Raw genomic sequence first — 71,662 nt, 5'->3', positions numbered from 1 at the left:
GTCCACTGGCCCTCTCATATGTGGTTAATATCCTTTTCATCTCTACACTTTCTTCATTTGTTTCCCGGAAGAATATAAAAGAGTCATCGGCAAACAGCAAATGAGATACTTTCGGGGCTCGTCAGCAAATTTTCACACCATGCGACGTGCCTCTATCCTCTGCTTTTTCTATCATAGTAGATAGACCTTGGGCACAAATTATAAATAAATAGGGCGAAAGAGGGCACCCTTGGCGAAGTCCTCGTTCTGGGATTATAGGTCCAACAAGATTTCCATTAATCCGGATCTGATATTGCACCGTTGTAACGCAGAGCATCATAATTGCCACCCATTTGTCATCAAAGCCCAGTTTTAACAGTATGAGTTTCAGAAATCCCCAGTCGATTTGATCATAAGCTTTGCTCATATCGATTTTGAGTGCCACATCCCCATGTTTACCTCTATTCCTCCTCTTCATATGATGTATATCTCAAAAGCTGCTATTACATTGTCTATGATCGATCTTTCTTTAACAAAAGCCGCTTGAGTTTCTGATATTAATTTAGGCAAGAGCATTTTTAGACGATTTGCCAACACCTTTGCTAACACCCTGTATATCACATTACAGAGGGAGACCGGGCGAAGATCTTTCATGGTGTTTGGGTTAGCACACTTTGGGATAAGGGTAATAATAGTATCATTGAATTTAGGTGGGAATTTTACCTGTTGCAGCCGCTGCACACTTTGCTGGAATACTTCTTGACCCATAATATGCCAAAATTTTTGGAAAAAAGCTGGATTATATCCATCTGGTCCCGATGATTTGTTTGGCTCCATTTGGAACAACGTCTCTCGGAAGTCATCAGTGGTGAATGGAGACATAAGGAAAGTGTTGTCCTCTGTTGATAACTTTGGATCAATCTGATTTATCACTTCGTCATATGATGCACTTCCTGATGAGAATAGTTTGCCAAAGTAATCGCATGCAATGCGTCCAAGGTTCTGCGGATCAGTAAATTCTGCTCCTCCATCATCAATCAAACTCTGAATTCTATTTTGCGATTTTCTCCTTGTTGCCATGGAATGGAAGAATCTAGTGTTCAGGTCTCCTTCCTTGAGCCAAAATTGTTTGGCTCGTTGTTTCCAGTACATATCATTTTTGAGCATCATCTGATTTAGTTCCCTCTTCATCTCCTCGTCTTTTACCACTGATTGCTGGTCTGTGTTAGATCGCATTCTTTCGAGCCTATCTTTCAACTCCTCAATGGTTTTCCGATCTATTTTTGGGTGTTTCCTGCTCCATCTCGTTAATTCCGTGGAAAGGGATCTGAGTCTTTCCGTTATTGTAGCAGAGCTATCAGTAATCTCCCACTGATCATTGACAAGTTTACCGAAGCCTTCGTCTTCCATCCATCTATTCTCAAAACAAAAAGCTATTCTACTTATTTTTGTTTCTTGAGTTTCATTTACAAGGATTAAAGGTGAGTGGTCTGAGCACGTAGCAACCGTGGTCAGAACTGATGCATCTGGGAATCGCTCCTTCCATGATATGGAGGCAAGAGCACGATCAAGTTTTTCCTCCACAAAGTGTGGTTTACCTCTTCCTCTTTCCCATGTGAATGAGTATCCTTTCATTTGAATGTCTTGTAGCATGCATTGCATTACTGCTTATCTGAAGCCCCTAATCATCCATATTGGTCGATCAATTTCCCCTCGTTTTTCACTTGAGTCCAGAATTTCAATAAAATCTCCAATAATGCACCATGGGAGGTGATTTATGCGAGCAAGAGCCTTTAATAGATTCCATGCTTCACGTCATCGACTTTGCTCTGGGAAGCCATAATATCTAGTTAACCTCCACTCTTCTTGTCCATGTTCATTGATTTTGAGATCGATATGGTTACGCGAATACCCTGTGATTATACATTGATTTGAGAATTTCCAAAGAACAGCAATTCCTCCACTACGTCTCTCTCTGTCAACTGAGAAAGCCGCATCAAAGCCAAGTGAGATTCTAACTTCTTCAATCTTCTGTGAGTGTGCCAAAGTTTCATATAAAAATATCACCTCCGGCCTGTGAACTCGTACTAGCTCACGCAAATTTGGAACTGCTCGAGTGTGGCCCAATCCTCGGCAGTTCCAGCTTAGGATGACCATGGCTGTCGGCAGGCCTGGAGACCAGGCCCTGCCGTTAAAAAATACTCAGGGGCGATATCGTTGATGGTGTCAATCTCCTCCTCTTTGTCATCAGAATTTGTGTCATGTGTTGTGTTGTCCACCTGTGCTACCTTAACATTATCATGTTCCATATTTCTATATTGGTCATTTGTGTTTCGGGCTGCCCTTCTTCTCTTTCTATCCTCGTTTAAGGTAAGCTCGATATTCTCCTCATCTACTCCTTCATAAACGGGAATTTGTTTTGAATTTTGTAAATTTCCTGTAGCTAGCGCATAATCATGCACAATCATTTCCTTGTTTGGGTTACCACTAATCCCTCCTGATTTTCCTTTGAAGATAGGATTACGGAATATTGTAAAATCTTTCTGTTTTTGATTTTTCTCACCGTCGCCGGACTTATTCTCCTCCGTTGTCGATGATGGGGTTTCGCGCAGCCATTTGGAGCTAGTTGCAATTGTTGCTCCCCGCTTCTCCGGTGCTCGTAACCATGGCCCCCATTCTCTTTTCACATTTTTATCATTCGATGAGAACGTGATTAAAAAGAGATAGAAGAGGTAAGAGAAGGTAGAAGAAGGAAAAAGAAAGAAAAAGGTTTTCCCCAACCTTTTTCTCGTCACCCTTGTAACGGCTGCGGTAGAATTGTCGTATCTCTTCCGTCTGAAGTCGAAACCAAAAAACTCTTGAAGGGTTGTCTTCCTAACATCATAAGCTTTGATTCAAGCTATAAATCAGTCATTTTGAGCAAAGATTCGGTTAGATCGAAGCTGTTGTTCTTGTGCTCTGTTTCTGAGCAATCTCTTGACCGATTTGGCTGATGATCTTGAAGTAAAGTTGATTATTGGAATTTTCAAGTTGGTATAGGTATGTTACAGTTCAGTAACATATAATGGTAACACATAAATTAAGTTTTAAACATAAAAATGTGATGTTATTGTTGTTTACGTGCTTATGTGGGTTATGTGTGTTGCTAAATGCCTCGTTGTATTATATGATCATTATGTGGCATATTCTGTGGCATTTAGTATAGGGCATGATATTATGACATACATATGAGACTGTAGATATGATTGAATAATCATGTGGTTAGTGCAGCATTTTGAGGTGAGCGCTGGGATTGTGTCATCCTGTTGTTCCGTGCCATCCGTTGTCTTGTAACATATATTTGAGGCCGAGTCGTGGATGTTGGTGTAAGTATCACGGCGTGATTGAGGCTTCTGTCATTATTGAGCCATGTTTCATGCATTTCATATATGTTTATGCATGATTTATGTTTATTGTTGTTGTTTAACTGTTTCATACCAAAATCCTAACCTCAGTTGTTTACGTGGAGTTAACATTTGTACCTGAAAATCACCTGATCTAGTAGCAGCGATAGTAGTGTAGATTAAACAAATCTCAATCAAGAAATGATCTGGAAAAAATTATCGGAATGAGAGACACGAAAAAATGAAGAGGCTTCGAAACAAAAAGAAAAATGAAATTTACCATACGAAATATTCTGAATTTTAGTAGGAATGTAAATGAACCGAGCCGAGCCTGAATGTAAATGAGCCGAGCCGAGCCGAACAGTATCAGGCTCGGGCTCAGCTCGTTAAACTATTTTCTCGGCTCGGGCTCGGCTCGGGCTCGTTACGAGCCTTTGGTTTGAAGCTCGGGCTCGGCTCGTTCGGAAGTTATGAAGCTCGGGCTCGGCTCGTTAATGGCTCGTTTATCTTGTTTAATGAGCCTGGCTCGGGTTCGGCTCGTTAAACAAGCTCGTTAAGCGAGCTCGTTTCTGCTCCGAATCCAACTCCAAACCACAAACTCATTAATTATCTCAAATTCGAGCTCACGATCTACCTAAACGAGCCGAGCTCGAGCCTGAGCTCGTGAACTACTTAAACGAGCCGAGCGCGAGCTCGAGCTCACGAGCCAGCTAAACGAGCCGAGCTCAATTTTGAGCTCACGAACCTATTATCGAACATGTTCACGAGCTAACGAGCCGAACATCATTAATCTCAAGCTCGGCTCAACAAAATTGTCGAGCCCAAAATAAGGCTCGGCTCGATAAGCTTAACGAACGAACCCGAACGAGCTTTTTAACGAGCCGAGATCCGAAAAGCTCGCGAACAGTTCGGTTCATTTACATCCCTAAATTTTAGTAATGTTTCTATTATTAAAAATTGAATTATCTACATACGCATTGACTCCCATTTTCAACTTTATGGCTTATACTTGAATATTTCTTTGATAATTTATATATAAGGAAGACATTGGAGACATTGTCCAAGAATTATTGATTAGACGAGGATATTTCATAGGTCAAACAAGCATCGTATATACCCGCTTGGTGCTCTATGCGTGTCTATAAAGTTTCATACAATCTGAGCCGACCCACGAACTTTTCGAGCCCCTTGCTGAGTAGCTCACCAACATTTTGAGTAATATCGAATAACAGACTTGAAGTCATAAAACTCAAAACGCTTCAGCTAAGGCTGATAACATTTCTGCTCGAGCTCGAATATAAAAAATGAATAATATTCAACCAGATTCAATTCGCGAGTCATAAGAAAACCTTAAATTGAGATAACTTCAAATTATTGAGAACCTGTGATATTATACAAGTTCTTAATGCATCAATCTTGATATTCTAATGATTTATTTACAAGATCTAAATTTTCTAACTAAGGTTGCAGCACTTATTATTGCCATTGATGGAACATTTGCATGGTAAAGAATAAGATATGAGACCTCCATGGCCCCAAGATAAGGGAGATGGTCCCATATACAACGATGGAAATCAATACCATTATGGTAAAGAATTGCTATGGTTGAGTTTGAGATAATGGCTGCGAAGAAGGAAGAGACGTTGGCTGATTATTTCTTCGGTTGGTAGCGACCTCCACGAAAGATTCGTCTCTTGGTGGAACCTGCAGGAATGCCTTCATAACATCATAAACTGTAAATCCAATCGCGACGGAGGGGACAACCTGAAATTCGTAAAGATACACATTTTCAAACTTGGATTAATGAAAATGAGTCGAGGAGCTAAATATAAGTAAAAGTTTATGCTCGCCTTCAAGTAATTGATGCTAAGGCCAGAAAATAATTGCTTCCATCCTTGTGTTTGTGCAATCATCACAAGAGTTGCCATAGTTCCTCTCATTTCACTGCTCTTTGAAGTCGATAGCCTCTGGACCTGTGAATCCAAGATTTTACTTTTTCCTTCTACTATTTGAATACAGGAAAAGTTACAGGGTAGCAATTGCCCCTGCTGTCCTATGTAGCACAGTTATCGAAATGTAGCATATGAACTATTGCATAGTTTAAAAGATTTTATTTCCACTGTTATCATTGATTATATATAACTTCTCTTGTAAAATCTACAAATAGTATCTGAACAAAAATCAGGCACTAAAAACTCAGTAGTTAGAAGTTCGAGCGATTCTGAGTAAGGGGAGGCGGAATTGCCCTCATTGCTTCATCACTTTGCATCACATCTTACTTTGGCTACACCAGAACACATTCAATCTTAGAAAATTGATATTTAACTTAATAATCTCTGATTCAACAAGCATAATACCTGCATTTGCCTCCGGACAACATCAATAGGATAAGTGAAAGTCTGACCCAATAAACCTGCAATGGAGCCGCATACAAGTTTAACTGTGATATCCTTTTTGTGATTTTCGGGGACGTGGGTTTTCATTTCCTCGTAGAAGTAAAATTTCAATCCCGCATAGGGAAAGATTCCATATAGCGATGGAGCTGAAAATTCAACATGAAGGTTTAGAAAACAACCCATGAAATTTTCGAATAAACAAAAGGATCAATACAACATACCAGCACCACGGTAGAGACCTCGTACTCCGGCCTCCTTGTATGTCTTGGAGAAGCAATCACGGATTCCTTTATATACAGATTCCCCCATAGCAAGCCCTTCAACACTTCGTTTCAAGGGTTCAACAACCTGCACCATCCTATAAAAATCAAGCTCAATTTTTTTGAAACTGTGGGTTTATTGGGAAAAGATCGTAAAAAATTTGAAGCCTTATTGTGGATATTCCTGAGACAGATTTTAGGAATGCTGAGATTGATGACTGATAAACACTTGCCTGGTAAGCCAGTTTAGTTCGAACTAAATCAAGTGGATAAGTAAAAAGCACAGCCGTTCCTCCAGCAAACGAACCAGCAACGAGATCGAGAACAGGGCCTCTCCCAACATCAGGAAAACCAAGGATGATCCATCTCCGGTATTCTTCATAGGCCATATAATGCAAAGCTGCATAAGGCACAATACGCACAACACTTGCTCCATTCCCTCTAACGATAAATCACATAATACTCTTTTATATAAATGACAAAAGTAAGCACTTCACATTCATACATTCAGAAACCAAGAAAAGATAAAAGTTCTACCTGTAAAAACCAAGTAATCCTTCTGTTTTTGCTATTTTTGTGAAGGATCCCAAAAGGCCAAGACTATGGAACTCATTTCGTCTCGTCTGAAAAATATAGGAAATAGTAACAAACTTGAGTCCCTTTACAAGACAACCATTTGAAAGAAGAGCATATAAATGCACAAATGGAAATTAACGGAGTCAAGATTCAATATCAGCAAAAGCCAAAAACTCTTCCAATATGAAGTTACACATAAAGCAAAGAAAACAATTTCAACTTTTCAGACAGATTACAGAAGAGTCACCATTTTCGCTCTTTCATTCAACATAGTATTGAGGAGATAATATTTGTACACATAATCTGGTTCCACGCAACATTAATCCAATAACAAGCTCCCAATTACGCGACAAATTGACTCTGAATAATGTTCAAGGAGGAACAAAAAGTATTATCCAGTAGAGAAGTTTAAGTTGCATCTTGCATCAGTAGCTATGCACAAACTGATTTCAGTCACAGCCTAACCATCTCCAAGTTTTTAGTAAAAGTTCAGAGGCTTGATCAGTAAGCTGAGGTCAACCTTCTTCGTCAGCAACTTGCACTCGGAATAATATTGGACTTGATTGTATCTCCTAAATTAAAACCAAGTAAGAAAACCACTAAAATGCTATGGGGTAGCACTTCCTAAATGCCGGCAATATCAAAAGAAAAACAATAGCCGAGTTAATTGACACTCCATTATGAAAAGTAGTCCGACCGCTAAATCATCCAAGAAAGCCAAAAGTTGAAGGGAATTACATAATGCTGCTCCATTTGATACAAAATTGCTATTGATCCTCCATCTCAGGTTACTACAAAATTTACACAAATATACATATTTTGCTTTTCGAGAACTATACAAGTGGATTCAATAACAATGCCTTCCAAGTTCCAAGTTCCAAGTTCTTAATTCCAGCGCAACGCTATCGATAATCAACAATGCCAACAACTATTGGAGCACCGAAACCGGAAAGAATGCAAAACAATTAAAAGATCGAGACTCTGTTAACCATCAACAAACTCGCAAAACACCCTGTTCACATATTAATCTCATAACATCTAGTTCACTGTACCTACAAGCGATCATCTTCGAAACAACCAATCACAAGTCCCACCCCCAAACCCATCCCTTAGAGCAAAGAAAAAGGCGGAAATTTTTCAAAGAAAACAACAAAAGAAATAGCATGTAGCCAATCGATCACCCAAAATTACAGTAATACAAGGACCTGGAACAAGATCTTGACGCGTTCGAGCGGCGCAACAACAGTCTTGGCAAACCCACCTGCCAGCCCACCAGCAACCAACTCCTTTGCGAAAACAGGCATCTCCCCAATTAACCCATTCAACACCAACCCCTTTTTCTCTCTTTCATCAATCTTCTCTCCCATTACGCACAGGAAAAGAATCCCTTTACTTCTTTTCTGAATCAGGATTCATATACGGCATAAAAGTCTCCCTCTCTCTCTATATATATATATATATATATGTACATACAGATGTTGAAGAAGTAGAAGCTGCCTTGGAAAGGAGAAAAGAAGCGGAATCCAAAACGCTTCTGACTTCTTCGAATCAGAAAATTTTCAACAGCGACGAATATTAGACAAGGAATTTCTGGTGTTAGAAATATTATTATCGGATTTTAATTCAGGTCAATTTCAGAAAATCATAATAATTAATTTTTTATTTGACAATGTATTTTTTAAAATGTATTAAGAATCAAACTTGTTAATGAATTAATATACAAAATTCGAGCTCAATTATTGATGGATAAATAACCCCTTTTAGGATATTTAATTCAAATAAAATGAAATATCATAATTGATTATAAGCCTCAATTGAGACCCACAAGGTGAACGCTTGCTTGAACATCGATCGGTTTTTGTATGATATTCCGACATCTCTATTATTATTTGCTACGCATGTTAAAATCCCAAAATTCATTGGTCTGGATGGTGAAGGTGTTAGAGATTTTTCTCTAAATCATATTTTTTACGTATACATGAACATGAAAAAACTATATGCGGAAGCTTAAATCTAGTGTTGCCTCCGGCCATTGAAAATTTTTTGATTTCTCTATTTTTCCTCTCGGTTGAAGCCTTCTAAGCACTTCACGATCTCTGTAGATGGTGTATATTTCTTATGAGATGTGTGTGCTTAGGGACCTCAATCGTTTCTATTAATAGGCATCTCATACCATCAACGAGAAAAATCGAGAGTCTGAAAGTGAAAAGAAAAAACGTGTACGCATCTCAATTTTCTAAAGTTGAGGTTGCGTACACAAGTTTCGTCAAAATATGTAGGCAATGGCCGTCGCCAATTCCTACACGATACTTCTTTTAACATGTGTCATATTTCTTACATTCTCCCACTTGACACATATATCTCATTTACCATAGAAGAAAACAAAATACATGAATCATGGCGATAGGTCATCTGAAAACGAATATTATCTTCAATGTATTACAATGCATTATGTCTCTCAAATCTGTATAACTTAATGAATAAACCCAATGTTTATTCGAGGTCCAACTTTATTGATATTTCTCAAATCAATGAATGTGTACACAACAAATATGAGAAAATATCACATTATAGTTTCATTAAATTTGTTCTTACAACAAAATTACCTTCGACTACCACTTTTGTTATTTTTATCCATAAAAACAGCAGCTGAATTGTCACAATATATTCTTAATGGCATAGATATAGAATCCATGATTCTAAGCCTCGAAATAAAACTCTTCAACCATACACCATGTGAGGTTGCCTCAAAACAAGCTACGAACCCAGCTTCCATAGTGGAAGTAGCAGTCAATGTCTGCTTTGCACTTCTCCAAGATACAGCTCCACCAGCTAGCATGAAAATATATCCTGAAGTGGATTTTCTTGAATCAATGCAGCCAGCGTAGTCTGAATCAGAGTAGCCAATTACTTCAAAATTCTCAGTTCTTCTGAACATAAGCATATAATCTTTGGTCCCTTGAAAGTACCTCATGACTTTCTCTGCAGCTTTCCAATTATCTAAACATGGATTACTCTGATATCTTCCCAACAACAAATGCAATGTCAAATCTAGTGCAAATATGAGCATACATTAAGCTTCCGACAGCAGAAGCAGAAGGAATGTTTTTCATTTGTTCCCGCTCTAGATCATTCTTGTGCATTGGCTTAAATTGAATTTATCGCATTTCACAACGGGAGCTATACTTGGTGAACAATCTTTCATCCGATATCTCTCTAAAACTTTGTTGATATAGGTTTCTTGAGACAGACCTAGAATGCCTTTAATTCGGTCTCTATGTATCTTAATACCAATCACATAAGATGCATCGCCCATATCTTTCATATCAAAGTTTTTAGAGAGGAATTGTTTCACCTCATATAACAAACCATTGTCGTTGGTTGCAAGTAATATATCATCCACATATAGAATAAGAAAACAAATCTTGCTCTCACTGACCTTCTGGTATATACATTGATCCATGGGGTTCTCAACGAATCCGAATGAAGAGATAACATCATGAAATTTTAAATACCATTGACGGGAATCTTGTTTCAATTCATATATAGATTTCTTAATCTTACAAACCAATTGCTCACCATTACTAGAGAAGAATCCTTCAGGTTATTTCATATAAACATCTTCCTCTAGTTCTCCATTGAGAAAAGCTGTTTTCACATCAATTTGTTGCAAATCTAAGTCAAAATGTGCAACCAATGCTAGAATTATACGAAGAGAATCTTTTTTAGATAGAGGAGAAAAAGTCTTTAGTCTCCTTATAATCGATTCCTTCCTGCTGAGTGAATCCTTTAGCAACGCGTCTTGCTTTATACCTTTCAATGTTGCCTAATGAGTCTTTCTTTGTTTTGAAGACCAATTTACATCTAATGGATTTTACACCATCAGGCAACTGAACAAGATCCCAGACTCCATTAACTGCCATAGAATTCATCTATTCTTTCATAGCATTAAACCATAGTTTTGACTCATTACAACTCATGGCTTGTGAAAACGTTTCAGGATCATTTTCGGCTCCGATGTTAAAGTCTGATTCTTATAAATACACAATATAATCACTAGATATAGCTGATCTTCTTATTCTAGTAGATCTCCTAAGGTTGTTTGGTTGATCAACAATTTCTTGTTGTTCTTCATTAACAACTTGATCTACTGGATTTTCATCAGCGATTTGTGGAACTTCAGTAACTGGTTGTCTAACACTCATTTGGTCTTGAGGGGTGTGAATAACGACCAATCTGTCATCTGAATAAGAGAGTTGTACATTAATGTGATCATTCTCAAAAACTATGTCATGATCACTCCCACTAATCAAGTCATTTTCAAGAAATTTTGCATTTCTTGATTCCACAATTCTAGTATTGTGAGATGGACAATAGAATCTGTACCATTTGGATTTTTCGGCATACCCATGAAATATCCACTTATAGTTCTTGGGTCCAGTTTCTTTTAATGTGGGTTTTAAACTCTTATTTCAGAAGGACAACCCCAAACGCGTATATGTTGCAAATTTAATAACTCAAATGGCGTCTTTAGGACAGCCTTAGTTGGAACTCGGTTTAATATATACACAACTGTCTTAAGAGTTTCAGTCCACAAGGATTTAGGAAGTTTAGAGCTACTAAACATGCTCCTCACCATGTCCAATAATGTTCGGTTTCTCCGTTCAGCTACACCATTCTGGTCCGGATAACCAGGCATAGTATATTGGGCAACAATCCCATGTTCTTGGAGAAACTTCGTAAACGAACCAGGTGCTTGTCCATTCTCAGTGTATCTATCGTAATATTCTCCACCTCTATCTGTTCTCACAATCTTAATATGTTTTCCGCATAGCTTCTCCACTTCAGCCTTAAAAACTTTAAAGGCTTCAAGTGCTTCGTTTTTGTTATGAAACATGTAGATATACATTTATCGTGAATAATCATTAATGAAGGAGATGAAGTATTTCGGAATTTGCATGTCCATATTTAGACAACAAATATCTGAATGTATGATTTCTAATATGTCTGTACTCCTCTTGGCACCCTTTTTAGACTTATTGGTCTGCTTTCCCTTAATGCAGTCCACACAAGTCTCAAAATCAGTAAAATCTAAAGCACTGAGTACTCCATCATTTAATAATCTTTTAATTCTCTCTATGGAGATGTGTCTCAATCTCCGATGTCATAATATAGATGAATCTTCATTTATAACACTTCTTTTAATACCTCCTTGAACATGCATAGTGGTGTTATTATTTTGTAAATAAATAGAGAAAAGACCATCAACCATTGTACCAATTCAAATAAGATTTGATTTATAAAACAAATTTATTGATTTATCCAAAAACTGAAATGAATAACTAAGAGGTACAAGTTTTGAAACCGAAATTAAATTCCTAGAAAAACTAAGAACATAAAATGTCTTTTCCAATTTTAAAATAAAACCACTATCCAATATAAGGCAGCAAGTCCCAATAGCTTCCACATGCGAAGACATCTTGTTTCCTGAATAGATACTCCGCTCATTTTCTATTGGCTTCCTTAGGTTTTGCATATCCTGCAAGGTATTTGTAACATGGATTGTAGAACCAGAATCAATCCACCATGTGTTATAAATCATATTAACCATATTAGATTCATAACAGACAAATGAAGTAGGAATACCTTTCTTTTCAAGTCAGTCATTAAATTTATTGCAATCCTTCTTCATGTGTCACGTCTTGTTACAGAAGAAACACTTGGATTCTTTCTTAATGTCAGGTTGGGGTGGAATGATTCCTTTCCCTTTTCCCTTGACTTTGGCTTGCTTCTTATACTTTCCTTGTGTAGTCATAAATACATTATCACTCGTTTCCATTAACAACATTCCTTTCTCTTGAACACACATAGTCATTAATTCATTAATTGATCATTTATCTTTATGTGTGTTGTAAGAAATTTTGAAGGGTCCATATTGCAGTGGAAGAGTGCATAAAATGTAGTGCACAAGAAAAGTCTTAGATATTTCCATTTCAAGTGTTTTGAGCCGAGCCGCTATGTCCCGCATTTTCATTATGTGCTCTCACACACTTCTCACACCAGTGAGCCTTAATGAAGAAAATTCCATAATTAGGGTGCTACCAAGTGCCTTATCTGAAGAATGAAACTGTTCATCAATAGCCTTCAGTAATTCTTTGACATTATTATGCAGGTCAACAGAACCACGCATATCAGCAGAGATTTTGGTCTTTATGAACATTACGCAGAGTCGATTAGATCACTCTCATTTTTCATAAAGATCAACATCATCCGGAATGCTGTTTTCAGTAATAGCAGATGGTTCGTCTTTCCGTATAGCATAATCAATATCCATCCACCCTAATTGAAGAAGAATTCTTTCTTTCCATATTTTATAATTATCGCCCTTCAATTCGGAATGTCATATTTCATATCAGAAAAAACTCGCAGGTTGCATAACTGCACAAAATATCATATGCTTAAAATTTTGAGACAATATCATGTTTTACCAATGTAATTCATGTTTTAAAAATCTAGTGACATAAAAATTACCTGTGGGCTAAAATTTTAATTCAATAAGATTTTTCTGTAATTTTATGATAAAACTGTCAAAATATATTTTTCTTAACTCCTGTGGGTAAATTAAGAAAAATATAATTTGATATTTTAACCTAATTAGTTATATAAATATAATAAAAAACATTGTGGGGTAAATTTATTATGTTTATATAATTAATTACAATTGATGTTCATTATATGATCTAAATCCACTTAATGCATAATTTTTCATAATTAAAGATGTTGTGGCTATTCCTCAATTATTTAAAATTATACGGTTCACGGGACAAAATTTTGGTTTTACTTTAATACTTTATATAATAATTATTTAGTAACATAATCAACATTTTTCAAGAGTGCTCCTAGGAAAGATAGGTAGTGCTAAGGTCCTTTAAATACCTAACTCCTAGTCAGAGCAACATTCCTCAGGGAGACCAGTGGCTAGTCAAGGCAGTTTAAACCGATCTATGAAGAACTCCCCCATATCATATTTTCTCATGTCACCTTATAATTATTATTCACTTTAATTATACACATTTGTGTGAATCTTTATAAGCCAAAATTTTTAATTAAATAACTTTAAATTCACAATTTTACTTAATATGAACAAATACGTTCCCCATCAGTTTTTCTTTTCAATCAGAGTAGTGATAAAGTGAGGATTACATTTACGTAAAAATGTTGGCTCCTCATCAATTTTTATCTTTTATCAGAGTAATGATAAAGTGAGTATTATTTGTTCATTTGTGAACATCTGAAATATTTTATTTTAAATATTATATTCACATCTTACTTGATATGTTCATTTCAAATTATAAACAACTCAATATAATTTAATATGAATATAATGTGAATATTGATTTACCAAAATATTTTTCAATATAGTTTGCATTTAAAAAACTTAAAAATAAATGCAAACATAATATTAAATTTGCATTTACACATCAAACACTTATCCATAATATTTGACATTATATCTAACATGAAAAAATAATTTCTAAACATGTATTAGAAATTACGTCGATCTTTGGAATTATTTTAATGTGTACAAATTATTTAACCAGATGTTATATGTATACCGAACTATACATATAACTTAATAACACATTAATTATTATGTATTTATTTATTTATTTTTATTATTATTATTATTATTATTATTATTATTATTATTATTATTATTATTATTATTGTTTTTTTTAAAATAATAATAATAATAATAATAACTAAATTATTACCAACATGTGGGTCACACGTTACTACAACATGTGGGTCCCACGTTATTATTATTAAAAAATAAATAAATAAATAAAATTGAAACTTATTGCCGACAGCTGCGATTGAAATTTAATTGGTGGGTCTTTCAAATTTAATGTATTGCATGATTGATTAAACATAATCATCTCGTTCATAAATTGCCACAATCCTTCTTCCATCTTTCTTCACGCAGCGACCGAGAAATTCATTTCAGAATTTTTCAAACTTTTCTTCCGAGAACTTCAAAGTACAATAGAGATGAAAATTCTCCAAAAATTCTTTCAGGTAAATCTCTTAATATTATTATATTCATCCTCAAATTTCAAGTTTTTATGCAAAAACTTCAGAAAGAAATCTTTACGATATCATATTTTCAGAAAACGAAAACAAATTTTCATGGCAGAGGTATCATGGCTCTGATACCAAATGTTAGAGATTTTTCTTTAAATCATGTTTTTTACGTATACATGAACATGAAAAAACTATATGCGAAAGCTTAAATCGAGTGTTACCTCCAGCCATTGAAATTTTTTTGATTTCTCTGTTTGTCCTCTGGTTGAAGCCTTCTAAGCACTTCACGCTCTCTGTAGATGGTGTATATTTCTTATGAGGCGTGTGTGCTTAGGGACATCAATCGTCTCTATTTATAGGCATATCATACTATCAACGAGAAAAATCGAGAGTCTGAATGTCAAAAGAAGAAATGTGTACGCATCTCAATTTTCTAAAGTTGAGGTTGCGTACACAAGTTTTGTCAAAATATATAGGCAATGGCCGTCGTCAATTCCTACACGATACTTCTTTTAACATGTGTCATATTTCTTACAGAAAGAGCACATGTTCATCTGGATTGACGTGTTCACTCAAGATTCCTTGATTTCGGGTAACGTATGTTCTTATAGCATCAACTGTATAAAACAATTATTATTTGATTTATTTAGAAATCCAATCCAAAATTTTAAAAATAATAAATATTCGACTCAAATGTGCTTCCACAGTCGAGTGGTTGATTTGATAATGCTGTGTGTTTCAAAGGTAAGGTACTCTTGGCTCAATTGATGCGGCTATTTTTATTGCCTTGATCGTTGGTTTAATGGCACGACAGATCTTAAGTTTGCGTATGATTTCTTTGTTCACAAAAAGGGAAGATGGTCATGGAAACCTCTGATATCAAAGTCCTTCATCCTACCAAAGCACCGGTTTGCGCTTTGGGCCTTTGCACACTCTAAGTTTCTTACTCGGGATAGACTTGGGTTTGTTCTGGATAATTCATGTGTGTTGTGTAGTGATGCACAGTGTCACGTACCACGGACGGGGTTGGTCGACATCGGCGTTGCTCTCAAATTTACATTTGAAAAACAACAAGCCTCAGAAGTACAAAATTCAAAAACCAGTCTTTTTATTCATAACACTGAATATTACATTGTCTGCTACAACTCGATAACTAATGTTTTACAGCGGAAATGTAAAACCAGACATAACAATGCATTAACAGATACAACGGAAAACATAAATTAGAATTAAGAAATCACAGTTTTCTTCACCAGCCCCAGAACTGGTTCTGCTCTTCTTCTTCTAATAATTCTTCCTCGTTCTTATTTGATATGGGTTTGGTGGGTGAGTGATATGATTGTCACTCAATAAGTGGGGGCGGGAATAACTCCCAGTTTTCAAAACCATTTTAACAGAAAACAGTAATACCAATAATATACAGAAACTCTTACTTTCAGAACAGGAATCAGTATTCGGAAATCACAGGTTTCAGAACAGAAATCAGAATTCAAAAATTAAATAAGCCAGCACTGAGCACGTTCGTGAATTTCGTGGCTAAACTGATATCAGTCCCCTATATGTTCTATCATCTAAGGGGTGATGCCAGAAATCAGAAATCAGAATTCAGAATTGTTTCAAAATATATATTCCTACCATTAGTTCACTAAGTTCCAGTGCTTCAAAAATCAGAGATCAGAAATACATAAAGCAGGAATTATCAAGCTAATTTCAAGATATTTATACATAAGCCCACTTACTGTAATTTGCTAGAAATTTCAGTTGAAGTCTAGAATCTGCTGTTCTCGCTACTGGTTTCTACTGCTCCCAAAAATGCACTCTCTTAGCTCTAATTTCAACTGATAATTCAAGACTTCTGTAACAACAATTTCAGAGATTGAGGGTGTTATTTATATGAAGAAATATGACTGTTGGACTCCCTATTAATGGCCATAATATGTCATGATGTGCCATTAACAGTCTTTATTCCATGATAAATGCTTTAGTTACAAGCTCTAATCTGAATCAGTAGCTTATCTGCTGGAATCTCGCTACTGAACTTTTTCTGTCTGCTGGATTCTATCTGCTGGAAAGATGTCAGCTTCTGAAAATTAGTTGCTGTTGGATTTATTAGCTTCTGCTGAAATGCTAACTACTGCTGAAAATGCTAACTACTGCTGGAATTTCAGGTCCTCACACACAGGAGTCCAACGACCACATTTACTTCAGGTGCAGGATTTCGAAGAAGATATGGGATGGTGTTAGAGACTGGTTGAGAATGAAGAAAGGTACGGGATCGGCAACGGCTGTTCTCAAAGCCTTTTGAGGTGTTTACCAAGGCCTCAACGATTAACAAGATGAGATGTATGGCACCTGCAGCTACGATATGTCATGTTTGAAACACGAGGAATAGGGCGATTTTTGAAAACGAAAAGCCGGATGTTGACGCTATTATTAAGAAGATCAATATTTTAATTTATCGTTGTATTCCGAGTGCAATATATGTCATGGATGATGTGTAATATGTATTTTGACGTTAAGAACTATGTCTTTGTTTCAGTCTGGTTGTACCTGTACTACTCTTTTTACGTAATTTAATGGAAGTATTTCATTATAAAAAAAAAAAGACCAGACCTTGCTTATGCATCTAGCCTAATTAGTATATTTATGTCAAAGCCGGGAAAGGTGCATTGAGAGGTAATAAAGTGGGTTCTAAGGTACTTGAGGGGTGTATGTCTGTGGGTTTGACAGAAAAGAAGACATCGAGGATGAACTAATAGGAAGAAGACATCGAGGATGAACTAATAGGCTTTGTAGAGCAGATTATGCAGGTCCTCCTCGACAAGAGAAGATCGACCCCTGGATACATTTTTTACATTCGGTAGAAATGCAATAAGCTAGAAATCAAATTTATATCTTGTGGTTGCTCTGTCCACAACCAAGTCTGAATATGTGGCAATTACAGAAGCTGCTAAAGAAGCAGTATGGTTGAAAGGCTTATTAGGAGAGTTACTGAACCGAAGGTTGAGAGTTAAGTATTCAGTGACAGTCAGTGCACTACGTCTAACTCGAAATCATATGCACCATGAGAGAACAAAGCATATTGATGTCAGGATGCATTTCATTTGAAGCTTGGTGGAGCAAGGAGAAGTTGAAATGGAAAAGGTGTCAACTAGGACAATCCTGTTGATATGTTGACTAAACCTGTATCCAGCGCCAAGTTCCAACATTTCATAGATTTAGTAAGTGTTGGAAAGGTGAAAGAAGGTCGGTCATGACCAAGGAAGTGATTTTGAGGTCATAAGCTTACCAAGGTGGAGATTTGAAGGGAGTTGGTACGATTATGAGTTGATCAGGGGCTGCCATCTAGTATGGGATGTTATAAACCATCTGGTGTATACGTATGGTAGGGAAACAGAGAACAACCACAGGGAATCAAGACTCAGTGGACATCAATTAACTGCCAGAACAGAAATCTCTTGGTCTTGGCTGCTCATATATCTGCGCATATTTGAGGGCTTAAAAGACGAGAGATAGAATATAGTTGTGAGGCTCTCGAGTGTGTCATAGTCAAAATAAACCTGAGGATAGTTGTTTTCATTACTGATTGAAAGCTATCTTGTATTTTGTTCATGTACACTTCAACTTGGTTTTAGTGTAAGTGTCTCAATATCAAAGTGGATGTAGGGCGTGTTCTTTAAGTCCAAACCACCACAAACCGTAGTGTAAATCCTTTAATTCTTGATGTTTGTTTTTTGATCTCTGTGTGATACATTCTTGAGTGGTGAATCGTCACTGGTTTCTTGCACATCAAATACAATGTGCCAGCTAAAATTTGTTGATTCATTTCCATTTTTTTTAATGGAAAATGGTTGAAAATGATTTAATTTACATGACATTATCCAAAGTTGTTCAAACTTCAAAGTCTAGAATGAAATCCATTTGCCATGAGAGATCTTTAACTTTTACAACTATCCATTGGATTAAGTACATATATAACTTCAAGTTATCTCATTGACAGAGTTGAGCTTACGAAATTTAATTGAAAGCTACACACACAAGCATGTGCATCTATCTGTTCTAGAATGAATAGCTCAAACAACATGAAGCCTGTGTTTTATGCCAGTCGATGTTCGCAGAACGACTTCACATGAGTCGTCGAGGTTCATCTTGCTTAAACGGTTGTTTATCTTTAACAAATACGTACATTTGGCTCGTAGCAAAATAATTCTGTCTTCATTCTAGATACCAATTATAAGATCGAGTATAGGATCTTTGCTAACTCTTCCCCATCGCTCCATTCACAAACTTTTGCTTTGACAAGTTCCAAATTTTTCGATATGTGACCCCATAAAGGGAAGTTCTTTCTTGGCATAACCCAGTCTGTTGCAACAAGCTTCAGAGTTGGACAAAAATCATTCATGCCATCTCCTATGTATATTAATCTCTTGCTCCCAGTTTCAGATTGGATTCGATCAATCACACGACCCTACATTCAGAAGAAATTACAAAGATTACAGCCCGAGTGTTGACACAGAAGAACATGGTCGTATACTTTTATCATAGTTAGATCATACATAGTCTCCACACAAGTTAAATTTAGTAGACATATGATTGGAACTTTATTTTCGAACATTTGAAGATACTCTAGAATTAGTTGGCATAATCCAGCAAAATTACTATCGAGAAAAATACACATATATAACTAGTTTGGATTCCCCTGATACATTCTTGATTACAACACCCTGAGGAAAGTATACTTACATCATTGCCGGAGAAAATCATAGTAATGCTGATACATTCCACTTTTTATTTCCAAATATATTCTTTCGATATCTTGTTTCATATATTTTGGTGACTGAAACTTTATATATTTAGATAAATGACATCCATCTACAATTTATGTTCCAGATGATGTTCCTATCTCTTATTCCGTGATCTAGTTGAATAACACATATTTCCGTTTATGTGGACGAATCATTTGCCTCAATAGGAAAAGGAGATTGGAACACCATTTGGAACAAGAGAGCTGTCCTGGTGCTGATATGAACTTAGAACACTGTAATGGTTGTATGTTAAGAAAATGCATAAAACAACAATTTCACTATAAGTGATACATTTAAATGATTTTAATACTGATTAAGCAAGATGTGACATGCCAATATTAAAAGGCAATAAATGGATTGTTGCTAGATTCAAATATAGATTACCTTACATAAATTAGGAGGGCAGAGGTTACAAGCATGAGATGAAGCTACATCATGGCATGGGAAGATTCTAAGCCTACCTCCGCTATCTACGAGAACAGGGTTCGTTACGATCTCCGAGAAACAATGGTATATTCCGTGATGTTCCAAAATTGTTTTGATGTAAAACATATTCGAGTCGCTAGCCACCTTCAAATCACATCTGTGGCCATGCGAATTTGACCATTACACTTTCTATCTCAAACCAAGAGAAGAATAGAATCCAAGATCTAAAGTCACACCATTCACAAAAAGTTCAATAATAATAATGTAATTACCCAAGAGAATGAGCTGATAAAATCACCGAGATGACATGAGGATGCAACGGAATCCCTTTTAAGCACTGAGCAATATCATCAACTGTTTTCCCTTGAATGTGAAGCTCTTCCAACATCCTATCCTACAAGAATAGAGGGTTTATTTTACAATCCAATTGTGCAAGAAAAGTTGTAGAGCAGAGTCCAAAATTAACTGAAAATATCTTAAGTGGAAATGGACTTGAAATCTTGAATAATGTTAGTAACATGATGCTAAAAAGTCCCATGTATTGAATGATGTGCTTATACGCTAATTTTTGTGTCTTTACAATTTTTGTGACTTTTTTGTTCATTCTGATGACACCAACGAACATCTTTATCATATTGAAATTAGACATTTCTTTCTTCTTCATTAATTAATATCTTAGAAATGAAAGATTTAGAAGGTAGCCACTGATACGGATGTAATCTTCTTTAGTTATGTGTATAATCAAGGATGTGAAGGACATGGAGCTTATCAATATATTTAAAATCACATCCAGTTCTCTGGCTATATTTCCTGAGTTTTTTTGATATATAGAATACCCGTGCTGGCAAGATTATTTCACCTCAAGAACTTGGATTCTTAAAATAAGGATCCACAAGTATTTCATGTTAACAATACAATCTCAAGAACTGACACTAATTCAAAACCTTACCTAGCATGCAACTTCAATCATGAGCAAACAAAACAATAAAAAAAACATTTAATAGAGAAAAAAAAAACCCAAATCATACAAACTGAAAAAAAACCAAGCTAAGGATTCAACAACAACAGAATCATTCTCAATATATCTACTAAAGGTCGAAACTTTATTATTTAATCAAATGGGTTTTCTAACTAAAGGAAAATGCATACACACCAAAAGATTTCAAGCAAGTATAGAAACCAAATTGACATCGCATTTAATAGTGAGAGAGAGATGGCATACCATGAGACTATTCCAAGGCAAAGTGTGTCGAAGCTGAAGGAACAAATTGGTCAGACCCATATTTGTTATCACCCATCGGTCGCTGTCATCATCGATCAGCGTTCTGTCGAAATCAAACACGATCATGATGTTTTCAGCCATTTTTCGGCGGTTTCCGGCGTCCAGAGAAGATCGTTCCCGGTGGCGCCGCCCACTCAATGGCTGAAGTTTCCACAGCGCCAAAAATTAATTTATTTTTTAAGTTTATAGAATCAATGAATTAATTTATATATAATCTAAAATTTATTGAGTTCAAATTAAATTACCTTAATTTTTTTTATTATATTGAGTTCAAATTAAATTACCTTAATTTTTTTTAATAATATTACCATAAAATAAATTTAAAATTTTGATTATATGAAAAGTCTTAAAGATTTAATAAATTAAACTAGTTACACAACTAAAACTTTAATCTTTTAGTTTAGTAAATATGAATTTAAAAGGAAAAAATATGATTTTTAACCAACTAATTACCTTGCTAATATCCTAAAAAATGTAATTTTTTTTATAAATCATAATAGAAAATATAGATGAATATAGAGAATTCATAAGAGTTAATATTCATATGTTTCAATCACCTCATTTATAAAGTAAAATAACAAAAGTTAAATCTGTGTATTTATTATCTTGTCATATTTATTTTGATCACAAAAATAAAAAATCTAAACAAATATGAATAATCATTTACAACAAAAATATATTTATAACAATCTCCCTTATATGATTATTTCCATAGCAACTGTTTCGTTAAATTATCGATTTGCAAGATGGATGCTTTGAAATTCATCGGGACTCGACAGTTGTTTTTGCTAAAACTTTGACAGTAAAATCATATGGAAAAATTCTAATAAAAAGTTGATGGAGGTGATGATTTTATAAATAGATAAGTCACGTTATCTCCGGGTATTAAAATCTCTTTATGTAAATTCGAAGTCTTTTGTGGTTTACTGGTTGTAGTGTTTTTTGAGTTGGAAAATAGTTATACATCACTAATGTAATTTGTGAGATATGATGATGCATAAATTGCCCTAAAATATGATCAAAGCTATATATCTTTTCTTCATCTTCAAGTTGGCAAAAAGATATTTTGATAATCAAATTATCAAACAATTATCAATGAATGTGATTTATAAATATAAAAGTATTTTAGTACTCATGGATAAATATTCTTTATAGGAAATGTTTATTCCATCATTCTAGATATAATTGTCTTTTTTAAGTCTTTCATAATAAATTTATATTTTAAATATTCGATCATTTTAGTAACTTATTCAAAAGTAATAATTCGAATATATATCATGTATTAAAGTTAGCTCATATTGTCATTTGTCAACCATTTTTATTGACAATTTTTATAAATTGTAATTCTAGATGCTCATTATTTTGCATAATAACAAAAACACATTGAGAGCAAAATAAGTATCTATAAGTATATAATTTTGATCTCAAATAATTTGTGAAATATTATATTTTAATATGATTGTTATTCTTCATGAATAACATCATCCGAATTGAATTCATTGAATTAATTGGTCGATCATTTTTTTCATTTACTTGTAAGTAAAATAAGATATGGTTTTACAGGATATCGATTTCTTTCAGAACGACTAGCTTCCATTATTCTTGACATTGAGATATTTGTTTAATATTTTTTAAAAAGGTTCTTCGTAACTTCCAATTAGATGTTTACATTGTTCAACTAGAACTTTAATGAAGCTAATCAGTATATTCGATCTTATACACAAGACCAAAGAATGTATCTTGAGAATTAAACTTTGAACTTTATGTTCACTTTATAACACTTGGGATCGAATAAATTAAACGACAATGTGTTCTCAATAATCTTCTTTTAGCTTCTATTTTCTTCCCTCTCAATGTTGGAAAAATTGTTTCACAAGAATAACAAATGAGATATTTCTTCATAAAAATCTCATTGTTGTTAACTCAAAACATTTGATTATAAGATCCAAATATATAAAACATATTTACTATCTCTTCAAGAGATTCATTGTAGTGAATTTATCACACAATCGATAACTTTTAACAAATAATCAATTGACATAATATTTACAACATATGTTTCAGATATCCCAAAATATGATTGCATTTATTCTCAAAATCAATGATCTTAATATTTGATTGGAGTCAAATAAATAAATTAAACTAATATATTTATAATTATAAAATTGATATGCATATTGTAACGCCTCAGATTCGACGATTGTCCTCACTGTATCAAGACAGGTCTTTCCAGCGTGCTTATGTCCTCACTCACACGAATCTTAAGAAACTTTCCAGTGGGTCACCCATCCTAGAATTGTCCAAATCAAGCACGCTTAACTTTACATGAGATAATATACTATTCTTCTTTGAAGAATTAATCAATCACAGTGTATCGACTGTGTCCATTGATACTAGCACATTCACTTTAGAAAATTAATTAGAGACTTTCAATATTAATTTGTCTTTTTTTATTTTTGCTTTGAATCAAAAAACAATATAATTAAAATATTTAATCATTATTTTCGAATAATTTAAATTGAGAGATTTGACGTACCTTTTCAAATTCTTATATGTATCAAGTATGTCTTTTACCTTCAACCATGACATTCATATATCACGAATGTCATTTCACATCGAATTTTTTTCCTACATTTGCAAAAGAATATAAGAAAACAACATGTAATAAAATAGTTTATCATTCATTTAAAAAGTAATAACACTTTAAAATAAGAGTCTAATTTCAATCAAAAAAAAAATTTGAAACAAGTAAAAGTTTATATCCACAATCAAAATTAGAAAATATAAAATCCATAATCAAAATTTGGGAAATAAATATCTAAAAACCCAACATGTCCTTAAATTAAAAAATTCTCAAATCAAAAAAATTAGACCAAAGTGCATGACCAATTGATGTAATATCTCATACAATATATTGACATTAGAATAAATTCACAAAATTTATAAATTATTTTATGTCATCAAAATAATTTATGTGAATAAAAAAAACACATTCTATAATATTCTAAAATTCAGTTGAAGCAAAAATACAAACCTAACAAAGTTAATAGTAAATGCAATTAACCACGTACAACCAAAAAAATTAAAGAAATCGATTATTTATTTAATTTGATTTGTCCTTATTTTAAAATCTTAATAAATATTAATCAATATCAGCGAACATTTTTTCCAAGAAATGAAATCATTCAAATGTTAATTCGATCAAATATTTTTTACACAAAAAACTTTGAATCAATTAATTCACTATAAAAGTTCAAACGCTTGCCAGATAAATAGTTAAATGACTCAAATTGCCTTAAATTAGTTTAATAATTAACTAAATAAAATGAGTCAAATTTTCATAAATCATCTCACCAATATTGGGTGATTTACATAGAGGGATAAGCTAATAAGCTATCATAATTGTCGTTATCTAATATAAACCATTATATCAATTCATTGATTTACAATTTATTGTCTTTTTTTAACTGATGATGTTGCAGTCTCACTACCGCACATTCATAATTTTTATTAAATAGTCTATATAGTTTATCATCGAACATCAATTCACTAGAAATAGTGTGAAATAATATTTCATGCTTCTTTAAAAACATTAACAATCAACATATGATTTGAATCAGCATGTCAATAATTTTTTTTTATAAATCTTAGATATTTAATCATCTTCTTTACGAATATTGATAGTTTTATATATTTATATCGATATTTTTTAAAAAACTGTAATGAATTTCTCTATTTATAAGATCTTCAAAAATTCATTCAATCAAAAAGATAGTCAATATTATTCAAAAATTACAAAATCTTGGATCTTAAATTAATAATTTGTATTAACGTCATCCAATTTTGCATCTTTTGATCAATATTTCTTTATAATATTGATACACTTTGATATTTGATGTATTTATTTCAATAATATTTATAGATTAATTCAGATCTCATAACATATCTCAATCATGAATCTCTTTAGATTCTCAATATAATAAATCTTATATCTTATTTTGATCATAAATTTCTTTATATTCTCAATATATTAGATCTTATATCAGATTTTAATCGTGAATATTTCTCAATATAACTTTAGAGCCGTCAATATTATAAAATCATGATAGTTTATGGGCACCAATGTATAAATAACTATAATTATGCTATTTCTAGAGCACCAACTAATATCTCACATAATTGAATATCGACAACATGTGCTTTTTCAGGACTATCAACACAATGATATTTATCTTTTTTCTCAATTGGGTAAAACATCGTACTGATAATGTGTTATAATAAATCATAATTAAAAAATATAGCTGAATAGAGAGAATTCATAAGAATCAATAATCAATAATACAATTTTCATTGAACACAATCACCTTATTTATAAGAAAAAATTACAACATACAAATCATATTATATTGACATATTTATCTTGATCACAAATATCCCAAATCTAATCAAGAAAAATCACTTACAACAAGAATACATTTATAACATAACTGACATTTTAATTTTCTTGTATTCATTGTTTAAAAACGAAGAAATCGAACTCTTAAGGAGGCAACAAGAATAATGCTAGCTGATTCTGGTATTTTTTGAAAGTTTTGGACAGAAGCAGTTAACACAGCATGTTATACTTAGAACAGATCAATGATTAATAAAAAAAACATAGAACGAAATATGGATTATGGTGGCGAAATAAAATGTCAAAATTACGATTTTACGAAATTTAACTGTTAAATTTTTACTTATTTTTGTTAATCTAAGCGAGATTCTTAAGAATCGGTCCGAGAGGCAGATTCATGTCTCTTACATCCAACACAATCTATTTAGCTAACATTCGTCAAGTGTATCATTTCTAATACATAAGTGAGATACGTTCGAACACATTGAATACATTCTATTACACACATATATCATTAAATATTTATCGAATGTGACATTATATCTAAACAATTTTGAACATAATGATATTTTGATATAGTAAACAAACGTAGAAATAGATCATACACGATCATACTTTTTACTATTTTGTTTACTTGGCTGCTAAGACTTTGCGCGTACGAGATCAGGATTGGTGGCATTTTACCAAAACTAAGGGATAAAACTAAAAAAATGAATATTTATTTTTCTTTAAAAATTTAAAAAAAATTGTAAACAAAAAATCAATAATCATTTTTTTAAACGTTTGCAAATACTACTTAAGAAACAAACATTCTCGTAGAATTTGAGTTCAAAAAAAATTGAATTTTTAATTTTTGTTTTATAGAATTAATTTTTCTTTTTTGATTTAATGCAGTATGTAAGAAAACATGAGAACATATAAAAAAAAAAATGACAAATCATCATTTGATTTGAAAACTTGGCAATTAAACAAAAATAAATTATGATAAAACTAAAAATAACTAGTTTTACAAATGATATTTTTTATTTTTATGTATATACTTTTCTACATTCATGGGTATTAATAGATTAAATTATAATTTTTTACAATATGAGAATAGAAAAATGAGACAATCAATGGATGACATTCCAGTCAATTTAATTATCACATATTATCGAAATAATGCGTGATCGGTGGCTTGATGTAAGCTAGCACTTAAAAAAAAAAAAACAAACAAACACAAAAACAAAATCAAATAAAAAAATTTATTTTTCTTATGGTCTCTCTCACTATATTTGTACACAAGTCTTTATATGGAAGTGGAAAAAAATAGTTATTAAATTTATATTCTACGGTTGAATACAGCTAATGAAAATCAGACAGGCCAGCCCACAAGACTTGATGAAGTCACATTTTTGTATTTTATTAGTGATCCCACCCATAAAACTAATCCTTTCAAACGTCGTTTATATATATATATATATATATATATGGTGTACACGACCCACCAACCCGATACGGTTTAATCAGAAAAAAATTAGGTTTGGATTTGAGGTTTTCGGATTCGAGTCAGATCGGATAGGACCCGATAGTGGACCCGAAAAAAAAATGATCGGGTTGAGTTGGATTCNTAGGTTCGGATTGAGAGTTTTCGGGTTGGCTAGGGTAAAATTGCTCAACCCAAACCCAACCACCATAATTGACACCTCTATGCACGCCGGCAATGAATAATCTTCCAAATTATATTCCAATGTCATATACAATAAAATAAAATATAAAGAACCCAAGAAAATTTTGTGGTTTACATGTGCATGTAAGTTCTTTGTCATATCTAAAGATCTATTTTGAGAAGAAAATTGAAAATTCAATAGAGAAATATATGGTCTCAATAATTGAGCAAAAAAGAGTCACCATCTCATTTGCTCTGTATTTATTTTTTTATTGTTTTGCTATCATCATAAATGTCAAGTCACGATTTACACATCATACAAACAAATCAAAAGACTGCCTACAAATGAACGAATGATCCCACAAAATTCCCCACTCCCCAACCTTATGTTCAATAAAGAATTTTGTCTCTATCTATAGCAACGATATCTACCCTACTTAATTACTTGAGCAACAGTAGCATGTGGCAAATGAGTGAAAAAAAGAACTATCTTACCTCCAATTTACAGGGTGAGAACCAAACTAATATTATCTTTGTGACGACAGACGAGTCTTGATCGGTTTTAGTTTCAATCCCATGCTTTCTGGAGAGAGGAGATCAGGTGCAATACAGGATGGGCTCAATGGACTTCTAGGACTGCCACTGAATTGACTCGGCCGGTACAGACCGTATCCTGTGAGAAAATATTCCATGGGAACTAGCATTGCATGTGGTTGCTCCTCAGTCACCATTGATCCACATGCTTGTACCTGTAAAATAAATGTCAATTCATTCTCCCATGAGCACATGGAGGTCTGAGTGATGCCATGAATTGATATCTATCATACAAAGGAGCTCAATATTTCTGACAAAGATGTTCAGATTTAGTGGAACAGATGGGAATTGATATTTTTCATCTAACTTTTAAAATGCGTATCTTTATACATATTTGGTAAATTGCTACCTCAACCAAAGCACTGTATCTTCTGTCCAGTTTCGTGGTCATATAGAGGGACTCTGTATGAAAAGGAGAATTATCGCCAACAAATATCAGGGTTCGACATTTCAGTGTCTTCAACCCATCCGTGAGATCAGGTCTTCTGTTAATATCGGGAAGACGAAAAGTTCAACTATTTCAGAATCTAAACAAGTCAAGACAAACATTCCAGCCATGAAGAAAATGAAGAGTACGAGAAGCTAAAACCTTGAGCATCATTACCTATCTATAGCTTGAAGGAACCGCAACACATTTATGCTCTGCCTCTCATCAAGCAGCTGGAAAATAAAAAACTCACAATCGTCACATTTTAAAACTCTAGAAAACAGTGATTTAAAGAAAACATGTAAAGCAGTAGGCTTGGGGCCAAAGATAACAGAAATTAGAGTACTCACTCTCCTGCAAGCTTGAACTATGTCTGATTCTGGAACATCAGCACCACCACGAACTTCCTGATACAAACAAAAGCAAATAACGGGGTTAAAATAAAAAATATAAGTGCATTGAAGGGGTTAACAGAGCGGCATTGGGTGAACAGAAATATTAATATACCTTGCTGAAGTAACGGTGAAGCAAGAATTCCTTCAGCAGACCACACATTCCATAATAATACAGCAAATTTGACATCACCTGCATAATTCATTATATTTGGACATTGATATCTAACTGGATATACAAATTGTCAAAATTGATGGATAAAATAATAAATGAGACCTTATTACGTAGCCATTCTGTCCAAGACGGTGCTTTGCACAGAGGAGAAACAAGGATCAAACCAAGAACCCGCTCTCTAAATTTCATCTGGTAACATAAACCTGTATAAGTCACACAACAAAGATAAATTCAAGCATAATATAGTAAGACTGTTAAAACTAAAACATACGGCAAACAATGTGAGGACATAAGCTCCAGCCATGACACCCATACACATAACTGCACCAAGCCTGAACAAAATCAAAACTTGCAGATTAGAAGCATATGGCTGATGACAAAATTAGGTCTCAAGCAGTGACATTTGCCAATTGAATTAAATGCAGTCACTTGGTTACCTGAAATAGTTGAGCACTTCAAGAATTTGATCAGCTAAGTCGTCAACAGAAGGCACAGGATCATCAGAACAAACTGCAGCAGCACCCAACTGCAAGAACTCTTACCAGAGTCCCATTTAAACTTTCTGTGATTAATACTGTTTGGAATCACTATAAATACACAAAAAGTTCAAAAATGTACTGCAAGAGGCAGGAGAAAATCTGCTATGAAATCCTACATCATTTGGCCGATTTACAAACCTCATGCCCAGGAGGACTGATGTGGTAAACACAGAAATTGTGAAGCAGCAAAGTTGCAGCTTCAGGACAAAAGAACAATCCTTGAAAACAAGACATATCTGCCAACAAATATAGATTCAAGCACAATATATTATTAAATTGCAGACAGAAATGAATTATGAACACATAGATCTGAACAATAGAATGTTAAACAATGAACACATAGCTACCAGTAAGCAAACTCATCACTCACGATTTAAAGCTAAATCAGGATAAGTGACCAGAGCTGGTTTGTCTTGGTCTCCATAAACTATAACAGATACAGGACCATGGCCAGTTCGCACGATATGTTCCTGAGTCAAGAATATACATAACAGATAGTAAGCAATGCTTTACAATCATTATAAGTTTAAATCTTGACATGTAAGAAAATCAAGTGACCATTTATTCTTTTTCCTAAAACATAAAACTAGCTATGTACTAGGAATCATCTCTTAAGTTTTTATATCCATCAAGTGAAGGAAATGACCAGCATTTAAAAGAAACTATTTCATCCGAGGGGCAGAGTTAACCATGTGCTCTCACCCACTTTTTAGCTAGCTTACTCACTACAAATTGATTACAGGGCAAAGCAAACAAAAATTTTCCATTTCCCAATCATTCAAGACTTAAAAGTATGCTAAAGAATAAGTAATCTAATGCTGAAAAGTTGTGAAAACGATAATATGATGGTAACTTCCGACAATAGCAAAAGAAACAAAATAGATAGAGTAACAACCCAGCTGTACTTGCCCAAATAGTCCAACAAAGAATGTGACAGGTGTCACAAGATGTTCTAGATGATTAAACAGTTTTAACTACTGCTATAGAAGAATAAAAAAAGAAACAAGGGTCACGAAAGCCAATAGAATCTAGTCCTGATTTCCAACAAAGCATCTTGCAACCAGTATTTCTAAACCCATTCAATTGGAAAAATATCTACTTAATTTCAAGAAATATATAATCAAATGCTTATGGATTATAAATATCTTCAGCTAACACAAGCTAATAATGACATTAGGCTGCGCTCTCAAAATCAAGAAAAATATCAGCTAACACAAGCTAATAATGACATTAGGCTACGCTCTTAAAATCAAGAAATAATTCTGATAAAAACAGCTGTCATGATCAACATTCATCATTTGTATTTCAAGTAATAAAAACAAAGACAATATCGCCTTAAAGTTTCGAAATAAGTGAGCTCAAAAATAGAGAAGAAAAAGAAACTTGAACAACTGTTTCCAAAAGAATCACATTCATTTCCAGAATGGTCAGGACCACTTTACAGATAAACAAGAGCAATATGAATGAAGAAAAGATAACTTTTTTCAACCATGACAGAATTCATATGGCCGTCGGCAGACATCAGAATCAGATTCACAAGATCAACAAGCAGATCTAAAGTCACAAAAACCATGTAGCAAAAATGAATTCCTCACCAAGAATAACAAAATTCCCAAAAAAAGAACTACGAAAAAAAGAAGAAGCAAGATTACAAAAATGCCGACACGAAAAAACGGCCTGCAACGGAGAATAATGAATCCCAAATCACAAACCAACAGAAAGAAACGACGTAACGCATTCAACCCAAAGCCGGACCAAACAAACAAAAATGCAACCTTCCCGCCGAGATAAATGGTTTCCACATCGAGACAAACGGAATAGCCGCTTAATTCAGCCATCGCCGCAGCCTCCTCCCCTCCAGAAATCACAAGCCACGCACGCAGCAATCTCCCTCTCCCTATTCGTTCCTCCCCCGAATTCTTTCTCGCAAAAACATACCAGAAATCAACACATACATATATATATACACATTTATTATACGTATCGAGAAATCCTCGCGCTTTTCAATGGCTTATACACGAAGCGATCCTCTCGCCTTTCATCTCTCTACAAAAAAATTTCTCTGGAATTAATTTCCCACCGACGCTTGGTTTCTCTGTATTTTCCTTCTAGATTAGATAATAAAGAAAACAAATAAATTATAATGGGTGGCATTTGTGTAATATGACGATATAACGGATTGTTTGACAGCCCGTGAAACCGCAGTTAACAGCCGACAAATTTGACGGAATATTCTGACACCTGTCCTAATTTGTCGTCTCCCCCTTCAACGGCCAAAATCTTTCTTAAGCGCGCATTAAATAATAACTATCTAAGTTATAAATATTTTTCATTAAATTTTTTTTGTTTAAATAATAAATATCTAAAAGACATTGGTATTTTTTATTAAGAGAAAATTACATTTATCGACGTTTGATTATTTTTTATTTTGGTCTATTAAAATATTAAATTTGAGTCTTAATCATGTATCTTCTGATTTTTTTTATAATTTTATTCATTTCTCATCATAAATACTTATATAATATTATACAAGTCAGTGTCGCATCAGGACAACATTGATGAAACATGGCACCACGTCTAAAAAATATTATTAAAAAAAACAAAATAAAAAATTAATTTTGAAATTCGACAACTTTAAAAATAATTAAAATTTGATTACATAAATAACAAAAATGGCGAAAATATAAATGTGTCGAATCAAAAATGCAATTTTCCCTTTCATTAATTTTATAAAACTAATAAATTTTGTGATGGTTTTTTTTCCCTTTATTTTTAAATACTTTTACCCAATAGCATAATGACTTAATTCAATTGGAATTTAAAATAATTGGACTTTTTGGACAGCTTAATAGAATATACAGTTCAAGATAACATGAATTACTTTAATTTCGCAATATATTATATTATAAGAGATCGAACGAGTTTACGAACTCGATTCACAAAAGCCAACTCGAACAAAATAGCTCGATTACAAAAATATAACTAATATAATTTAGTCCAACTCAACTCATTTTGTTGAACTCTAGCATAAACGTTGTTTGTGGTCAATAACCTAACCTCATTGACTATGCAATATTATCTACATAAAATTCAAGTGGAATACATGTATTCTATATTCAAGACATGATAAATATCTTACAATAACTTAGTAATCATGACATTCATGGTTGCATATGCATGCATACATGTGTGTGCATGTATTGTGTTTGGATTTGATTCAAAATTTTCACATTTCTTATGTCCTTACAACGTTTTAAAAATAAAATCCGAGGGTTAAAATTACATTTTCAATTTACAATTTCCGTCCTCTAATTTGAATTGAAAAATGATTACGTGTAATCAAAACATGACAAAAAATAAAAAACGTACAAGTTAAATGAACAAAAATATAATTTATCAAGCTTTGGGACAACATACACTTTGATGGACATAAAAAATAAACAAATCTAAAAGTTTATTGTTTAAACAAAACAATAGAGATTAATAGAATAATAACATGTCAAAAGGTTGACTGACAAGATTAATGCAGATTGGATGAAAATTGTATTATTATATGAGGTGAGTAGGTAACTAAAATTTAATATGATCACAAGTCCTCACGAACATGGCAGGTGACAGAAGAAACTTCCAATGAATGTATGGTATTTCAATCTGATCCCATGATAACCAATCACTAAACAACTGCATTATAATAAGATTTTATCTGAACGTACAAAAAGACAAACTTGCTTGTATCTGTCTCTATGTTTGACTAAACATATTGGTAAATATACTTTTCATTTAAAGTCATTCAAATCAAATAAATGAAAATCAATTTTATTGGGAAAAATAAGCGAGATAAATAGCAAAGTTACCAAAACTATTTCATTACTTGTTTATGTAAGCACCCTCAACTTCACAATTGTCAAGAATCTCATGTAACCAAGAAAAATATAGTGTGATGTAGCACAACCACATAGGCACGAAGCTAAAGGCAAAGTCGAAAGAAAAACAATGACCGACGAATTCGTCTATACAATTTATCTAAAGTTTGCATATCGAGGTAAGATGAGGTAAATCGCTTCGAAGCCAGAAGTCACGGGAACATTCCGTAAATAGTTGTAATTCACATTATTTGGCTATCTACCCTTCTTCCCAGTCGATGTCATCGTCTTCATCATCTTCAAAAGCTTCTGCTTCTACATTTAAGTCAACTTTGTAATGAACAGATGTGCTACCTGAGACAAAGCATTAAGTACACGTGCTGTCAAAGGCTCATCAAAATAACAATACGAGCAAATTACAAATTTCTTTGGGGTTTGGCCTACTTTTACGATATTGCGGTTTGAGAGTTTGTGAAGAGACATTGTTCAGAAAATAGGAGCAGACAATTCAGAAAGGAATATTGACTTTCTTATCAGAATCAAGAAACTTCACGATTAAGTCGCAAAATAATCCTATGAATATAATATTATTTACAAAAAAATGGCACTTTTAGATTGTTTATCTAAAGTCTTCAGCGAGCAATAAAAGTAAGTTCCTCAAGGAATAGGATCGACAGTTAATCTGTGTCAGCATCTAGTTCGTTTAGAATATTCGTAAATTCTTTCTTTAGCTCATCCTGCCTATGTTCCTCTTAATATTCTAAATGACCGGAAAATCCAATTCTACTTGCTATATAAATACTATTACTCTACGAAAATTGGCAAAAAGTTAAAAGGGAAAAAGCATGATGATATTTACCTGTAGGAGGGGCGGCCTCCTCCCATTCAACATCTTCTCCTTCATAATCATCACGCTTCGACTTGACGCCGACTTGGCGCTCACTGAGTGTGAAAGATACTTGTGCGGAGGTAGTAGCATTAGGTGATTCCTGTGCCTTCGCCATTTCCTCTTGATCTCGTTGGCGCTGAAGTATAGCAGCATAATAAGCTTTCACATATTCATCCTCGCAAAACAAAATGTATAATTCAGAGACAAAAATTCAACACCAGTATAAAATTTAAGAAAAAACCCCGTGTGAAAATTAAAAAAAAATCTCAATGAAGATTGATAAAACTTGTAAAAGCCAGATCGCACCTGAATATTCTTTGCTTCGTTATTTACAATTGTGGATTTTTTGTCATCCGAAAGTTCCCATTCCACCGACGACTTACCACCCATATTTGCCTCTGGCTTGGTCTCTCCAAGTTGCTCTTTCGTATAATTCATTCCTTCCTTGATCATCCATGGTGGCAAAATTTTCACAGGTGCGTTTGTATTAATTGATTTTATATTTTCTCCTTTCTCATCTTCTCCACTGAAAGCAACTTCAACCTGCAATATCCAAGCTTTGAGATATCCGTACATTAGTTCCTTTCGTAATGTTTATACTGATCAGGCAAGTGAGAAAAAATCCTTGTACAGGCTTATAGTATGCAGAGTAGATTGAGTAGGTTGATCAGGCTAGAAATCCTTGTATGCCTCAAGTGCCATATTTAGGAGTTCTTAACATTGCCACTTAGAAATACAAAGAACAGCAGTACAAATATCGCAATGATCATACCTTTCAGCCTACAGTAGTTGCAACTCAGAATCACAGTTATTTGCTTAAGCAGGGGTATGCGTAGGGCGATAAAACCGATAATATCAAGTCAGCCTATCATCTATGGTTGGTCCTTTTTATATCCAAATTTGATAATTGGACAGAATCCGAAATCACGCTTTTGAATTATATCTAATCCTTGGCGAAGATACAGAGTCACACCCCTACAGGCACCCCAACCTGTGGTACAACCAAAATCATTGTCCAACCTAGTGGTTTTCCAACCCAGAATCATATATGCTTCAGTTATATTTAGAATGAAGAGAGTTTAGATCATGGGAAGATTACGTGCAATTGATAATCCCATGCCTGGTCAGTTTTTGAAGCTGAGATAAATTATTTAAAGCCCATGATCACACATCCGAGTAATAGACAATCCTAAAAACTATATGGACCTATCACATGCTACAGCCTGAACAATTTTCTGTACCACCGATCATCCTCCTCCCCTCTGTTTAAATAGGTTAAATAGATCTGAGATGGGTTATTCTTAGATTTATACATGTATATAGATCTCCACATTTGTGTTGTTTGCAGGTGACACCACTGCATGGGAGTTTGCAAAATGCGGCTTTTAAGGCAGAGATTTATGCTGGAAGAAGTTATCTTTGTGATGGAACTAACAGTTATGGGAAAAAGGATGAGAAGGCAAAAGAAAGAGATCAGACAAACAAGAACGATATAAAAAATAAGAAAGAGATAAAGGACAAGAAAAAGAGAAGGAAGATCATAATCACGAGTAATCCTGAATATCCAAACGCCTAAAGAGGTTCCCATGGATTTATATTTCTATTATTGATTATTCTTCATAAATATATTTCATAACCTAGCGATGCAATTAATTCTGTCTCAGGTAAATTAGCTATTTTTGTACAATAATCGATAGGTTAAAATATGAACAATTAGGAATCTAGCTTATCAGATCTCTTTTATGCAAGATTTGGATTCATAAGTACTAAGATTTATCACGCAAATCGATACAGTGTTGCATCTTGAAAAGGATTTGGTGTACCAGGATAATTGACAAGATTAGTGTTAGGGTTGTCAACCAAAATCTGTAAACCCGACCATCTAGTCATAAGCATTAAATCCCATCCAATTGAATCCGGACCAATAAAACCCAATTTATATCCAGACAGGGTATTTTCTAATCCAGGTAAGTGGTCTGACTCTTGTCACCAATTATAAGAGTAAACAGATAATTTTTTGAATATTTTTTTATGTTTCCTCCAAATTTATACACTTACAATAATAAAAAATAAACAGGGCTAAGCCAAACCCAACTCGATGTATACCAATTTTTTAACAAAGTGTGATTCTTTTATCTCATTTGGACCAAGTATAAGTTGTGCGGGTCAGAGTTGGCCTGAAATCCGGTCCAAACGATCTGTTTACACCCATAATTAGCATAATGCCAACAATGGTTCCATACTTCCAAATATTACAACTCCTAATACTTTCAACAACAAAAAAATAAAATAAAAAACTTCGTGTAAGTGAGCAAAATAAGGTACTACAGAAAGTAACCTTTGTCTCCCCAACATAAGGCATAGGAGTTCCACCAAACCCAAGACCTTGAGAAGATTTAGATGGATCATTGGAATTAAGGTCTCCATTTCCAGCACGGCCAGCGGCATTTGCTCGAAGTTCCCAGGCTTGAAGACTTCCAAATTCAGGAATAGGTAAATCCTTGACTCTTCCAAGTTGATCAATCAGTGGTTTTAGTTGATCCTGTACTCCAGCAAACTTTCTTAGTTTAACTAAAAACCAAGTGTATGGAGCACAACAGTAAAATTTCACAAGACCTGAAAAGAGAGAAACAAAGGTTTTTTGTACATTCTTTAAGATCATACTCAAAATTCTTTTTTCTATCGTGTAGTTTTCAAGAGAAACATAACTATCTGACATTGTACCCAGAAGAGTCCAGTTACATTAGCTATTTTTCATAAGGTTGCAATGCTTTTGATGGCAAGCCCCTGCTGAAACAGTTCACAAGCGCGTAATCTTAAACTAGAGCCAATAAACAGACTGGGCAACGTGCAGCTCATTAAATATGCCATAACAGAAATAAACAAGTTGTACAGAAGATATAATGGTAGTATGCCATAATTGCAAAATGCAGAGCATCGGTAGACTTGATTTTCGATTAAATAACCAAAAAACTGAGTAAGTTTCCAGCACCTTAATAATAAAAAGGAACAAATAATATGCCAAGTGTACTGGTCAAGAGTTGGGTACTTTGTTTGCAGCATGCTTAGAAACTCAATAGGGGTGACCATTGCAATCACAATTTTGAATCAATGAGCATAGTTTATCACCCTATGCAAACTTTAATCCTTACAAATAAATAAATAATTTTGGTTTTTTATAAAAATGCCACATGTACTTTGGTAGTTTCATAGCACTAGGAAGAGTTCGTGATTCTTCATTTTGTCATACACATGCTCAGGAAGGTTGAGTGATGCCAACACGGAAACAATATAAATTAGAAGAGAACATACCTCCATATTTGTTAGCAAGTCTTTTAATTTCTCATGGCGACGTCTTCTGGCATTATCATCTGTATCTCCTAATTCTTGAGCAGTTAACTTGTCGCTCTCAGCCACTAGAACTCCATTGCAACTTTCACAGTGAAAGTACTCATCATATGGAGTAATCAACCGAAGTGCGTCAAGGGCCGTATATCTAGAGTTTTATTTCAGACATAAACAATCAAATTCTTCTAAAAAAACATTGCTTAAAGGCTACAACAAAAAAAAAAAGGGAGGAAAAGAGAGAAAGAACCTCTTACTGCAGTTTGGGCATATATACTCCTGCACCGTATTCTTGCTTTCCAGTTCATCTTTTAGCTTTTTTTTCATGCGATGTAATCTATACCTTACCACATCATATATCTGGAAGTAAAACAATTATTTTAATACCAACTCAAAATAGAGTGTAGATGCACACATGACAGCCTATTTATACATGAAACATCATGCTAAACTTAGTGGCATGAAAAAATAGGCAGATTGCAGATAAAAATACTCAAACAATATTGATGATCGACTAGGAAGAAAGTAATATCAGTACAAAAATAGTGAGATTTAACATCTAATAGTTTTCATGAAATGCAAGACATCAGAAACTTTAACACAAAAGGTTAATGCTTCTGGAAAAAGAAAGTGAATTTGTGATGCCATATTTCATGAAGTACGAACAATCAGAAACATTTAACAAAAGGTGAGCATTGGCCACATATAGTGATCATGCAATATTGTCATGAATTAACTTATACAAATAGATGAATCCATCCAAACAATAATACAGTGCAAATCAGCAATGTAATATACATTATAACATTCAATTGAGAAATGTTAAGACATTGTCTCTATAATGAAAAAACTTCAAAAGATATTGTATGTTGAGATGTGACAGGCTGCTGACAACTGGATGGTAACGGAGCATAGCTCCCAACATAAGAACTGGACAAGAAGAGATTCATAGAAGAATAAAGCCTCTGCAATGTGATATATTGATTTGAATGGCAAAAAGGTTTACAAAAAGATGACCAACCCAGTCAAGATAATGTCCTAACAGAACAAAATTCTCCTCTTCCTACCACCGATGCTAGCTACACTAATTTAGAAGCTGAATGCTGAAAAAAAAAAACTAACTCCACCCCACCCCACCCCACCTGCTTGCATGCGTTAAGCCTAAACATTTAACATAGGAGGCTTTGGACTGATCTTCTTTGTGGTTAATTGTCTCAGGTAAACCGGCTGAAACCCCACAAACCCGAGCCTGTAACAAGTTGCTAATATTGCATCAAAGCAAGTGGAACAGCTTCATTTTGTTTCATTCAACAAACCCATCCTGTCTATTTCAACCTTCTTTGCTGTTCTTTTCTTCTCACTCCTCAAATATTCTCATTTCTTCTTGTTCAACAAACCTTCTCTCTTCGATGCAAGCCCTAGTTTCTCCACTAAGCAAGGTAGCTAAACATCCTCGAAGGAAATAATTTTCCCTGACGCATGCCACTCTTTTTGGATTGACATTTATTACTTTAGATAAATATTTAACATAATTTATTATTTTATATTAAGAACCAAGGAAGTAGCGATACGATACACCAAATGTGTTATTAAAAACATTCCTACAGTCCTACTCAAATTATAAATACTTCAATTGTGAATCTACTGTCTCGAAAAAATAGTTTGGTACAAGAAATGTACTAATAACTACCTTTATTAAAATAAAGGATAGTTCGACACAATGTCTTGATTCTGTAAAAATATCAAATTAAATGTTCATACTTTTTTCGCTGAATAATATCAAGTTGATTCATACAAATAATACTACTATAAAAAATGAGTGCATACTACAAATAATATCAGTCTATTACAATTTCCAATATATCTTCTAGTTATGAAGGCTTCAGAAGCTAAAAACCTGTGCATAATCAAGACAACAATATGAGTGCGTATGCATCTTAAGCTTTTCATCGCCTTCTCTCCCAGTATGCTGACTGTCACCTGTGGCAGCCACCGCGGCATTGTAAATTTTTGCACCTTTAGCAGTCTACCAAATATCAAAGAGATATTAGTTTGAAGCAATACCCTAAACAAAATACAAAAAAGAACTGCAAATGAATATCCGGTGACCAACTCTACAATTCCAGTTTCAGAGACAAATAATATATCCTATAAAAAAGGGCATTTATTCATAAAATTTCGAAAGCAATCCTAGGTACTCTAAAAGGGAAAAGAAAAGAAAAAAAGGATAAATAAGACCAAAGCATGTTGACTTAGAGATTACTTCAGAATACAGGCTAGAAAACAAATGGCTTTCAGAGTATAATTCATTGACAACTGTTAACAGGTCAAAGAGAGAGCAAACCAGATGTTTTGATGTAATCAAACAAGTATGAATGGCTAATCATTGGTGTGATCCAATCCATAGAAAACGGAAGTAAACTTCAGAAATGATCATTCTCATTTCATGGAAGACATTTTTTATTTTTTTGGAGGAAATTTTTTTTTTTTGCCTGATTCTTCCCCATATCTACCAGAGATATTTATCCACCAAGTCCCATTCACCTTCAAGTATCCCCCTTTACCTAGATGAAGTGAACTTCAATAACCTAGAGCAACAAGTACGTGCATTCATAGAAATGGTTTCAAGCAAGAAAACCAAATATATAAGGCCATTGGGCCAATTACATGATTCTACTTTGGCATATTGGATTAACACCTACTTAAAGACAACTATTGGCTCTAATATGGACATATATATTCTAAATAGTGGTCAATTGTTCTAGTCCTTCTCAATTAAGTTTTCCAACTATATCTCGAAGCACCACATAAGCAAGTGCAATAACCATCGCTCTTCCATGCACGTGTACAAAAAAATAGCCACACATGGATAAAGTTACATGAATCTACTACATATATGCAAACAAGGGCACATAACCAATAATCAGATATATGTGAGAATAAATACATAAACGCATTTGCGAGATTTTGTGTGCATGATGTTGGGGATATAATCATTCTCCATATAAAAAGGCCAAAAACCTAGGGAGGGAAAAAAATAAAATAAAAGCTAAAGAATGAAATTTAGCAATCACAAAAGGATGGAACAAATAAATAAAAAATAATGGTAGAGAAAGGATGAATTTGACCATAAAACTCAACCAGCAAATCTAACCTCCTTGCGATGATCACGAGTGACAAGCTTTTCTTCTTCAAAAAAGCTTAGAGTTCGCCGAAGTTGCTTTGTGTGAAGCTTCAAGTCCTTGGCCAAATCTTCTTCCCTTACCCACTGACGCCTGAAACAAACAACAAACATAAAGTTGAATACACATCAAGAGGCGGTTCAGGTATAGAAGTCACATCCATAGTTGTCAAAAGCGCAAAGGGCATTAAAGCTTTTAGGTGTCTTGGAACTAAAAGCGCAAAGCGAAGTACACGCTTTACTTAAAAAGATAAAAATAAAATCAATTTATTTTAAAAAATATGAAATATCAAATATTAAATCATCTTCATTTTCATCTTCCAAATATCAAATATTAAAATGTGATGACAAAAGGAAAGGCGATGTGGGGGCAGAGGGTGGGGAATAGGCAACAAGATATTTGGGTTTCCCATGCTCTAGTTTTTAATAAATAGAGGTTCTCATCTGTCAGATTTTTTTAAAAAAAATAAAAAATAAAAAATTCTATGAAACGCACAAAAGCGCATGCCGGAGTGCAGTGAAGCACACAGCCTTCAGTACGCTTTGCGCTTTTGATAACTATCGTCACAACTTACAAAAGATCTTATTTTGCCCTCTTTAGACGTCCTATTAGTTTTCATGTTTGGGTATAGTAGGGGAAATGTGCTATTTTATTTTTAGAGGAAAAGTTGAAAAGGAAGCTTAAAAGACAACTTTTACTTCTAGAAAACTGCTTCTTAAGCATTTTCTAGATCAAGTTTATTAAATCAAGTTCTACTTCCAAACATCACTTTTCTCAAAAAAAAAAGTGCGTATTTCAAATAAGGTATGCTTGATTACATGGATTCTCTATCCAAACGCACTCTAAGCCTGTTAAGATTGGCATTACCCACGCAGCTGATATACAGTAAGACAAAATGAAATATGAGTGTCGAATTAATAAATTTTAATTGCCAATATCCACCAATTTCATAATCCCAATTCCCAAACTCACCATTCATTTTCCCCTTGAAGGCTTGAAAAATCAGAAGAGATGAGCTACGATGCAGCATAAAACAAGATCCAAGTTTGGTAAAATTTTATACAAATAACTTTGATCAAGACTTCCAGTCAAATCTTTCCAAAATTTACGACAAATTCTTCTACTAAGACAGCTAACTTTAACTTTCATGTTAAATATAAATAAACATAATAACAACTCACATATAGGCGTATTACACAAAAAAAAAATTAACGTTACCACTAAGGGCTTTGAGTAATATGTTGTGATTTCATATAGAATTCAGGAAAATCACAGGTGTAAGTGTCATGCAAATCCATTTAGCCATAAAACACTAAAAAACCAATTGAACACTATTAGACTTCCAGATGAATATGTGCAGTAGTTCACTAAAATATAAAATCTGAAATAGTATCAATGTCTTTATCATGCCCTTTTTAATCCATGTACACCATATAGAAACTAACAGAGCAAAATAAGGTGGATATGAGTCATGGAACAGAATGTTATTACTTTTTTATTAGCGTATGATATAAAATATTTTGGAGAACAAGTATTAAATTATTCACAATTTTGTGAAGCAATCATATTGAATAAACCCACAGGCCAATGATTTTATGTATCTCTGGGGTCCATTTTAAGAGGGGGTGAAACTTTTTTCTATTTTTACATGGATAACTACTACCGGTGTTCTAAATTGCGCCCTACGCGACCGCCTAGCGACCTCACCTAGTCGGCCAGCCTAGGCGGCCTTAGGGTGGTAGGACTCCGGCTGTAGGCATGAGACTCTAGGCATGATGAAGGAAGAAATTACAGGCATGATGAAGGAAGAAATGATACAGATTGGGAGATTTAGGATTAGAAAGTAATAATATACAAGCATATGTGGGCCGGTTAATGGCTTGCTTACAAAGGGGCTTAGTCCCCACTAAAACAAATGAAGAGTTAAAAGAATGGACCGTTTATATTAGTTCTAACACATGTCTGTTCACTCTAGTGAGATAAACATAGAAATCATGAATTCGCCTACCAGGCCTAGGCGTTAGGCGCGGGTCTGGCGCCCGATTACTATTTAGCGAATTTTGGAACCTTAACTACTAATTTATTAAGTAGAATGAAGAATTTCTCATCCAGAAAAACTAGTTTACATAATCTGAATCTGTTGATTGTCCAGTGCCTATCTCTATGATCAATGATTCAATAAAAAACGAGAAGAGGTCCTTTTAGAAGGTATATAAATCAGCCATATGTATTGATACAACTGAGGAGACAGCGATTTTAAATTATGAAAACAAATTAAAATATAGCTAAATTACTATGTCTTACTGGAATGAAGTGTTAGTCCAATCACAAAGCCACGAACTCTCTATCAATTACCATATGAAGGATTGATGATGATCATAGGTTCAAGAGCTCCCTTTTAGTTTTTTTTTTTCAAACATTCCAATCCCTTAGAAGTCCTATCTCCTAGAACCTGGGACTTAAAAATTAAAAGCTAGTAAATGTTGCATGGATGGCAACTATTCCCTCCTTGAGTTAAATTTAATAGTTCTCGTCTAGCTTGATTGTTCTCCAGTGATATACAGGCTTCTTGAATAACAAACAGTATGCTCAAGACTTATCCCACACACTACCTACTGTTAGATTTGAGTCATTTAACAAGTCCACAGTGATTGGAGGGGCTACACTGTTATTCATATTTGTAAAATCTAATCGATTTTTCCATATAATTTGCGTTAAGATACGTAGTTAGCAGCTTTAAATACACATGGTATTTATACTAATTCTAGACATAGAACTTGTAATTCTGATACACGTACAAACTTTTATTTGTGATGCCACGTGCCACAAAAAATATTAACACACCATAGCTCTATCTTGATGAAAAGCAAGAAGTTAAACGATATTATGATACACAACAAAATAGTTCCAAACCAAATTTTGTGAAGTGACTTGCCAATAAATAAGTACCACATAAATTAGATCAATAACAAACTACACCCAAATCACTAAAAAATCACAAACTTTGGCCAAAGAAGCTAAAACAGGAGAGTAAATACCGAGTAAGAGCATCAAGAATGACCACAGCAATGCCTCTGTTGTCACTTCTTCCAGTCTTGGGCTGGTTTTCTCCTTTCGTTGTTATGTCATCATAAAATGCTCTTGCAGCAAGTTTCACCAAGCTATCGATTAATGTTAACAAGAAGACAGATAAATGAAATCAAAACTAAGAAACAACACAAGCGAGAATAACTAATTGAACGCAATGCAATCGCAAGGTGGTCATCGCGTTTACCGATTTAATGGCTCGATGCTACCCATTTTGTTCTGATTTTATAAAAGGAAAGGGTCAGAGAGCTTCAACAGCATCAAATCCCACCAGCTGTTTTATGCATCAATCGGTAAGTAACACGCGACTCTTCTTTCAACCGAAAATAATAATTCGACTAATCAGTAACAATAAATCAGCAAAAATATAAATTTATGACAAATACGAGACGAGACCTAGAACAATGAGAGATGCTGCGGGACTAGAGAAACCGGGGAAGCAGCTGCAGTACTATCAAGGTGGAATCTTCTGCGGACGACACAAGCAGCCCAGACGGCGAGGGATGGAGGTGGCGAACACCCGTTGCACTGCGAACGCAGGGGAAATTGAAAACCCGGAGGGGAAGCACGGTGGGCAAGTACAAAATAATAGCAGGAAAATTTTGCGGAAATTTGTGTCAAGTATTTAAAAACAATTTACCCATAATTTAAAAAAAAAAATCAATTTTTTAGGTAATATTTTATTCGAAATGAAATTTAAAAATATAGAAAAAAAAATATTCAGATATATAATAATTCAAATATTTCAAAAAAATCCTAAAATTGGATGATAATATGAAAATATCATTCCATCACAATCCTAATTGGACCAATAAAAAATTTATAAATATATCTTCGTACTTTTTGATGCACAAAAAAAAAAATTTATATTCTTTGGACTCATATATCTTTTCATGAATGAAAATTGTATTGATACAAAATATTGAAAATATAATATTAATATGATATCTGAGTATAAACTATTTTGAATCCGATACAAAAAAATTTGATTCTAAAATTAGAACAACTTTATTAATATCAACATTTATTATACACGTTTAAGTACTAACTTGAGAAATTTTAGGTACAAAAATATTAAATCAACATATTTGTAGACAAAAGAGAATTTACAAACTCTTTATAGATACACTACAACTTATAAATAAGGAAGCCAACTTATCAAACTGCTTCTTTCGTAATATTTGATATTTGTTCAGATGTAAGAACATATCGTATGATAATGAGTCCATTTTTTTTTATTTTTTCTTTGATAAAATGTTTGTCGACTTCAACATGCTTAGATATGTTATGGAGGACCGGGTTGCGTGCAATTGCAATCACCGTTTTGTTATCACAAAATAACTTCATGAGAAAGAGAATAGTTGTTTTAAACTCTTCGAAGAACTGTTTGATCTATAAAACTTCACAAATATTTTTTACTACTACTCTAATTCAGCTCCAATAACACGTTTAGCCACCACATTTTTTCACACCTTAAAGTTAAAAGATTTTCCCCAACAAAGGTGCAATATATGGAAGTTGACTTTCTATCGTCACAATCCATGCCTAATCATTTTTAGTTTTAAATTTAATTTAAATAGTTTTAATTGGACTGAACAATTGTCGTTTGGCTCGTTGGATGTGATGATGAAAGATGTATGATATAAAGATAATAAATCAATATACATAAATAATATAATGATTTATAAATCTAATCTTTTTAGAGTTTGAGCCAAAAGTAGGATAAAACAAAGATGTGTATGATTTGGTGCGTAAATGAATCAAAAGATGCAAAATGTTTTACTTTTTTTTTTATCTTTTTAGAATAGAGAGCGTTGAGTTTGAACTGATATCCCAAGTCGGGGGCTCATGCACGTGGACCAACAACCTCTTAGTAACTAATTGGCGAAAAATCAGAATTTTTTTATTTGGGAGGACAAAACAACGAATAAAACTACTATGATTAAACCACTAACATAATAAAATAGATCAATCTCAAAAAGAAATCGATATGTCTTATAATCGATATCAGAGTCAAGATCCTGAACTCAATTATCACTGATCGCGAGGAAAACAATTATTGACAGTGAGAATGTTGATGCACAATAATTGTCTCTGTTTTATAGAGCAATCGAAATGTGGCGCTTGAGCTGCTATACAGTTTAACAGATTTGAGTTACGCCATTATACCGTCTATTACTTTGGGTAAAACGGCAAGTGATCGATCTTACATAAATCACCAAAATCATAAAAAGACAAATATACGTGACCAAAAATACAATTTCTCGAATATGTTATCATGGAAAACAGTTTGAGGATCAGCTGGATTCATCAAAGTAGAAAAAAAATAGAAAATGTTTTTGGGTAGTGCAAACAGAAGTTATTACAAGTGAATGCTCGTTGTAACTAATTGGTTCCCCGACTTTTTGGTAGTTGCAAACCAAATTGAAGTACACTTATACCGAATGGGGCATGACTCGCGAGGATTGGGTTGAAAAGTAATTAATAGCGTGAAACCTGCACGATTCATCCCAAATCACGGTTTGCTCGAATGTCATTCTCACAGTTTTTTTCATGCTACCCACATAGATAATATTCTTACTCACTCAACAGATGACATGTGTCCTGAGTGGATAAGTTATTATCACTCAGCACACATGTAATATGCTGAGTGAATGAGGACACTACTCATATGAGTAACATCTACGAAGACCCTTTTCATTACGTGGAAAACTTTTTATGCTTCCATGGCCTACTTATGGACACATTTTTATGGATATTTTCTTATCCTTTAGACCAAATGTCGTCGATTACCGTGTTTTCATTTATAATTTGGGATCAAACTGTTTTGAACCTTCTTTCGTTAGGTTCTAACGATGAATTAAAATCGAAGAATAAATGCAATTGTAGTTCATGAGTCGACGAATCTTTTGATACGTTACTAACCAAAGGGATTGAGGTTTTGTATTGGTTTTGCGCTTTATTACTACATATTATTTTTATTCCTGAGTTGATTCTTTGCTGCTTTTTTATTATCATAGTGGCCAGAATGTATTTCACTCGACTTTCAAATGATTTCGTTTTCTTTTTTCTTTTATCCAAGTGAAAAAGTGCCGTTTACCCTATGACATTAATCCTGAGGGATTTAAGAACTCAACAGTGACAGTTGGAAATACATACTCTCATTATAAAATCACGTAATAATTGGCTTTAACCTAAGGTCACCTGTAATTAAAGGTGAGAAAAAATAATGAATATTCCGGTATTCCGTACGATTATCGTACCGCAAAATATAGTACATATCGAATTTAACGATATATCGTAAATTTCGATACGGTATGATATCATACCGAGCTTTTGGTATCGACATTGATACGACTCTAAAAAAATTTATACCGAAATGCCCAAAAAATCATATATTCTAAAAAGTATAATATAATATCAATTTCAGTATCGGTTTGACACTCAAAAAATTTCGATATTTCGACGTGAATAACAACAATTTTGTTTTAATTTCGGTATAGACTGTATATACCGACACCGCATCGAAATTTCGGTATAACAGATTTTTTTGATACGAACGGTATGGAATTCATGTCATATTGAAATTTTGGTATACCAAAGACAATACGATATTGATATTTATTTTTCGATACCAAAATTTTTCGGTACTGTTTGTGTTTTCCAACCGTATCGAACAAGCACATGTAATATAGTATGGAAATAAAGCAAAAAGGCCTCATTTACACTTCAATTTTCCAACTTTATACCGACCCCCACAGTCCACGCCAAACATTACTCTAAGGTTTAGTACACAAACTTTTTCCAAACTAATTTAGTTGGAAAAATAATTAATATCAATTATACCTGTGTTCTTATTTCCACTCCACATGATAATACATTCTATGTTCCTTGTTCCAATGCTATCCATCATAGAAAACTCCAAATCAATGTCATGTGAGGATTTAAACAATATTCAGTAGTATCAACTCCTCAAGTATAAATAGACATGTCAAAATAGGCTAGTGAGATGAGCAGACCACATATTTTAGACGGCGTTACAGATCTTGTCAATTTTGTGTCTAATTTGGTGGAACGGACTTAACAAGTTTTGACATTTCCAAATATAAAGTTTGTTTATGTATAATTCATATTCACCAATCTTGCTAGCACAAAACAACTAAAGAAGTGAGACAAAGGTCTTTAGCGTAGCGGTCGTCTCGTTGTAAATATAGCGACGACTCGGGATCGAGTCTCGTTCCTCACACCAAAAAAAACACAAGTAAAGAAGTTCTATAACTCAATATTTTCAGTACAGAATGAACATGTCTTATAATATGTATGATTAGATGATATAATGTGAAATGTACGTAACGTGAATTTTTTAAAAATTAATTATAACCAAAAAAACACATTTTATGTTACATTGTGCGTGTGATTGATATCGACGGCAGATATTAAGCCACGTCACACTCGAATTTAATCACACGGTGTACAGAATCACAAAGCAAGGAAGAACAGCCCTTGGATTAAACACCAACAGCTCCTCCCGGAACCCGCTACTGCCCCGACCCACCAACGAATCGAACCCGGAATCCTCCTTGTCCACTATACCCGGTTCGGACCCTACCCGGCCAGCCACGACCCGACAGACAAGCAAGGCCCGTTTCACGCTCATGAACCCGAACTCCTCCTCGATGTCCTCCGGTATCGTCACGTGTGCCGTCCAGCTTGTCGGGAACGTGGAGATTCCGTCCATCTTCGAAGAGAATCCAGACCTGATAATCCCGCAGACGCAGCAGTACTGGTGGTTGCAGATGGTGGAATCCGATAGCTCACATATGAAAGTGGTGCAATGAAATCTCAGCAGCTCGTTCCCGTCTGCAATGCATCTTTCGTCCCTCGATGGCTTGATCTTGGTAGCTGCTTTCGACTTGACGAACTCTCTGTACTCTTCGAACTGAGTTAGGATCTTTGTGCTGTTGTGAATCTTCAGGATCCGGTGGATGGTGGGGCATCTTCCTTTCTCCGGCCAACCCATTTTAAATATGATCCGGACGATGTTCTCGCCATCGACGAGCTCCGAAACCGGGTGCTTCGCAGACTGGTGCTGTTCAAGAAGAGCCAACTTCTGGAAGATTTCTCCACAGATTGTACACGGGAAGATATCATCAGCAGGAAAGAATGAAGGATTATTGATCAGTACAGCGCTGTCATTTTCTTCCGTGGGGAAGACAATGGCCGGAGGATTCAAACGTAAGGATCTAGTGGAGGAAGAGGGAGATGGAATCGAGGGCGGATGAGGGATCGGATCAGACGAGGAAGAAGGGAGGAAAAAGACTAGGCGTCTGAGGAGAGAAGCAAGTTTTTTACTCGGTGGGGTTAGCTTCTTCTTGAAGTTGGAGAAGGAGGAAGCAGGGGAGAAGAGGTGGTGGCCGCTGCGGCCCTGGTGGCGGCGGGAGGTGGTGAAGAAGCAGCCGAGATGGAGGAGGAGGACGAAGAACGAGAGGAAGTTGGAGAAGAATGGAGGGATTTTAGCCATTGGAGGAGCTAGTAAAAATGGATCGAGTGCTTCACTGTAAATGATCAGTGGAAAAAGGATCAAGAAATGGAAGAATAAAGATAAAGGTGGTTGAAAGGCGACTTCATGGATTCTCACAGTATCAGAAATCTCTGGTGGACCATCAATTGGTAACCCTTTTTTCTTGTCATCGAATTATAATTTTTTCTATGCTGCCACCTCTCCAAAATTATTATTATATTTATTATTCACGTTTTATAAAAAAGTAATTTTATTATTATCAGTGTTCACTACAAAAATATATTCAGTTAACAAACCATCGTTAAATTTTACGACGATTTTTAATAAAATCGTTGCTTTTTAAAAATTAACGACGGTGTATTAGAAACTATCGCTAATTTAGCGACAGTAGACCATCTTTATCTACGATTTTGACAAAATTTCAAAACCGTCGCTAAATTAGCAACAGTTAATATTGAACTGTCGCTAATAGCGACGGTTTAGAATAGCGTTGGTTAAAAATCAACGACATTTCAGAATAAACTGTCGCTATTAGCAACGGTTTTATAAAACGTCGCTACTAGCTGTCGCAAATTATCTATAAATACACCCCTTTCGGCCCATTATTCTTCCACACCTCTTCATTTTTTTTGTTAGGTAATTTTAGTTTCGATTTGAGTTAAGTGTTTTAGTTTCATTTTTGTGTAAATTTCCGAGTGTTGGTGAGATTATTTAAAAATATGTACAAATAATTATAAACTAAAATTTTTTTATTAAATTTTAAAATATAATTTTTTTTTAAAAAAACACTAATTAGCGATAGTTTGTATCGAAAACCGTCGCTAATTTACGACGATGTTTTACAAAAATAATCACTAATTAGCGATAGGTTTTGACTAAACCGTCGCTAAGACAGATGTTGAATTATTCAGTCGCTAATTAGCGATGATTTATATATAAAAAAACTATCGTTAATTAACGACGGTTTAGCTAATCAAAACCGTCGCTAATTAGCGACGATTTTTGAAAAACTGTCGCAATATGCTTGCGACGGTGACTTTAGCGACGATCTTATGTTCCGTCGCTAAAACCGTCGTTAATTTGTTTAGCGACGGAAAAAGGTTAATTTGCTTAGCGACGATTTTTCCGTCGCTAAAACCATCGCTAATCGGAAAAATTTTTTTGTAGTGGTTACCCACTTTATCAAATGATATAACATGATGTAATAATGTAATTCGAATATTTTAAATTGTACAACTAATTAAATATCTTATCCTAATAGCTTTTAAAGTAGGAATGATTTTCAATCATCACCAATCTCAATCCGAATAACTATACTACCGTGCAACTTATGAGAATCAAATATTTGACATCAACTCTGATATTAATTGTATTATCATAATCTTACATCTTTTACAAAAAATTATAATTTATGATAAAGTTTCTGCTCATAATTTTCAAAACGGTCCATTAGTAGCTCATGTATACTACTTGTGAAGGAGCTTAATTTTTATGGAGCTGAACAAACAAATTTAGGAACTATTTCACTTAAAGCTCAAATAATGATATCTTGTTTGAGTACTTAGTTCGAATTATCCATTTATTTGTATATATTATGTTGGGTGCAGTAATTGTTCATGCTTGGTAGAGTGATCGAACCGTAGTGTTTGATCTGCAGTGTGGTTTAAAAATTTGAGTTGCACCAATACCACAAGCTATAACTTTTGGTAAAGCGGCAAACGTTCGGCCCTAACATATTATAATGGCTATTTATGTTCATTAATTATTTTATAGATTGTATTTGGTTTGAAGTTAATATTTTGATTACCAGTGTCGGTTATGTAATTAAAGTTGTATGATTTTTTTTATTATATAAATAAATAACATAATATTCCTTCTACGTTTTTCCTTTTTTGCATTACCGAAAGGATATTACTAAAAGAACTTTGGTAGTTACAAACAGTTTGCAAAAACCCATTTCTACAGGGTTTACCTCTGGCCTACCGAAACTTCTAGCATAACTCAACTTAACAATCTGTACAGAAAGACTATTTTTTTCAGTTACAAGTAGTTCTTAAAGAAATAATCTAGCACATTTTGATCCTCATAATGATTGAATAAAGCTTTAAGTGTGTGCTACAACAACTCTTGATCAGTAGGACTTTCAAAGGCTTAGTAATTCAATAGCTTCTTTAGCGTGAGATCGTCAATCTGGTTGAAGAATGTTGCTCTTAACTTTTAAAGAATAATCATGAATGGCTCATATTCTTATTGTTATGAGTTCAGTGAGGTTTAATGTGCCTACCTGGTTTAATCTTGAGATAACAAACTGTTAGAGTTCGTTCCTTATCTTGTTGATCGTTCTTGGACTTGCTCAATGTTCATGCATGCACACCAGATTACTCGCATCTCACGCTACTGAAGAGAGTGCAAGAGTATTTATGTGGTTCGGCGGAATTCGCCTACGTCCACGGGAGAGCAACAAATCTTTATTGATCAAAATGGATTACAAGTACAAAGCCTTTGAAAAAAAACCCAAAAAGAATACAAAGAGAAGAAGCTATTAAATTCCTTCGAAAGGCTGCTGATCCTTCCTCTCCTTTCCTTCGTTTTGTTTTCCTCTGTTACTTCTTGATTGTTATGTGAGTTGTGTGTTTCCGTGTTCTCTCTTTCCCCATTTATAACTGCCTTGACTTCCATCAGTTGACTCCCAAGTTTGTTTTCCCTTGGTAATTAGATTCCAACCTGTAAAACCCGAGATTTTGTACAATCGTGATCATATCTTTTATTAATGTGATTATACTAGGATGGTGTAATCTTGGATATTAATATTTAAATCATTCAGAATATAAGATTTTTTATTTAAGGTTATCTAAGTTGTGTAGATAATTTTATCGTGTGCAGAATTATGAAGCTCGAAATTAAGATAGTATTATTTATTTTTCAACTTGAATTTTGGGATGAATAAATCTATCACAACCCAAGAAATTAAATAAGAAATTTCGAATATAAGCAGATAAAGATTGAATATTTGAGTTGATATTGAGATACCGGGATAAAAGATCAAGCAAAGGATAATAAAATACCTAGAATTCGAATTCAATAGTGTACATAAGATGCAAATTTCGAATTTATAGGGGATGAAAGATTTAGATTTCGAATATCACCCACTATCACGATTATATCATGATTCTAGATGAAGATTTGATTTAGAGTTCAAACGTACTATAACTCTCGATCACGATAGCAGCCAATCCCTATAAATAAGAGGACCCTATAAGCTCGAAAATTACACCCCATATCACACCAAATTTTCGAGATTTTTTCCTCTCTAGTCTCCTTAGGATTTTCGAGTACATCGAAGCGCTGCCGCCGTCCAGCCGTCGAAGTAGGAATTTCGAAAATTCTAGTGCAGGAAACACCTAGTTTTCACGTTTTCTTTCATCAAGAATTTAAAATAAGTGGCTTGTTTTAAATTTGAATTTCGGTGCATGTATTTTTGGTTTTTGTCAAAAATTCGGTCGAGTACAATTCTTCGTCTATACCCTTCTGGTTACGATTTTTGGCATGAGTAATATTTTGACACTGTGAGAATTCAACTTGATATGGGTGGGAATTCCAACCATACGTACCCTTACGCGGTGGGGGATATAACCGCTATACGGCCTCGTCCCCTTAGAGGAGTAAAAATTAGGGACTGATATCAGTAAACCATTGAAAGTAGATGAATCTCAGTGTCGGGTTAATGATGTGCACGTGGTATGAGTTATGTTTGCATGATATATATGTTTTCGAAAATTGCATGTTTTATTGTGCTCGAACGGCCCCCACTTGCTGAGTATTTTCCCAAAATACTCACCCCTTACAACTTTCCCCAGATAAATCCAAAGAACAGGTTGAGGAAGAGGAATCCGAAAAATTTTGGGGCTGGTGAATTTTTTTTATTTTCGAGATTGGTAGTGAAGGGATTTTCGAATTTTAGAAATTTAAATTTCATGTAAGACGTTTCCGCAAATTTATTTTATTTCAGTTGTAAAGACATTGGTATATTTTTGAGATTTATGAAATAAACTGGTTTTCGGTTTATACTGTGCTACGAGGCTGGTTGTTTTTCGATTGTGTGATTGATGAACAACGCCGATGTCGACTAACCTCGGTTTCGAGGCATGACATTTAAGTGGCATCAGAGCCGTCAGGTTCATAATTCGAGTGGAAGAATCGACTTTCGAAAAAAAAAATTCTGTGGAATTTTTACTCGAGACCAACGCTACCCTCTCCAAAACGGCCCAACGATCGATTTTCACCACTTTGTTGTGAGGTAGGAGTCGAAATCGCGAAATTCCTTCGTTTAGGCCTCCGAAACCCCGTTTTTGCCGTTTTAGAAAAGTTTCGTAACCCCTATAACTTTTCGTAGGAAACTCCGAATTCGATTCCGTCAACTGTTCTGGAATCCTCTCAACATATGCTTCGAATCCATATGTCTATCTCAAAACTTTCCATTTTTGGAAATTTTCGAAAATTTTTAATTTTTCGGTACCCTACTCTATTTGTTCTTGATATTTTATTCTGTCATATTTATGATATTCTGAGCATTTCCTTTTTTTTTAATTCAGGAAATGGCTCCACAGTTCCGCACCCGTGCCCAAGCTGCCATCCACATGAAGCAGTTTGCCCTTGATAATCAGTCGCGCCTAATAAAGCGACTTAGAGCCAGGTTAGGCGAGAGAAAACGGGAGATTACGACCCTAGTCACAGAAAAAGAGGAAATACGGGCCCAATTTAACAACGCAATCTATCAGGGAGAGCTGGTGAGGGGAGATAACATGGATTTGATGGATGGCATAGAGCACGGCTTGTATCGAGAGAAAAAGCTACAAGAAGATATCAACCGGTACCGAAAGGAATTGGAGGAAGAAAAACAACAAAATGCCATGAGCAAGAAAAGACTGGAGAATTTAAGTGAGGCTATGAGCAGCCTTGCAAGTGTGAGCCAACATCTGACTCAGCAGGTTAACACTCTGAAGAACAAGAGCAAACAAGATAAGGCAGATCATGAGCAGAGCCAGCAGCATACCAGGGATCTGTTGGACGAGGCAGAGGCAGAGGCAGATATTCAGGAGTTGAAGACGCAGGTGGCGCAGCTTAATGGAGAGAATGCCCAGCTCACTCATATGGTATAGCTACTTCAGGAAGAGGAGCCAGAGGAAGAACCAGAGGAGGAAGAACCCGTAGAGATAGCGGTGGAGCCTGTAGAGGCCGTTGGAGATGGAGAGATAGTAGAGTAGAGCATTTTAGTAGGCCATGCTTAGTAGTTTATTTCCATTGTTGCTACGTTTTTTTCTTCTTTTAAAATTCAATACATTGATTTATTTCCTTTAGATTGGTCATGTTCATTTTAATTCTTTTGAGAAATCAATAAAATATTTTATTTGTTCCATTGATTTCAATTTATTTCCGCACAATTTTTTGCATGAACTCTACTCGTACAACAAATTCTTAGAACTTGTAATTGTAGGAAATGGCCGGCAGATCCCTGAGACAGAACCGCAACCCGTGTTATGCTAATACCGACCGTGAAGGTAGACAGGAGGATGGACAGGGAAATGGACCCCCGCCTGTAGTCAACCTAAGCCGAGCTGATCTCATGGCCATAGCCACCATTGTGGCAACAACGCTGCAAGGGTTGGGAAACCCAAACGCCAATCAACCACCACCTCCACCACCACCAAATGGAGTCAAGTACCACTATGAATCACTCCGCAAGAACAGGTGTCCAACCTTCAGTGGAGCTGCTGACCCTGAAATTAGCCAGAGTTGGCTAAAAAGCGTAGAGACCCAGCATCGACTATTGGAAGTTCCCGAGGCACTAAAAGTGGACGTGACTGTGCTTTTCTTGGAGGATAGAGCAGGTAAGTGGTGGGAAGCAATCTCGCCAGCCATGACAGCTACAGGACCAATCACATGGCAGCAATTTCAAGAAGCTTTTCTAAAACAGTATTTTCCAGCCGAAGTCAGACTGCAGAAATTGAGTGAGTTCGAAAATCTCACTCAAACTCCGGATATGTCAGTTGTAGAATACACCTCCCAGATCAATGCCCTTGGATCTTATGCTCCGGCAATCATGGCGGACGAAGTTTTGAAATTACATCGCTTCAAAAAGGGATTGAACAGCAGGATCCAATCAGCTCTAGCAGTCTACCAACCCGTCAACTTTGCAGACCTGATGGGCGCGGCTATCCGAGCAGAAGCTGATATTCGTCGAAGAGAAGGGGAAAACAAAAAAAAGCGACCTCTTAGTAGCCAACATCCTCAAGGCAGGAAAATTTTCAAGAGGCCCAATCAGTCAGGTGTACCTCTCCCAGGGCAACCTCCCGCCAGTAACTATGAAGGACCCAAACCGTGCCCAACGTGTCATTTCAAACACACAAGGGAGTGCCGAAGAACTAGTGGTGTATGCTTCGGATGTGGGAAAGCGGGGCACCGAATTGCCGAATGTCCTACTGCCGCCAATCAAGCAGTCGGGCCCAACAAAGGAACTGGGTCGAATGTGGGAGCTAACCCCAACAAACCGAAAGAGAATAAGCCTAATGCCAGGGTGTTTGCCATGACGCAAGAGGAGGCAGACGACGCAAGTGATGTCGTGTCAGGTACCATATTTATTCAGCAAGTGCCTGCTTATGTGTTATTTGACTGTGGTGCTACACATTCTTTTATGACTAAAAGATTTACTAAGAAACTAGGACTTAAGCCCGAATCACTAGATGAACCTTTTCGAATAGCCACACCGACATGTAAGGCCATCGAAACTCATGAGATTCACAGGGACTGTATAATCAGTATCGGTAATCACACTTTCAGCGCAGACTTAATACAATTAATTATGGTCGACTTTGACATCATTCTAGGAATGGATTGGTTAGCCAAAAATAATGCAATGGTAGAATGTAAAGGGAAAAGATTTAAATTCCGAACCCCGAAACAGGAAGAGATCGTGTATCACGGTAAATCCAAGAAACAAAAATCACTCATTTCCGCTTCCCAAGCATGAAGGGCCATGAAATCCGGAGAAGACATCTACCTAGCAATGATCAGCGAAGTGCAAGGAGAAGTCGAACTGAGAATAGAAGACATCCCGATATTATGTGAGTTCCCGGATGTTTTTCCAGAAGAACTCCCAGGGACAGTCCCGGACCGCGAAGTTGAGTTTGAAATTAATCTGGTTCCTGGTGCAGAACCAATTTCTAAAGCACCTTACAGGATGGCGCTAGCTGAACTCTAGGAGCTAAAAGAGCAACTCCAAGAATTACTGGACAAAAAGCAAATTCGACCTAGTGTGTCCCCATGCGGAGCACCAGTACTCTTTGTAAAGAAGAAAGATGGGAGTATGAGATTGTGCATCGACTATAGGGAACTGAACAAGATCACTATCAAGAACAAGTACCTCCTCCCGAGGATAGACGACCTATTTGATCAGATTAAGGGAGCCGCAGTCTTTTCTAAACTGGATCTGAGGACTGGATACCAACAACTCAAGGTCAGGGCGGAAGATATCCCCAAAACAGCTTTTCAGACAAGATACGGACATTATGAGTTCACAGTGATGCCTTTTGGGCTGACCAACGTGCCAGCAGCCTTCATGGACCTAATGAATAGAGTGTTCAAACCATTCCTGGATCGGTTCATAGTGGTATTTATTGACGACATCCTCGTCTATTCTCCCAATGAGAAAGATCACGAAGAGCACCTCCGCCTTGCACTGCAGACCTTGAGAGAGAAGGAGCTCTATGCTAGTTTAAGAAATGTGAGTTCTGGCTAAAGAGTGTATCCTTTTTAGGACATGTGATCTCTGAAGCAGGAGTATCAGTGGACCCAAGAAAGTCGAGGCAATTACAGAGTGGCCAAAGCCTAAGAATGCCAACGACATCAGGAGCTTCCTTGGACTGGCAGGTTATTACAGAAAATTCGTCGAAGGTTTTTCCTCAATCGCCATACCACTGACTAAACTCACTCAGAAGAATTCTAAGTTCGTCTTGGATGAAGGTTGCGAGAAAAGTTTTCAGACATTAAAAGAAAAGCTCCCATCCACACCAATACTAATCTTACCCACTGAAGATAAGGAATTCACCATCTACAGTGACGCATCTAAGGAAGGTTTGGGATGCGTACTCATACAAGAGGGAAGAGTGATTGCCTACGCATCAAGGCAGTTGAAACCGCATGAGCAGAACTACCCTACGCATGACCTGGAGCTAGCAGCAGTTGTCTTTGTATTAAAAATTTGGAGGCACTACCTCTATGGCACCAAGTGTAAAATTTTCACAGATCACCAGAGTCTCAAGTACCTATTCACCCAAAAAGAACTGAACATGAGGCAAAGGCGGTGGATCGAACTACTGAAAGATTATAACTTGACTATAAGTTACCATCCAGGTAAAGCGAACAAAGTGGCCGATGCTCTGAGTCAGAAAAGTGGAAACAAAACCACTCTGGCTTCACTCTCCGCTCGGCCATGTCTGCGAGAAACCGTCAAGTTAAACCAAGACAGAGACCCTGAACTAAAGAAACTTAAGGGACAAGTGGAAAGTGGGAAGTCTCAGGATCTACAAATCGATGACAATTGAGTCTTATGGATGAAAGGACGACTGTGTGTGCCAGACAACGATAACTTTTGCCAAGAAATAATGTCAGAAGCACACAAGTCCAAATTTTCAGTCCATCCAGGGAGTACAAAAACGTACAGAGATCTAAAGAGCAATTTTTGGTAGAATGGAATGAAAAGAGACGTGGCAGAATTTGTCGCTAAATGCCAAGTGTGTCAACAGGTCAAAGCAGAACACCAGCGACCTGGAGGATTATTGCAACCGTTGGAGATACATGAATGGAAATGGGAACATATCTCCATGGACTTTGTGGTAGGGTTACCGAAGACGAGGCAAGGTCAGGAAGGAATATGGGTAATTGTTGATAGGCTTACAAAATCCGCACACTTCCTACCTGTACGAATGAACTACAATTTGGACAAGTTGGCCACACTGTATATGGACAATGTTGTACGACTTCATGGAGTACCAGTGAGCATCCTGTCTGACAGAGACCCAAGATTCGTCTCACGTTTTTGGAAGAGCTTTCAGGGGGACATGGGGACGAAAGTGACTCTTAGTATGGCCTATCATCTACAAACCGACTGCCAAATCGAGAGAACAATTCAAACCCTGGAAGACATGCTGCGAGCCTGCGCCCTAGAATTCAGTAGCAACTGGAGCAATCATCTATCCTTGATCGAGTTTGCTTATAATAACAGCTATCACAGCAGTATTGGGATGGCTCCATACGAAGCTCTGTATGGGAGGAATTGCCGATCACCTTTATATTGGGATGAAGTGGGAGAAAAAGCAATAGTAGGACCCGAGCTCGTACAGATAACATTAGACAAGGTTACAGTAGTCTGAGAGAAACTCAAGGCAGCTCAAGATCGACAAAAGAGTTGGGCAGACCTGAAAAGAAGTCCAGTAGAATTCAACATTGGCGAGAAGGCTTACGTAAAGGTCTCGCCTATGAAATGAGTGGTCTGATTCAGTAAAGCTGGGAAGTTGAACCCTCGTTATGTGGGACCCTTTGAGATTTTGGAAAAGTGAGCACGCTAGCATACAGATTGGCACTGCCACCAAGCATGTCTAGAATTCACAACGTTTTCCACGTGTCTCAACTACGAAAATACATCTCGGACCCAAGCCATGTGTTGGAAGCAGAACCGCTCATGATCGAAAGTAACTTTGGAGAAGAGCTGAAGTACGAAGAAGTTTGATAGGCTCGTAATAGTTAATATTTTATTTTCATATTTCCCATTATTCTAACCTCCGATATATTTAATTGATACATTTTTATGTAATTTTATTGTAGGAGGAACTTTTATGGTCTTGGAGTAAATTTGAGTTAAAAAGATGATGTTTATCACATTTGAAGTTTCCAAGATAGAGTTTGAAAGAGAATGACCAAACCAAAAGAGGTCCTGGAACAAGACGTGGCCACGCCTTGTGATTATGTTTCAGCGGCCTAAAATTGCAAGAAAAGAAAAATCTGATTTTGTGTGTGCAAGATTTGAAAGAATTAAGGAAACTAGATAAAATAATATATATTATTTTATAATTTTAAGATTTAGAGTTAATTAGAGATTAGTGGGCTTTTAGCAAAGATTGGAGACCCAAAAAAAGCCACTGCTCACGAGAGGGACAGCCGCAGCACAAGAATTAAAAAGATCTCTCCAACCAATTTCCAATATCACGTAACACAAGTACAAGGGAGGCGGCAGAGAAGATTTTTCATCCAATCACTAACAGCTCACGTGGAAGGCAAAGGATTTTTTGTGGTGTTAATTTTCCTTTGAATTTAGTTTTCATACTTTTGTTTATTTTTCTTTATTTAACTTTAATGGAGATTGTATATCAAACCATGTTAGGCTACTTTTCTTAGTCTGATTCAAGGGATAGTCTACTATTTTAATTTGATCACCGTGAGGTTTTTGCACTTTAATTTAATATTTGTGTTTTGTTCAAGTATTCGTTGATTTATTATTTTATTTATATGAATGTTATACGTCAATTAATCTGACAATTTAATTTGATGTATGATTTTCTAATGCTAACCATGAATTCAGTGATCCGTAATTGTCATGAACGATTGGTACATGAGTAGCAATAGGTTAGATGTGGTGTGCTATCATAACATGTGTAATTTAAATAAATCGACAGAACTAGATATTCCAATTGCAGCTATCTCGGTTGTTAGATTTTAGGATTAACTATTTTCACGAAACTAAAATGCTATCTTTAATTAATATGGAACGCTATCGTGCCCAGTTGATTATTGGTAAGTTTTGACTGGATGCTGGGTTTGGTCAATTAATTTAGGAAAACACAAGAATTTTAGCGGCTATCCCTATTATTCTATGGTTAATTGCTTGGAATAACATGAATAAATTATTGGTTAACCGATGAACAGTGAGACAATTAAATAGTAGAATCTCCCTGAATCAGTATGTTCTCGTAATAAATTCTTCACTTTATTCTCGTCGATTAATTCTCAATTCTAGATTCAGTATTTTTTCTTGCTTGGTAATTTTAGCTTTGGTTATTTTATTTAGTAATTATCAAAACAAATCCCCCATTTTTATTTTTATTATCAAAAAAAAAAACAAATCTACCGTTCCCTGTGGATTCGACCCTACTCACCATTACACTCGTTTTTAGTTAAAATAGTAGGAATTAATTTGGTGGTCAACGACAGCACACCAAATTTTGACGCCGTTGCCGGGGAACGGTGCAAGGTTAGTTTCTTTTGAGTCTAGTTATTTTATTTTCTTGTATGCCTCGTTCTTCTCGTACAGGTAAAGTCGAAGACAATCCAGAAATCGAGAAGACAGCTAAGAGATTGAGAAAAGAAACAAGATTAAGGCGTGAAAAGCAACCATCACCACTATCTCCTGATTTGAACGCATCATTGGAGTCAACAGACACTGAAAGAGAATCCGAACTTGATCTTAAGACAGAAAGAAGTGAAAGTGACCAAGAAGAAATGGCAGGACAAGCTCAAAGAACACTCAGGGAGTTAGCTAATCCTAATGTAATTCAACAGTCATTATGCATTCAATTCCCTACTACTGATGCTACTTTTGAATTAAAATCTGGCTTGATTCATTTATTACCTACTTTTCGTGGTCTTGCAGGTGAAGATCCCCATAAACATTTGAAAGAGTTTCATATTGTTTGCACAGCCATGAAACCACAAGGGATCACAGAGGAACAAATTTCACTACGAGCTTTTCCATTCTCTTTAGCCGAAAAGGCTAAAGATTGGCTCTACTACCTGCCTTCTGGATCCATAACAACTTGGGACAATATGAAACAACGATTTTTGGAGAAATTCTTCCCAGCTTCGTGAGCAGCTAATATTAGAAAAGACATTTGTGGGATTAGACAGCTGCATGAGGAAACTTTGTATGAGTATTGGGAGAGATTCAAGCAATTGTGTGCCAGTTGCCCACAACACCAGATTCCAGAACAGCTACTAGTTCAATATTTTTATGAGGGACTCTCGCTCTTTGATAGGAACATGATTGATGCTGCAAGTGGAGGTGCATTGGTGAACAAAACGCCTCAAGAGGCACGAGCTCTAATTTCCAACATGGCTGCCAATGCACAACAGTTTGGTACTAGGCAAAACAACCCTCCACGACAAGTCAATGAGGTAAGTGTTACTCCTATCGATCAAAAGTTAGATTCTTTGACATCTCTTTTGGAAAGATTGGTTGCAGGACAAGTGCAACAGGTAAAAACTTGTGGTGTATGTGCTATGGTGGGACATCCTATAGATACGTGTCCGTCACTACAAGAAGATCCCCCACAACAAGTTAATGCAATCGACGGATTTCCTGGACAACCTCAACGCCGATACGATCCATATTCTAATAGCTTCAATCCAGGATGGAAAGATCACCCGAATTTCAGCTATAGGAATCAAGGAGGTCAACAGAGATATCCACAACAAAATTATCACAAACATCCGTCACCTGCGCAAGCCTCTAACTCAGGTATGTCCCTAGATGAAATTGCGAAGGCCGTAGCTGAGAACACTCAAAAATTTCAACAGGAAACGAGGGCTAGCATTCAGAATTTGAGCACTCAAGTGGGACAGTTGGCGACCTCAATTCACAAGTTGGAAGCACAAAATTTAGGTAATCTACCTTCTCAGACAGTGGTGAATCCAAGGGAGAATGTGAGTGCAATTACTTTAAGAAATTTTAAAGAAGTTGAGGTTCAAGAAATTGGGGTACAAGAATCAGCCAAGCAAAAAGAAGAGAATGAGATAAAAGTTGATGATAAAATAATAAATCAAGATGATGCTCTGAAAGGTAAGTTTTCTCCTCTATTTGAGTATAAACCCATCCCCCCATTCCCTCTTGCATTGAATAGGAAATGTGAAAGTATTAAGGAGTTGAATGACATTATTCGTAGAGGCGAGGTAAATATTCCTTCATTAGATGCCATTAAACCAGTACCTCGTTGTGCAAAATTTTTAAAAAAATTGTGTACTACATAGAAGGGAAATAAGTTGAAGGGCTGTAAAAGAGAAAAGGTAGGAGAACATGTTTCTGCTGTTATTCAAAAAACTATTCCTATCAAATGCAGTGATCCAGGTATGTTTTCTATCCCTTGTACTATTGGTGATACTAGACTTGAAAAGGCTATGTTGGATTTGGGTGCTTCTATCAATGTCATGCCTGATTCTGTTTATAATTATTTGGAACTTGGACCTCTGACTGAAACCGACATTGTGATCCAGTTGGCTGATAGGTCCACTGTTTATCCTAGTGGTGTAATTGAAGATGTTCTTGTGAAAGTTGAAAATTTGGTTTTTCCTGCTGACTTTTATGTGCTTGACATAGAAAATGATGATTTAAACAGTCAAATTTTGCTAGGAAAACCATTTTTGAAAACTTCAAAGTCTGTCATAAATGTTAATAGTGGTACCCTTACTATGGAATTTGATGGTGAGATTGCTAAGTTTAATATTTATGATACCATGAAATATCCTCTTAGTGAAAGCACTATTAATACTCTTGATATCGCTAATCACTTGTCACAAGAAAATTCCAAATTCGTGGATAAGAATGATTTAGAGGAGATTATTGAAAGACATGTTGAAAATTCTAATACTAGATTTTCTCTCTCTGATTCGGAGATATCTAAAATTGAGCGAAGACTCCCTCCAGATCAACCCAAGCATGTAATCATGAAAAAAGGAGGAAATATTCAAGGGATAGAGATCTCCAAGAAATTCAAAGAAAACATGCACATGCTGAAATTTGCTATGAAAATATTCAAGCGAGATAAAGTGGACAAAGTGACCATCTATGAACCACCATGAGCAACAAAAAAGAATGAATGTCGAGCATAACGACTTAAAAAAATTGCGCTTTTGGGAGGCAACCCAAATTTTAGTTTTTGTTATTTTTTAATTTGTTCCAGTAGAGGTTTTCGCACAAGGTGTGGCCACGCCTTGTTAAAACACCTCTACTGATATAAAAAAAATTTAAAAATTTTGGTTACAGCAGAGGTTTTCGCACAAGGCGTGCCCACGCCTTGTTGAAACACCTCTACTGAAAAAAAAAAACGCAGTATATGTCTTTTGACAAGGCGTGATCACGCCTTGTGAGAAAACATCTTCTGATTTTGAAAAAAAAAATATCATAATTTACGTTTGTTTTATCTAACCTTATTTGATCTCATCCCTTTCACATCTTCTCTCAGCAGCTTCCATCATCGTTCCACTGTTTCTCCCACCGCAGCAGTAGATGATGTTTCTTTACGATGCTCATCATTTTTCAGGGGAGTTCTCTAACTTTTCCTACTATTTTATCGTTTTAGTTGAGCATCTATTTTTTGTCATTTAGGACAATGCCAAGTTTAGGTGTGGGAGTTTTTGATTTGATTGTGAGAAGTTTGACTTGACTGTGGGATTTTTGATTTTTTTTATTTGATTTTTAGTATTTTGATTTTTTTGCATTTTGGGTTTAAAAAAAAAATCAAAAAGGTTGTGACGTTGTTAGTTCCAAGCACCTAATTCATTTGTTATCTCTTTCTTCTGAATCCTGATTGCTTCCGATGCGAAAAAAATGATGCTTTCTTTGCGTGCAAATGTTTTTGCATTCTCACTTTTGCATTATGAATAATTTGCTCTTGATGATAGTTATATAGGTCAAGTGTGTTAGATTTAACACAATTGCTATATTTTTTTCTTTGGTGAGCTTTGAGCCTATGAGCAATCATGATATCATGCTCCATTTTCTTTGATTGTGTGTTGTCATTGCATTGTTAATTTTTCTAGAACTTGCATTGTTATACATGTCTTTGTCAACACTTTGTGGTGGATTAGGTGCATAGACAAAATGATAAGGGCACTAGGTTCAAACCATTTTCTTTCGCATCATATGAGCCATTCTTTAAGCCTACCCTGATTCATAAACTCCTAGTGAACCAAGTTTGAGCCTCAGCCTTTTTCTTTGAATAAAAATAATCACATTACAAGCCGTGATAAATCTTTTTTGTTGGTTATCCCCCTTTTTTGAACCTTGAATTGGAGAATCATGTAAACTTTTCACAAATAGCATCACTCAATCCAAAATAGTGTGAATTGTTGGAATTTAGTCAATCTCGAATCCTTATAGTCACCGTCTACAAAAANTAGAGAAGTAGACGAAGTGAGAAAGAAAAGAACAAAAAAAATGCTCTTGATGTTATAATGAGGTTGAAGATGTTATTATTTGGATGCAATTGTTTTTGTGAAAAGTGCATATGATTTCTCCAATTCCATAGCTCATTGTTTCCTTTTATCTTACCTTACCCCTAGCCACGTTACAACCCATTTATAGCCCTTTTTGTTTGTGTATTTTAATTCATTCATTTAGTGGAAGGATGTGATATATTTGCAAACTTATGGTAAAAAATTTCAATGCATTTGACATGAGAGTTTGTTGATATATATCCTAGACACTAATGAGCGGAATGAGCGAATCTGTGAGGAGCTGCTAAATCCCATGCATTTTAATTTTTACACATTCTGATTGCAGTGATTGTTCATGATGTTATTTTGTGAGATTCTCTGAAATTAAAATGTCTTGTTGCATGAAAAATGTTTTGGATAAGTAGAGGAAGCGGAAGAAGGACGAAAAATTGAGATAATGAGTTGATCTATTTTATGCTTGAGGACAAGCATCGTTTAGGTGTGGGAGATTTTGATAGGCTCGTAATAGTTAATATTTTATTTGCATATTTCCCATTATTCTAAACTCCGATATGTTTAATTGATACATTTTTATGTAATTTTATTGTAGGTGGAACTTTTATGGTCTTGGAGTAAATTTGAGTTAAAAAGATGATGTTTATCACATTTGAAGTTTCCAAGATAGAGTTTGAAAGAGAATGACCAAACCAAAAGAGGTCCTGGAACAAGGCGTGGCCACGCCTTGTGATTATGTTTCAGCGGCCTAAAATTGCAAGAAAAGAAAAATCTGATTTTGTGTATGCAAGATTTGAAAGAATTAAGGAAACTAGATAAAATAATATATATTATTTTATAATTTTAAGATTTAGGGTTAATTAGAGATTAGTCGGCTTTTAGCAAAGATTGGAGACCCAAAAAAAGCCACTGCTCACGAGAGGGACAGCCGCATCACAAGAATTAAAAAGATCTCTCCAACCAATTTCCAATCTCACGTAACACAAGTACAAGGGAGGCGGCAGAGAAGATTTTTCATCCAATCACTAACAACTCACGTGGAAGGCAAAGGATTTTTTGTGGTGTTAATTTTCCTTTGAATTTAGTTTTCATACTTTTGTTTATTTTTCTTTATTTAACTTTAATGGAGATTGTATATCAAACCATGTTAGGCTAATTTTCTTAGTCTGATTCAAGGGATAGTCTACTATTTTAATTTGATCACCGTGAGATTTTTGTACTTTAATTTAATATTTGTGTTTTGTTCAAGTATTCGTTGATTTAATTTTTTATTTATATGAATGTTATACGTCAATTAATCTGACAATTTAATTTGATGTATGATTTTCTAATGCTAACCATGAATTCAGTGATCCGTAATTGTCATGAACGATTGGTACATGAGTAGCAATAGGTTAGATGTGTTGTGCTATCATAACATGTGTAATCTAAATAAATCGACGGAACTAGATATTCCAATTGCAGCTATCTCGGTTGTTAGATTTTAGGATTAACTGTTTTCACGAAACTAAAATGCTATCTTTAATTAATCTGGAACGCTATCGTGCCCAGTTGATTATTGGTAAGTTTTGACTGGATGCTGGGTTTGGTCAATTAATTTAGGAAAACACAAGAATTTTAGCGGCTATCCTTATTATTCTAAGGTTAATTGCTTGGAATAAAATGAATAAATGATTGGTTAACCGATGAACAGTGAGACAATTAAATAGTAGAATCCCCTTGAATCAGTATGTTCTCGTAATAAATTCTTCACTTTATTCTCGTCGATTAATTTTCAATTCTAGATTCAGTATTTTTTCTTGCTTGGTAATTTTAGCTTTGGTTATTTTATTTAGTAATTATCAAAACAAATCCCCCCTTTTTATTTTTATTATCAAAAGAAACAAATCTACCGTTCCTTGTGGATTCGACCCTACTCACCATTACACTCGTTTTTATTTAAAATAGTTGGAATTAATTTGGTGGTCAACGACAGCACACCAAAGTTCCCATTAGAATTGTGGACAGCAAGGACCAAGTACTGAAGCGACGAATCATTCCCTACGTCAAGGTGCAATGGTCTAACCACATAGAAAGAGAAGTCACGTGGGAGCTAGAAGAAAGGACGAGGGACCAATACCCGTACCTTTTCATAGACCAAGCCAACCCAAGTTTTGAGGACGAAACTTCCCATAAGGAGGGAGGGATGTAAAACCTGGGATTTTGTACAATCGTGATCATATCTTTTATTAATGTGATTATAATAGGATGGTGTAATCTTGGATATTAATATTTAAATCATTCAGAATATAAGATTTTTTATTTAAGGTTATCTAAGTTGTGTAGATAATTTTATCGTGTGCAGAATTATAAAGCTCAAAATTAAGATAGTATTATTTATTTTTCAACTTGAATTTTGGGATGAATAAATCTATAACAACCCAAGAAATTAAATAAGGAATTTCGAATATAAGCAGATAAAGATCGAAGATTTGAGTTGATATTGAGATACCGGGATAAAAGATCAAGCAAAGGATAATAAAATCCCTAGAATTCGAATTCAATAGTGTACATAAGATGCAAATTTCGAAATTATAGGGGATGGAAGATTTAGATTTCGAATATCACCCACTATCACGATTATATCATGATTCTAGATGAAGATTTGATTCAGAGTTCAAACGCACTATAACTCTCGATCACGATAGCTGTCAATCCCTATAAATAGGAGGACCCTATAAGCTCGAAAATTACACCCCATATCACACCAAATTTTTGAGATTTTTTCCTCTCTAGTCTCCTTAGGATTTTTGAGTACAGCGAAGCGCTGCCGCCGTCCAGCCGTCGAAGTAGGAATTTCAAAAATTATAGTGCAGAAAACACCTAGTTTTCATGTTTTCTTTTATCAAGAATTTAAAGTAAGTGGCTTGTTTTAAATTTGAATTTCGGTGCATGTATTTTCGGTTTTTGTCAAAAATTCGGTCGAGTACAATTCTTCTTCTACACCCTTCTGGTTTCGATTTTTGGCATGAGTAATGTTTTGACACTGTGAGAATTCAACTTGATTTGGGTGGGAATCCCAACCATACGTACCCTTACGCGGTGGGGGATATAACCGCTATACGGCCTCGTCCCCTTAGAGGAGTAAAAATTAGGGACTGATATCAGTAAACCATTGAAAGTAGATGAATCTCAGTGTCGTGTTAATGATGTGCACGTGGTATGAGTTATGTTTGCATGATATATATGTTTTCGAAAATTGCATGTTGTAATATTGTGCTCGAACGGCCACCACTTGCTGAGTATTTTCCCAAAATACTCACCCCTGACAACTTTCCCCAGATAAATCCGAAGAACAGGTTGAGGAAGAGGAATCCGAAAAATTTTGGGGCTGGTGAATTTTTTTTTTCGAGATTGGTAGTGAAGGGATTTTCGAATTTTAGAATTTTAAATTTCATGTAAGACGTTTCCGCAAATTTATTTTATTTCAGTTGTAAAGACATTGGTATATTTTTGAGATTTATGAAATAAACTGGTTTTCGGTTTATACTGTGCTATGAGGCTGGTTGTTTTTCGATTGTGTGATTGATGAACAATGCCGATGTCGACTAACCCCGGTTTCGGGGCGTGACACAACCAACCCATCAACTTACTCGGTAGTTATGCTGGGCCATTCTCACATGACAACTTGCCAACTTGAGAGACACACACCTTCACAAATCTCCACCTTGTCTCCAAGATTGGCTACTTTCCTTTCACACCATTTTTTATTCCTGTGGTACTGCATTGATCAAGGTCGAACAGTGTCTGAACTTGACCAAAGGCAGTGATTTTGTTAGCATGTCTGCTGGGTTATCTTCCGTTGCTATCTTTTCAAGTTTTATCTCTCCTTTAGAGATGATATCCCTTACATAATGCAAATTTACATCAATACGCTTTGAGCGTTCATGGAATACCCGGTGCTTTGATAAGTGTATAGCACTTTGATTATCACAGCTTACCACAACCTGTTCTTGATGAACTCCCAACTATGTTATCAATCTTTTTAACCAGATAGCTTCCTTAACAGCCTCCGTGACAGCTATGAACTCTGCCTCAGTTGTTGATAGGGCTACCACTGATTGAAACGATGCTTTCCAGCTGATGGCGGTACCATATAGTGTAAAAATGTATCCTGTTATGGACTTTCTGGTATCTAGATTTCCAGAAAAATCCGTGTCCACATATCCTTCAAGTGGCTGTGATGAGTTTTCCTTTTGTCCTTGGAACATCAATCCAAGCTTAGAGGTTCCTTTCAAGTAACTCAATGTCCACTTTAATGCCTCCCAATGATTTTCTCCAGGATCAGCCATAAACCTAGAAATTTGGCTTATTGAATGTTCTAAGTATGGTTGACTGCACACCATTCCATACATGATGCTTCCCACCTCGTTTGCATACGGGATATGCATCATTCTTTTCTTTTCCTCTGTGCCTGATGGTGACTGTGCCATAGAGAGTTTAAAGTGTTGTCCTAGATGTGTGTTTACTGCTTTTGCCTCATGCATATCGAATCATTTTAGCACTTTCTTTATGTATGATTCTTGGCATAAGAACAGGCTTTTACATTCCCTATTCCTTGTAATCTCCATTCCAAGGATTCTTTTGGCCTTCCCCAAGTCCTTCATTTTGAATTCTGAGCTAATCTGGTGTTTCAATGCTTGTATTTCCGACTTGCTCACGCTTGCTATGAGCATATCATCAACATACAACAGAAGGTAGGTCATCACACCATTTTCTTTCCTTTTAAAGTAGACATAGCTGTCATAGCTGCTCCTTTTGAAGTTTATTCTTAGCATGAATTCATCGAATCGTTTATACCATTGCCTTGGGATTTGTTTTAGTCCATAGAGTGATTTTTTCAATAAGCACACTTTCTGTTCAGACCCTTTTCCTTCTAATCCCTTTGGTTTATCCATATAGATGGTCTCTTCAAGCTCTCCATGTAGGAACGCTGTCTTTACATCGAGTTGCTCAAGTTCCATATCCATTTGAGTTACTAGAGCAAGTATAATCCTTATGGAATAGTTCTTGACTACTGGGGAAAAGATCTCATTGAAGTCTAGTCCTTCCATTTGGGTGTATCCCTTTGCAACTAGCCTGGCTTTGTACTTGAATTTTTCTGTCCCTTGCAAGTCTTCTTTTAGTTTGTAGATCCATTTACACCCAAGCACTCTTCTCCCTTTCGGTCTATCCACTAGCTGCCATGTTTTATTTTTCATGAGTGAGTTTAGTTCCTCATCCATAGCAGCTTGCCAACTTCTCCTTTCTTTGCATGTGACAGCTTCCTCATAGCTTGATGGTTCAAAAAACTCCACCTCTTCAGCAACAGTGAGGGCATACCATGTTAGGTCAGCATGTGCATACCTTTGTGGGGGTCTCACTTTTATTCTTGCTCTGTCTTTAGCTAGAGTATAGGTTTGAAGATCATGATTGGGTGGATCACTTTCTACAATCTCCTGTTGGGTTTCAGTGTGTCCATCAGCTTCCTTTTGAGGTGATTTCTTGTTGGTCTCCACCTCAATTCGTGTTTCAGGTTGACTTGTATTATCCAAGGCAGTAGACTCATCTTTCAGTTTATAGCCCATATTGGTTTCATCGAATGTGATATCCCTTGTATTGAAACACCTTGGTCTAGTGGCTTCCAAATTCCATACCTTATATCCTTTAACTCCATCTGGATAACCTATAAGAATACATCTCAAGGCTCTTGCATCAAGTTTGCTTTGCTTAATATGTGCATATGCCAAGCAACCAAATACTCGAAGGTGTGAGTATTCTCCTGGAGTTCCTGTCCATAATTCCATTGGTGTTTTAAAACTTATTTCACTTGAGGAGCACCTATTGATTAGATAGCAGGCTGTATGAATGGCTTCTCCCCAGAATGATTTTGGAAGTCCTGCACTTATAATCATGCATCTAACACGTTCTAGCAATGCGCGATTCATTCTTTCTGCTTCCTCGTTTTGTTGTGGATTTCCAGCAGCTGTTCTATGCCTTGTAATCCCCTTCACCCTGCATAATTCCTTAAATGATTCTGAGAAGAATTCCAGCCCATTATCTGTGCGGAAGTGCTTGAGCTTTAGGTCTATTTTGTTTTCAGTAGCCTGCAACCACTCTTTAAATTTCATAGCAGCTTCATCCTTTGATTTTAATACATATACCCAAAGCCTCCTCGAGTAATCGTCTACTATGGACATGAAATACTTGCCCCCTCCATGTGTTGCTGTTTTTGATGGCCCCCATAGGTCTGAATGGACATATTCAAGAGGCTTGGTTGTTGTGTGTTTTCTTTGGCCGAACTGCACTTTCGTAGCTTTCCCAAATATGCAATTTTCACAAAATTCCAGCCCTTGAATTTTGTCTCCACACAGCAAATTATCCTTGGCCAATTGCATCAGCCCCTTTTCACTTACATGGCCTAGCCTCTGGTGCCAAAGGCTTGCTTGGTTTTCTTCCTGTTGTGCCATAGCAGTTCCTCCAACTACTGTGTTTCTTTGGAGTACATACAGTGAGTTTTTCTTGATGGCTTTCATAACAGCTAGGGATACCTTCATTACTCTCATGGTCCCATTCTTGGATTTGAACACGAAACCATCACTGTCAAGAGTTCCCAAGGATATTAAATTTCTCTTTAGTTCGGGAACATACCTTACTTGAGTGAGAAGTCTATCTTGTCTATCTTGTCCATCGTACATTCTTAATCTGATGGAACCTGAGCCTTTTACCCTACATGGTTTATTGTTTCCCGGTAGCACTAGCCCTTCATCAGCCTCAATAAAATTTTCGAACCATGATTTAGTTGGACACATATGGAAAGTGCATCCCAAATCGAGAATCCAGTCAGTGTTAGGATCTTGATCCGAGATCATGAGGGCTTCAGCTGATTCATAACCATCTGATGCTATGGCTGCTTCGCCACATGTGTTTAATCTGTCTTGAGTCTTCCTTGGTTTTTCAGGGCAATTTTTTTTTAAAATGTCCTTCTCGATGGCAATTGAAGCACTTGTACTTGACTTGATTCTTTGATCTTGATCTGTTCCTTGGACCCTTTTGTGTTCTTTTTTCTATCCTTCCTCGAACATGAAACATTTCACCTTGGGATTCTGTAGAGAGATGATGTT

At 35.3% G+C, this 71,662-nt stretch overlaps 7 protein-coding genes, 1 long non-coding RNA gene and 1 other non-coding gene across 13 annotated transcripts in view; 1 reads left to right on the top strand and 8 right to left on the bottom strand.

The window, feature by feature from the left end:
• The window catches only part of LOC140963322 (uncharacterized), a 2,413-nt gene extending 1,956 nt beyond the window's left edge, over positions 1 to 457 (bottom strand). The window contains exon 1 of the mRNA XM_073422610.1: positions 139 to 457. Within this exon, the coding sequence (XP_073278711.1) occupies positions 139 to 457 (319 nt within the window). The remainder of the gene's footprint in view (positions 1 to 138) is intronic.
• Positions 458 to 4,697: 4,240 nt separating this feature from the next.
• On the bottom strand, positions 4,698 to 8,200 carry LOC140963031 (mitochondrial carrier protein CoAc2). 2 transcript variants are annotated; one of them, XM_073422245.1, is made up of 7 exons: positions 7,800 to 8,200; positions 6,556 to 6,641; positions 6,252 to 6,459; positions 5,980 to 6,106; positions 5,720 to 5,775; positions 5,213 to 5,335; positions 4,698 to 5,126 (listed from the first exon to the last, which is right to left on the bottom strand). In XM_073422245.1, exons 1-7 carry the CDS (start codon positions 7,959 to 7,961, stop codon positions 4,962 to 4,964), a joined length of 927 nt encoding a protein of 308 aa, XP_073278346.1. In that variant the 5' UTR covers positions 7,962 to 8,200; the 3' UTR covers positions 4,698 to 4,961. The 2 variants fall into 2 exon arrangements, with proteins under 2 accessions (XP_073278346.1, XP_073278345.1); XM_073422244.1 differs by having other exon boundaries at positions 5,720 to 5,904; positions 7,800 to 8,197.
• Positions 8,201 to 18,585: 10,385 nt separating this feature from the next.
• Positions 18,586 to 21,374, bottom strand: LOC140962394 (thiamine phosphate phosphatase-like protein). The gene is made up of 4 exons (XM_073421260.1): positions 21,133 to 21,374; positions 20,183 to 20,304; positions 19,869 to 20,067; positions 18,586 to 19,147 (listed from the first exon to the last, which is right to left on the bottom strand). Exons 1-4 carry the CDS (start codon positions 21,271 to 21,273, stop codon positions 18,911 to 18,913), a joined length of 699 nt encoding a protein of 232 aa, XP_073277361.1. The 5' UTR covers positions 21,274 to 21,374; the 3' UTR covers positions 18,586 to 18,910.
• Positions 21,375 to 27,445: 6,071 nt separating this feature from the next.
• Positions 27,446 to 31,468, bottom strand: LOC140963187 (protein NDL1-like). Its single transcript, XM_073422472.1, has 11 exons — positions 31,136 to 31,468; positions 29,731 to 29,830; positions 29,499 to 29,596; positions 29,259 to 29,347; positions 29,093 to 29,153; positions 28,924 to 29,010; positions 28,762 to 28,839; positions 28,605 to 28,661; positions 28,432 to 28,487; positions 28,177 to 28,312; positions 27,446 to 27,982 (listed from the first exon to the last, which is right to left on the bottom strand). Exons 1-11 carry the CDS (start codon positions 31,196 to 31,198, stop codon positions 27,761 to 27,763), a joined length of 1,047 nt encoding a protein of 348 aa, XP_073278573.1. The 5' UTR covers positions 31,199 to 31,468; the 3' UTR covers positions 27,446 to 27,760.
• LOC140963188 (uncharacterized) lies at positions 29,837 to 31,041 on the top strand. The gene is made up of 2 exons (XR_012172669.1): positions 29,837 to 30,537; positions 30,595 to 31,041. It is a non-coding gene; the product is annotated as an uncharacterized lncRNA (long non-coding RNA).
• A 1,733-nt stretch (positions 31,469 to 33,201) lies between the features above and the next one.
• LOC140962739 (transcription initiation factor IIE subunit alpha-like) lies at positions 33,202 to 44,329 on the bottom strand. Of its 4 annotated transcripts, none has more exons than XM_073421704.1 (11): positions 44,123 to 44,329; positions 43,914 to 44,000; positions 43,678 to 43,800; positions 40,612 to 40,732; positions 39,355 to 39,483; positions 37,708 to 37,817; positions 37,425 to 37,608; positions 36,451 to 36,654; positions 34,419 to 34,655; positions 34,083 to 34,287; positions 33,202 to 33,577 (listed from the first exon to the last, which is right to left on the bottom strand). In XM_073421704.1, exons 2-11 carry the CDS (start codon positions 43,937 to 43,939, stop codon positions 33,483 to 33,485), a joined length of 1,434 nt encoding a protein of 477 aa, XP_073277805.1. In that variant the 5' UTR covers positions 43,940 to 44,000; positions 44,123 to 44,329; the 3' UTR covers positions 33,202 to 33,482. The 4 variants fall into 4 exon arrangements, with proteins under 4 accessions (XP_073277805.1, XP_073277806.1, XP_073277807.1 ...); XM_073421705.1 differs by having other exon boundaries at positions 44,130 to 44,329; XM_073421706.1 differs by having other exon boundaries at positions 44,159 to 44,326.
• A 3,728-nt stretch (positions 44,330 to 48,057) lies between these two features.
• LOC140963026 (uncharacterized) lies at positions 48,058 to 49,410 on the bottom strand. Its single transcript, XM_073422225.1, has one exon. It carries the CDS (start codon positions 49,245 to 49,247, stop codon positions 48,189 to 48,191), a length of 1,059 nt encoding a protein of 352 aa, XP_073278326.1. The 5' UTR covers positions 49,248 to 49,410; the 3' UTR covers positions 48,058 to 48,188.
• An 11,759-nt stretch (positions 49,411 to 61,169) lies between these two features.
• Positions 61,170 to 61,277, bottom strand: LOC140963695 (small nucleolar RNA R71). The gene has a single exon (XR_012172740.1). It is a non-coding gene; the product is annotated as a small nucleolar RNA R71 (small nucleolar RNA).
• Positions 61,278 to 68,527: 7,250 nt separating this feature from the next.
• LOC140963318 (secreted RxLR effector protein 161-like) lies at positions 68,528 to 68,992 on the bottom strand. The gene has a single exon (XM_073422605.1). It carries the CDS (start codon positions 68,990 to 68,992, stop codon positions 68,528 to 68,530), a length of 465 nt encoding a protein of 154 aa, XP_073278706.1.
• Between the last annotated feature and the right edge of the window lie 2,670 nt (positions 68,993 to 71,662).

The sequence above is a fragment of the Primulina huaijiensis genome, chromosome 17 (assembly GCF_012295235.1).
Source record: "Primulina huaijiensis isolate GDHJ02 chromosome 17, ASM1229523v2, whole genome shotgun sequence".
NCBI lineage: Eukaryota > Viridiplantae > Streptophyta > Magnoliopsida > Lamiales > Gesneriaceae > Primulina > Primulina huaijiensis.
The sequence above is the reverse complement of the archived record's forward strand: the minus strand, read 5'-3'. Positions and strand labels throughout refer to the sequence as shown.

Coding starts and splice junctions, on each gene's coding strand:
- LOC140963187 (XM_073422472.1), bottom strand. CDS start 31,198: ATGGCTGAATTAAGCGGCTATTCCGTTTGTCTCGATGTGGAAACCATT. Junction 29,597..29,730: donor TCCTGATTTAGCTTTAAATC/GTGAGTGATGAG, acceptor ATTTGTTGGCAG/ATATGTCTTGTTTTCAAGGA. Junction 27,983..28,176: donor GATACAGTGCTTTGGTTGAG/GTAGCAATTTAC, acceptor TTTATTTTACAG/GTACAAGCATGTGGATCAAT.
- LOC140963026 (XM_073422225.1), bottom strand. CDS start 49,247: ATGGCTAAAATCCCTCCATTCTTCTCCAACTTCCTCTCGTTCTTCGTC.
- LOC140962739 (XM_073421703.1), bottom strand. CDS start 43,939: ATGGGTAGCATCGAGCCATTAAATCG. Junction 36,655..37,424: donor ACTTGCTAACAAATATGGAG/GTATGTTCTCTT, acceptor GCTGGAGTACAG/GATCAACTAAAACCACTGAT. Junction 34,656..36,450: donor CTTATGTTGGGGAGACAAAG/GTTACTTTCTGT, acceptor TGGATATTGCAG/GTTGAAGTTGCTTTCAGTGG.
- LOC140962394 (XM_073421260.1), bottom strand. CDS start 21,273: ATGGCTGAAAACATCATGATCGTGTTTGATTTCGACAGAACGCTGATC. Junction 20,068..20,182: donor TTATCAGCTCATTCTCTTGG/GTAATTACATTA, acceptor GCATGGCCACAG/ATGTGATTTGAAGGTGGCTA. Junction 19,148..19,868: donor GCCCTCCTAATTTATGTAAG/GTAATCTATATT, acceptor TTCTGAATGTAG/GGTCGTGTGATTGATCGAAT.
- LOC140963318 (XM_073422605.1), bottom strand. CDS start 68,992: ATGGCACAGTCACCATCAGGCACAGAGGAAAAGAAAAGAATGATGCAT.
- LOC140963031 (XM_073422244.1), bottom strand. CDS start 7,961: ATGGGAGAGAAGATTGATGAAAGAGAGAAAAAGGGGTTGGTGTTGAAT. Junction 6,460..6,555: donor GGATTACTTGGTTTTTACAG/GTAGAACTTTTA, acceptor ATTTATCGTTAG/AGGGAATGGAGCAAGTGTTG. Junction 5,336..5,719: donor TTGTCCGGAGGCAAATGCAG/GTATTATGCTTG, acceptor TTGGATTCACAG/GTCCAGAGGCTATCGACTTC.